Genomic DNA, 72,089 nt, shown 5'->3' with positions numbered 1-72,089 from the left:
GACACTTTTTGTATCACAAACAGTACTGTATTTGTTATTCTCCCTTGTTGACACAAATCTATTTTAAGTATCTATTTTAACCATTTTGTCATTATTAAAGAGTGTTGTTTTTATTTGTTTTAATATAATCCCACCATGAAAAGCACTATGTATTTATAAGTCTGATGTATTATTATTATTATTATTATTATTATTATTATTATTACCCACCCAACCACCTCCAATGTACAGTTCCCCTAACCCACACCCCACCCCACCTACCCACCCCCTCCTCCACCCCACCTACCTAACCTCCTCCAATGTACAGTTTCTTCGTCAAATGTATATACTCTCTTTTTTACTCTTTTTGTATCACAAACAGTACTGTATTTGTAAATCTGGTATGTCATAAATGTATATAGATGTAGCAGTACTGTCTATCTGTATGTCATGTATGTCATATATGTTATGATGAATTGAAAATGGGGGACCCTGATGTAAACAAGACGAAGATATTTCTCTGGTCTGCATCCCCTTAAAGGGGAACTATCTTATAAATGGCCTTTTTGAGTGTTTAGCATTGTTTCCTAGCTATGTGAACTTATATTAATATGATCTATGTCTCAAAATTCTCATATTGGTGCATTCTTCCAATTCTCCTCTCACAATATTCACCCTCACTGAACTGAGTCGTTTGAAAATGTGCCCTATATGTGATGTCATATAGTCGCTGCTGCATGTTAATGTTCAGGCGAACACGACGCTCAGCAGGCCCGGCGCAGTGGTTTAGGAGCCCAGGCTCAAAACAGCTCGAAATCTTGAGGTAGAAAAATGCTGTTTTTGAGGACTTGATTAGAAATACAAAACAATGAATAAAAAAAATATATATATTACAGAGGTGTTCCATAGACTCACAGGAATTGTGTAAAAGTGCCCAAATAGTGAAAGAAATAGTAAAATAGTTCCCCTTTAACAATTGTGTGTATTGAGCCGTACTGTACTGTACCCATTCTGCAATCTGTTAATAAAATGTTCAATCAATCAATCAAGAGGCAGAGGTAGGCAGAGGTTGTTGTTCCTCTGGATGCTGAGAAGGCCTTCTGACCGAGTTGAATGGGACGTTCTTTTTGCTGTTAAAGATAATCCTTTATTGATCCCCTTGGGGAAATTCGGGTGTCATAGCAGCATGCCAGGAGGAGCCGGAATCTAACCGAGAACCGACTGATTACCAGATGACCACTCCACCTCCTGAGCCACGGTCGCCTTCACCCGCACAGGTGAAGTTGTTGTATCGGTCCCCTCTCGCCTCAGTGATGACCAACTCCCTCAGATCTCCTTCAACGGGGGCGGTCGGGTGGCGTAGCAGAGATTGCGCTCGTCACCAATGCAAGAGGCTGCGGTCTCGACTCCCGGAGTCAGCATTGCCTGCGGCTTGGCCCGATCGTCATACTAACTCGTTTGGCTGAGTTAGCGGGAGGGAAGTCGTGGGTGGTAATCTGGCATTGTGGACAGCAACACCTACAGGTCAGGTCTGGGCGCCTGCTCAGCGAAAGGCAGGAAGTGGTGAAGGCAGCGTGACCTCCCACGTGTTACACTTCACCAATGAGAGTCCTCGCTGCCAGGTGAAAAGAGAGCCGCTGGCTGTCTCTGCATGTGTCGGAGTAAGCATGTGGTAGACTTCAGGGTTCCCTTGTACCGACCAGTAGGGGGAACATGCGCACAACGACCATTGTACATATGTCTAAACTGAACACTGTGACCTCATTTTTTTTACTTCTAATTTTACTATGTTATTTTATTTCATACTTATCTTGTCTTGCACAGTCTCTGGAGCGTAACAGTAAGAAGCATTTTGTATAAAAGTATTCTGTACTTCTGTATGACAACTATTAAAGAAACTTGAAACTTGAAACTAGGGGAGGGGGGGAATTGGCATAACGACTAAAATTGGGATGGGGAGAAAAAGCATAGAAAAATCAGGCGGAGGGGCGGAGCCAGGCGTTCATGGGGTAAGACGTGTTTCACGGGAGCTCCCTACTATCGTGCGGAAAACACTGTCACCCCACTAGTCTTTATTTTATTTTTATTTGTTATTGGTCTTTTTGTTGAGTGGTCGAGCATCTACTACTTTCATCAACCTTTTTTCAACTTTTCACGAAGGGAACCAGAGCCATGATCACTTCAGCCGACAAAATGGCACTGAGCCCGTCCTCGCTTTCGCCTGAAATAAGTGAAATTGAGGTACACTTCGCTGATGCACAAATGAAAGCGCAGGCGGAACTTTTTGATACCTTTCATCGGGCAATGTCGGAGGAAATTAGGCTGGCGGTAGGCCCGTTGAGAGAAAAGATGGAGTCGCTACACGCTGACGCCGCAGCTAACGCTAACGAACTAGCCTCGCTAACGGCTGAGGCCTCTCGACAAGGCGAGAAGGTGGCGGGTCTGGAGACCTCCCTGCTGGCTGGGCAGGCTGACGTCGCCAAACTACAGTCGGTAATTATGGAAATGCAGTCCAGGGAGAGACGATACAACATCAGGATTGTCGGTGTACCGGAGGGCAGTGAGGGAGGACGTCTCTCGGAGAAAATGCCGGAGCTGCTGCAGAGAATACTGGGGGAGGATGTCCTTCCCGATCCGCCCATATGTGAGTCGGCCTATAGAGCGGGCAAGACCAGTCCTGGTGTGAGCAAGGAGCCGAGGCCCATCATTGTCAAGCTAAACAGGCTACAGCAGAGAGAACTCATCATGCGGTCGGCCCGGGCCAGAAGAGGGGATCTGGGTCTCGGCAATCACAAAGTGGCCATTTTCGAGGACTTCACACCGGAGGTTCAGGCACAGAGGGGCACAGAGGAGCCATCGCTCCCGGCAGCTGACGCCGGTCCCCGGCTGGTGCTAACTAGCTAGCCATCGCTCCCGGGAGCCTGCGCCGGTCTGTCTGTCGGAGACCGAGGGAACCGCATCAGGCTTCAGCTGATTAGTGGTCTTCTGGACAAACCTTCCACCCCCAACAACATAATCCGAGGCAATGAAGTGTTCGCTGGAGATCTTCATTCCCTGTCCAACAGGCTGATCGCGCCGCCTGAGTGCAGCCAGCCTGAGTGCAGCCAGCCTGAGTGCAGCTAACAGTAGCTACTGTCTGTAACTGTGATGCATTTTCTGTTTGCAGTCCAATGTTCACCAAAACACACACCCACACACTTATAATTTGTTCCTCAACGTTATATAGACAGGTCATGTTTTGTAAACTAACGTTATGTTTAGAATGGAATGAATACATGGGTCGGGAAAGATAGTTAGCTCAAAGCTAATCCAGCCTGTTTAACCACTAGCTTCTGTTAGCTAATGAAGGCTAATGCTGGCTGAGCAAGGAAACTAACAGTAAACGTTTTTACATGAAATACAGCCCAAAAACCCTGCTGACAAACGTTTGCTTATTAAATACATTCTATACTATAATAATACAAACGTTTCATTGCCTCTCTGTGACGACAAAGTTGTTTAAATAAGGGGAGAAAAGTAGCTAAAACCAATGTATTTGGATGGGACAGGAAGTACCATTGGCAACCGGAAGTCAGCCGGAAGTGCCTACTTTCAGGTTGTGCAAGTGGAGAATTTGCGTAAATCCCGGTCAAAAAAGCTAGAAGGACTGGAAACATTATATGCGGACCTATACGCATCCTTGCAAACTAACTATAGTGAACGACTAAACACACAACGTAAGATAGTCAAGAAAGAAATAAACTCCATACTTAAACAACAGTCTGAGTTCTTGATACATAGGACAAGACAAAATTACTACTTTCACGGCTCCAGGCCTAGCCATCTATTGGCAATGAAAATACGCTCGAATTATCATTTCTCGGATATCCCCTCGATCAAGACGAGACAGGGTACAGTCACTACTGATTCGAAAAAGATCAACGACACTTTTAAAGAGTTTTACTCACAGTTATATAGCTCAGAGGTTAATCTCGACGACTCTAAATTTGAATCGTTCATGGGCGGGCTTGAGATACCCCACATTTCTGAGGAAGAGGCCAAGGAACTGGGGTTAACCGATCACTCTGATGGAACTAAGGGAGACGATTGCTGAAATGCAGAGGGGTAAGGCACCAGGCTGGGATGGTATTCCACCCGAGGTGTATTTAGCTTTCTGGGACCAACTGGGTCCATTGATGCTCGATATGATCAATTACGCTATCGAACAAGGGGAGTTCTCAAGAGATGTCAACATGGCATTGATTTCTTTACTTCTCAAGAAGGACAAAGATCCCAATGATTGTGGTAGCTATAGGCCCTTGAGTCTTCTCGGGGCCGATTTAAAAGTGTTTGCCAAGGTGCTGGCCCGCCGCCTGCAGAGATTTATGACGGTATTGGTTAGGGGTGGACGGTATGGTCTAAAATTTATATCACGGTATAATTTGAAGCATAGACGGTAACGGTATATATCACGGTATCATCGTTTTTGATAAAAAAAATTTTTTATTTTATATAATTTTTTTATTTTTTTTTATAAAATATATATATTATATAATTAGACTTGTACTTGTATTATCTGCGAGACATCGCCACCACGCAACAAGCTCCACTGTCTGTGTGTACTCTACGGCCAGGATTCTCCGGAGCTGCACCTGGACCTATACTCGAGTAGCCTCGAGCAGAGCTACGGCCAGGATTCTCCGGCGCTGCACCTGGACCCTATTGTATTGGTACTATAACGTTAGCAAGCCCTCAGCTCGAATACGCATCGAATCAGTGTTATAAGACATTGATATCAGGAGCTATCTGTAGCTACTGCTAGCCGGATATATAACGTTAATACAACGCCTCAGTGAATTATTTAGTTCAATGGGACATTTCGTTTTGAACGGTGAACTAACTTAACTTGCGTTAACGTGAGCTAACGGCTAACGGAGCTATCATACACGTCTACTCTCTACTAGACTTGATGGAGCGTTTGTTGATGTCAGGAGCTATCGGTAGCTGGCCGACTAGATACCGTTCGGTTAGACAATGCCTCATCATGTATTAAACTAAAAGTGAATAGTTGACTGGGTCATTTTGTAACGGTAGCTAAGCTAACGTTAGCTCAGGGAGACGTCCCGTCCCACTAGACTACTAGTAGACCCGTGTTTACATGCGTGCGGGAGGGGCTGGCACGCCCACTGCGCGAAGCCTCCTAAATAACTTTTTCCAGTTCGCACATATCTATTATCTATGACTAATTCTATCTATTTTTAGGGGCAAATGCGAGTGAAATAGTCGCGCTGTGGTTACATGACGTCATTGCTATTTTAGAGCTGCACTACCGGTTATACGGTATAGTCAAAATCCATACCGTAGAGCAAATTCATACCGTTTATACCGTATACCGTTTATACCGTCCACCCCTAGTATTGGTACACTGCGATCAAACTGGTTTTATCCCGGGGCGCCTGGCTGCAGATAATCTTAGGAGGCTGTTGCATGTAGTCGATAACAGTAAAGACAATACAGCTCCGTCCACAGTTCTGTCTTTGGATGCCATGAAGGCGTTTGACAGACTTGAGTGGTCATACCTGTGGAAGGTACTTGAGGTTATGGGTCTTGGAAAGAGTTTTATTCATATGATTAAAGTCCTGTATGCCTCGCCGTCTGCGATGATACTGACAGGCAAAAACTGTTCCACACTTTTTCCAGTCTCCAGATCTTCTAGACAGGGTTGTCCTCTGAGCCCAGGACTGTTCGCGCTTTCCCTCGAATCATTGGCCCAATTTATTAGGCAATCGGAGGACATCGTCCCCATAATGGTCAATAATACTCCACACAAAATTGCTCTCTATGCGGATGACCTACTGATTTTTATGGACGACCCCTCCCGGTCGGCCACGAAATTACTGGGAATAATCGACGACTTTGGTAAAATGTCAGGCTTTAAGATTAACTGGAACAAATAAGCCTGCCTACCTCTTAATGAGCTGGCCAAGGCGGTGCGACTACCAGCTGATATCCCCATAGTGGAACATTTTAAATACTTGGGCATAGAGATATTCCCCACGCTGAATCAAACTACTAAGTACAACTTCACGGGTACTTATGATAAAATACGCCAGGATCTAGACAGGTGGTCGTCCCTTCCTAACTCCTTACAGGCCCGGGCTTCCATAATCAAAATGAACGTCCTGCCTAGGATACATTTTGTTAGCTCAATGCTCCCCCTGCCCCCTCCAATAGACCACTGGCGCAAGGTACAATCGATGGTATCTAAGTTTATCTGGAATAACAAACGCCCGAGAATCAAAAGGGCTACTACTCAACGTAGAAAACAAGATGGGGGCCTCGCAATCCCTGATTTTAAGCTTTATTTCTGGTCCTTTTCACTGAGACCTCTGATGTGCTGGCTAGACCCTGTTGAGGCTGTATCTTGGCGCACCTTAGAAGCAGCGGCGGTTTCACCGCTAAGATTGCAGGATGTAGTGTACTCCACTGTCCCTATTTCGAAATGCCGACTGAGGTATGGACCGATCATAACTCACGTGATCCAAACGTGGCGTAATGTACAGAAGTCGTGTGGGGTTAAATGCCCATGGCACCTGGACTCTCCAATTTTTTATAATCAGCAACTACTTGTTGGGCATAAGCCGGTTAGTATTCCTCAATGGAAAAGGAGGGGAGTTCATACTCTGGAGGATATTTATGATAAGAACGGCCTTCGGGCGTTTCAGGACTTAAGAGAATTTTATGATCTTCCCGGCGAGTCTTTCTTTCTTTACCTTCAACTAAGGTCAGCGCTGAGGGCGCATGGCGTGCCGTGGGCTCAAGCTTTGCAACCACACCCCTTCCTCAGGCTCATAGTGGACAGGACGACCTCCAGAGGGTTTGTCTCAGATTTTTATACGCTCTTAATTCAATCCACGTATACAAATTTGTCATTAGATACAATCTGGCGTGTGGATATCCCGGAGTTGGACCCCGAGTTTGACTGGGATGATGTTTGGGCAAATGTGGCATTGTTTTCCCGCAACCCCAATCACCAGCAGATTAATTTTAATTATATTCATACAGTAGGACCTATCTTACACCTAGGAAGCTATTTGCTATGGGACTGGTATCTGACTCTCGGTGCACTTTGTGCTCTCAAAGGGCCGCTGGCACTTATATGCATATGTATTGGGATTGCCCACCAGTGGCCCGCTTCTGGAGGTCAATAACGGACAAACTTTCAGATCTGTGTGGCTTAACTATCCCATTCACAGCTGTTACGCTACTCCTGAACGATATAACGACACTACCTGCGTCCGTTCAACTAAAAAGGGTTGTCCTAGCGGGTGTCACAGCAGCGAAGAAGCTAATAGCAATGAGATGGAAGGAGCCTGAGAAGCTCACAGTGATTAACTGGTCCCTAACACTATTGGATGTGATTTATCTTGAGATATCCACGGCGCGGGTGATTGGGGTGGGACAGGCAGGTATTGACCTGTGGTTTGCAGCAGCCGAAAAGGTCAGGACCGCCGTGTGCGGCTGAGCGGGGTTGAGGTGCGTGTTCGGGTGAGTCCGGGGGTCTCGTGGGAGGGGGAGGAGGAAATGTCTTGTCTGTCTTGTCTTTTGTCTTGTCTTCTTGAGTTTAGCTGGGGATTTTATGGGGGGGCAGCTATTTAACTATTTCTTCACTGTTTGGTCACTTTTACACGGTCTCTGTGAGTCTATGGAACACCTCTACAGGTTTTTGTTTTTTCATGAAGGTTCATTGCTCTGTTTTCGGGTTGTGTTCTCAAAAAGTGGTCCTTGTGGTGAATTAGAGATGAACGTTTTATTAATATAGGGTCACACGGCCGGGAATCGGGGCTGAACACTGGGAAAGACCATTTATTAGATAGTACCCCTTGGATTTAAAATTTAGAAGGTTGAACTCTGTTTTCTTTTCTCTTTGTCTGTATAAATTGTTATTCTGTATTATTATTGTTTTTGTTATTTTCTTGTGAAGTTCTATGTATTGTGATTGTGTTAATGTGTTGTCTTGTTTCATGTGAATAATAATAAAAAAAATTGATATAAAAAAAAAATCAGGCGGAGAAAAAGAGGATTAAAAAAAAAGATCTCCTTCAACGGGGGGGGGGGGGACAAGATAGCAGTTGAATTTATCAAAACGTGAATTGTTCCTAATCAACAAGACTGCCCCCGAAAACGTGCATACTCACATTAGCAATGGAATAGCAATGGAAATAGCTGGGTGTGGTAACAAGGAGCATTGGCAATTTGTTTAAAGCTGATTTTAAATCATTTTATGAGCACATTATCTGTGACCCTTGATAGGTTGTCCCATCTCCCCGTCTCTTTGGCAGGCAAAATAAATGCAGTGAAAATGTATATTCTTCCAAAATTCCTATATATTATTACATAAATCCTTTGATAAAATAATTTCTAGTTTCATTTGGGAAGAGAAGAGACCTAGAATCAGGAAAAGCTTATTTCCCCAGTCGGGGGAATGGGAATAGCACATGGGTATATTATTGGGGCGTGTAACGTTCTGGGCTAGTTTTGATAAGGATACGCAAAATTCAAGTTGGGTACAAATTACATTTAATTTCATGTCTCTGAATGCTTCTTTGTTTTCTCTAACGTCCCTAGTTATATTATGTTAGGAATAATCACATTGATGGGAAAAAGGGCCTCTCTGCTTACCCGTGTTCATCCCAGCCATCTCTTCTCCCCCTGTTTTAGACAAATCTTTCAATATATGGAAAATAAATAGTTAATATGAAGGCCCATTATATAGATACGATACGATAAGATAAGATAAGATATTCCTTTACCAATCCCCTTGGGAAAATTTTGATAGATAAAGTATTGCCCACATTTGAGCAGCTGCTAAATAAATTAAATTGACCAGTCCCACTCCTTCAAATCCCTCCAAATTCACAGTTATATTAAATACTCCCTCCGTTCCCAGCTTACTGGATGAGTCGCTCATGGAATCTCTGTTTTCCTTTGAGCCCACAAGAAGGGGCGCGATATCTTATACCTTTGCTGCAGATTATATGAGGGGGAGGGGGGTTTAGGGGTGGCTTTGGTGGTGGGGGAATGGGGAGAGGCTCTAGAAGGGGTGCACATGGCCTCAATCTGTGCCCCGACGTGCCCTTATTCACGTTAAGGTTCTGCATCGCCTGCATTATTTTCAAAGATCGAACTCTCTAAAATGTTCCCAAATGTAGATCCCACATGTAACAGATGGCAGTCTTTCTCCAGCATATCTAGCACAGCATATCTAGCACATCTAATTTTGGCAGTGTCCTAATCTGTCCACCTTCTGGCGTTCGGTCTTCAAAACACTGTCAGATGTCTTCAAAATGGTCATTCAGCCAGACCTATGTTAGCTATTTTTGGCATAAGAGGGGAAAACAGAAAGAGAGGGGAGAGGGGAGCGTAACAGAAAGAAGCATTTTGTATAAAAGTATTCTGTACTTCTGTATGACAACTATTAAAGAAACTTGAAAACAATGAGAATCTCTCTGGAACTAAACTCCTAAAGAGGTGATGCAGCATCTTAAACTAGCTGGACTCAGAGGCTAAGAGAGGTGATGCAGCATCTTAAACTAGCTGGACTCAGTGGTTAAGAGGTGATGCAGCATCTTAAACTAGCTGGACTCAGTGTCTAAGAGAGGTGATGATGCAGCATCTTAAACTAGCTGGACTCAGAGAGAGGTGATGCAGCATCTTAAACTAGCTGGACTCAGTGGTTAAGAGGTGATGATGCAGCATCTTAAACTAGCTGGACTCAGTGTCTAAGAGAGGTGATGATGCAGCATCTTAAACTAGCTGGACTCAGTGTCTAAGAGAGGTGATGATGCAGCATCTTAAACTAGCTGGACTCAGTGTCTAAGAGAGGTGATGCAGCATCTTAAACTAGCTGGACTCAGTGTCTAAGAGAGGTGATGCAGCATCTTAAACTAGCTGGACTCAGTGGTTAAGAGGTGATGCAGCATCTTAAACTAGCTGGACTCAGTGTCTAAGAGGTGATGATGCAGCATCTTAAACTAGCTGGACTCAGTGTCTAAGAGGTGATGATGCAGCATCTTAAACTAGCTGGACTCAGTGTCTAAGAGAGGTGATGATGCAGCATCTTAAACTAGCTGGACTCAGTGTCTAAGAGGTGATGATGCAGCATCTTAAACTAGCTGGACTCAGTGTCTAAGAGGTGATGATGCAGCATCTTAAACTAGCTGGACTCAGAGGTTAAGAGGTGATGATGCAGCATCTTAAACTAGCTGGACTCAGTGGTTAAGAGGTGATGCAGCATCTTAAACTAGCTGGACTCAGTGTCTAAGAGAGGTGATGATGCAGCATCTTAAACTAGCTGGACTCAGTGTCTAAGAGGTGATGCAGCATCTTAAACTAGCTGGACTCAGTGTCTAAGAGGTGATGATGCAGCATCTTAAACTAGCTGGACTCAGTGTCTAAGAGGTGATGATGCAGCATCTTAAACTAGCTGGACTCAGTGTCTAAGAGGTGATGATGCAGCATCTTAAACTAGCTGGACTCAGTGTCTAAGAGGTGATGATGCAGCATCTTAAACTAGCTGGACTCAGTGGTTAAGAGGTGATGCAGCATCTTAAACTAGCTGGACTCAGTGTCTAAGAGGTGATGATGCAGCATCTTAAACTAGCTGGACTCAGTGTCTAAGAGGTGATGATGCAGCATCTTAAACTAGCTGGACTCAGTGTCTAAGAGGTGATGATGCAGCATCTTAAACTAGCTGGACTCAGTGTCTAAGAGGTGATGATGCAGCATCTTAAACTAGCTGGACTCAGTGTCTAAGAGGTGATGATGCAGCATCTTAAACTAGCTGGACTCAGTGTCTAAGAGAGGTGATGATGCAGCATCTTAAACTAGCTGGACTCAGTGTCTAAGAGGTGATGATGCAGCATCTTAAACTAGCTGGACTCAGAGGCTAAGAGGTGATGATGCAGCATCTTAAACTAGCTGGACTCAGAGGTTAAGAGGTGATGATGCAGCATCTTAAACTAGCTGGACTCAGAGGCTAAGAGAGGTGATGATGCAGCATCTTAAACTAGCTGGACTCAGAGGTTAAGAGGTGATGATGCAGCATCTTAAACTAGCTGGACTCAGTGGTTAAGAGGTGATGCAGCATCTTAAACTAGCTGGACTCAGAGGCTAAGAGAGGTGATGCAGCATCTTAAACTAGCTGGACTCAGTGTCTAAGAGAGGTGATGCAGCATGAATGAATGAATGAATGAATGAATGAATGAATGAATGAATGAATGAATGAATGAATGAATGAATGAATGAATGAATGAATGAATGAATGAATGAATGAATGAATGAAAACTTTATTTAACAGATTGCAGAATGGGTACAATACAGTACGGCTCAATACACACAATTGTTAAGGGGATGCAGACCAGAGAAAGACGTTTGTCTTGTTTACATCAGGGTCCCCCATTTTCAATTCATAATGAATCATCTTAAACTAGCTGGACTCAGAGGCTAAGAGAGGTGATGCAGCATCTTAAACTAGCTGGACTCAGAGGCTAAGAGAGGTGATCTTTAACTTGCAGAGACTGAGACTCACAGTGCAGGGATCCTCTGATAAGTATGAGGAAAATCTGGAATCCATTTGTGGAAAACTTAAAAGAGATGCTGGATGTCCCACAAACAGCTGTTTGTTTTTTTCTTTTGATGGTTCTCTTTGTTGTTATTTCTTTTCTTTCCATGTCTTTATTCTTGTTTATGTTATTGTTGTTAAAATGTTTGCCATTTAATTTTAGAAAGAAAATATCCTTGGACCAATTTATCTCAGAAGAAAGTTATGCTTTCATTGTATGCTGTGCATATGGTAACGTAAGCCTTCCCTAAATAAATAAAATCTAAGATACGTATGTAAAAATTATTCTAAGAAATCAGTGAGGCTATCAAATCCAGGATCCCTGGATAGGCATCACATCCGGTCGCAAAACACTGCAAGACAAGTTGCAATTTACGTAACTGCTGAAGTACAAATCTCCTGTCTGTCTGATTGCATTCGCTGCCAAGGATGTGGCTAACAACTTTGATTTGCCCAGGTTTTACTTTATGTTTAGTTGGTAACATAGTTGACTTTCTGGATTTGCCTTGAGATATTATGTCAAGTTAGACCGCGCTCTCAAGATTCGACACTGGGTGCTGAAATCCCATTAAGTATTATATAAAAAAAAATTTGATTTAGGGAAGAAGATGAGCACTCTCCCTGTGTTTACTCCTATGCTTCTAGTAAACTATGTTTACTTTCCATGTGATTGGTGTGGAATCAGCTGCTTGGTGGTCAAATGTTACTTTGTTATCACGTTACTAAATGTTACGTGATACAACGTTTGCTGCTTTTCTGTTTACTTTAGCTAACAGGTCCCAAAGAATGTGCAAAACTTCCATCCATGGTTAGCCATTCCCATCCTCAGGCTCACTCACTGCCTGCGATGCTGTGGACATAATTCACAAGCTGAATGGTTTGCAACTTGAGAAGAGGGAGAGAGGGGGGGTAGAGAAATATGAAGGAGAGAGGGAGGAAGAGAGAAAGAGAAGGAGAGAGAGAAATATGAAAGAGAGAGGGAGGAAGAGAGAAAGAGGAGAGAGATAGATAGAAAGAGGAGAGAGATAGATAGATCCTCGTCGCCATCTGTAATGGGAAATATTAAAGGACTAAACGATGAGCCGTTTACAAATCATTATTAATAATAATAATAAAGTTTATTTCACCGTGGCCACAAATGAAAGGACAGTTTATAGTCAGAGACAATATGTTAACACATTAGCGTCTGGCCATAGACTGACCGAGAGCGCTGTTCACACGTATGTTAAATACACAGTTGTCAGACATAACATAATATCAGATATGATGATGAAGGTAAACAAAAATGGTTCTCAGTCACTGGAAGCAACAACAAAGAAGTTATGGCTGGGGAGATGTCGGAGTCTTCTTAAAGAGACATACACACATTAACCAGTCAAGCTGGTCACACTGAAAGTCACGCTGTATAACATGATATCTCAACACAGATCTATAAGGACATGATAATATATTCCACGACAATAGATAGATAGATAGATATATAGATAGATAGATATATAGATAGATAGATAGATAGATAGATAGATAGATAGATAGATAGATAGATAGATAGATAGATAGATAGATAGATAGATAGATAGATAGATAGATAGATAGATAGATAGATAGATAGATAGATATAGAGAGAGAAATATGAAAGAGAGATGGAGGAATAGAAAGAAAAAAAGAGAGAGAGAGAGAGAGAGAGAGAGAGAGAGAGAGAGAGAGAGAGAGAGAGAGAGAGAGATGAAAGAGAGGTAAACAGTGTCATTATCACACAGTCCCAGCAGCACTCTGTCCACACAGCATGTGGTAGCACGGTCACCGCTGCACAAATACCATTCATACCTGCTGCCACTAGTGAAAGAGCAGCTGACGTCAGCGAGGGGGGGGGGGGCACTCTGAAAAGGGATGTAATTATGAAGACGCATGGGAGTGACCAGGAAAACACAGGAAAAACTATTTAACAAGCGTTTGCACGATGGCAGCATCACACACACATGTGTGCAAACATAAGCACACACACACACACACACACACATGCGCAGCCTGGCAGACAGTGCTGGTTTAGCAGAGAGAGTGGGGTGTGTGGGGACCATGAAAGCCCCCCCCTGTTAGAAAGAGTAGGTCACTGATTGAATGGGTGAGTTCAGTATACCTGCCCGCTCTGATCTGCAGTGTAAACCAACAGCTTAGCACAGAGTAGCCAGCCAGGCAGACAGGGCCTTTTGTACGTGTGTGTGTGTGTGTGTGTGTGTGTGTGTGTGTGTGTGTGTGTGTGTGTGTGTCTGTGTGTGTGTCTGTGTGTGTGTGTGTGTCTGTGTGTGTGTGTGTGTGTGTGTGTGTGTGTGTGTGTATGTGTGTGTGTGTAGCGCCACCATGAGGCCAGATAACTCAGAACATCACAGGCCTCCTCGCTATTGCAAGGCAAACATACATGTCAAGTTCGGCGGAGATCGGACGGTGCATTCACAAGTAATGACTCACTTCCTGTTTACTTTTCCGAAATGTGACTGGATCTGGCGGTCATGTGGTTTGGCCTATCAATTATCTACATGACACATTTATAGATGTTACTCCCCAGAGTATATAATAAGTCAACGCTGAGAGAGTCATTTGGAAATAATGAATCTTGGTCTGTCCCTTCAGTCCAAGCCTCCGAGCAATGACCTTTGGTTGTGCTTGTCTGTCCTTCTGTCTGCCTGACCCCTCTGTCCTTGCCAACAACAGAACCACAGACGCTACAGTGTGGACTTGCATGTCTGACCTGCACAGCTCTGGTGGGGAGTGGGGGGGGGGGGGGGGGGGGGGGGGGGGGGGGTCCTGTGAGGAGGGAAAAAAACACCAGAGATCTTTCTCTCTCCTTTCGTCTTCAGTTGCAATAAAGGAGGCCATTGTTCCAGAGCTGGAAACAGTGGTCTGCATGGAGGTGTTACAGGAGTGTGTCCTGGCTATGGTGGGGGGAGGGTTACAGGAGTGTGTCCTGGCTCTGGTGGTGGGGGGGGGGGGGGGGGTTTGATTGATTGATTGATTGAAAACTTTATTAACAGATTGCAGAATGGGTACAATACAGTACAGCTCAATACACACAATTGTTAAGGGGATGCAGACCAGAGAAAGACTTTCGTCTTGTTTACATCAGGGTCCCCCATTTTCAATTCATCAGGACATATATGACATACATGACATACAGATAGTCAGTACTGCTACATCTATACATTTATGACATACCAGATTTGCAAATACAGTACTGTTTGTGATACAGAAGGAGTCAAGAAAAGGGAGTATATACATTTGACGTAGAAACTGTACATTGGAGGAGGTTGGGTGGGGGGGGTTGGGTACACTGGGATACTGACAACCACACTGGGCAACCTACATTGGAGGTGGTTGGGGGGGGGGGGGGCACACTGTATAAACAAGCAAAACTGTACATTGAGGGGGGGGAGACTCTGTACAAACAAACAAAATTGTACATTGGACTATTGACAAAACCATACTAGGTAAATGACTGTACATTGGAGGGGGTTGGGTTAGGACATTTACAGGGGCCAGTGTTGAATTGCAGTCTCCCGTAGGTGTCTCTTGAGAGAGGTTTTGAAAGTGGGTAGTGATCCACATTCCTTTACAGCTTTGGGTAGGGCGTTCCACATTGATGTGGCATAATTGCGAAACGTGTTTAGTCCCTTATTTGAGCCGAATCTGGGTTTAACATGATTTGTGGAGCTCCCTCTGGTGTTGTGATCGTGGTATTCACTGACCTTTGGGAAGTATTTTGCCATGTACATGGGTACCTTGGTCGTGTAGTGTATCTTGTAGACCAGGCCCATTGCAAGTTGCTGTACTCTGTCATCTACTCTAAGCCATCCTAGGTTGTCAAAGTGGGCAGGGGTGAGGTGGGTTCTAGGAGTAAGGTCAAGCAGTAGTCTGACCAGTTTGTTTTGAGATGTTTGTAATTTTGTTTTTAGCGCCTTTGAGGTGCTTTGGTACCATGAGGTGCAAGCATAGTCGTAGTACCCCTGAATGAGTGCTCCTGCCAGAGTCTTCAGGGTATTCTTGTTTACCAGAGAGGAGATCCGGTACAAGAATCGAGTTCGTTGGTTGACTTTTTTTTATTACATTGGATGCCATTTTGTCACAGGAGAGATTAGCCTCTAGGATGGAACCCAGGTAGGTAATTTCATCTTTCCTTGTGACAATATTGTCACCCACTGTAACTGAGAAGCCGTCGGTCTTGCTGAGTTTGTTATTTGAACCGAAGAGAATGGACTCTGTTTTGCCCATGTGTAATGATAGTTTGTTATCAGCGAGCCATATGCAGATTCTGCCTAGTTCCGAGCTGAGGGTTTTTTCAACCTGTAACTTGTTCTTGTCAGAGACCAGCAGGGCTGAGTCGTCCGCAAACAGGAACAAGTTGCAGTCACAAGCTGACGACATGTCATTTGCATAAATTAGGAACAGTAGCGGTCCTAGTATGCTTCCTTGTGGAACACCACAGCTCACTGTGAGAGGGGGGAGTGTGTCCTGGCTCTGGTGGGGGGGGGGGGGGGGGTTACAGGAGTGTGTCCTGGCTCTGGTGGTGGGGGGGGGTTACAGGAGTGTGTCCTGGCTCTGGTGTGGGGGGGGGTTACAGGAGTGTGTCCTGGTGCTAGTGTGGGGAGGGGGGGGGGGGGGTGTAACAAACGAGCAAAACTCATTTAGGCCCCGTTTAGACGAGCGTTTTGTGAACAGAAACCGCAAAAGTCATCTTGCGGTTTCACTTTAAATTTTACGTTTAGACGAGCGTTTTGGAGTGGAATTCTCCGTGCAGACGACGCTGTAACGACGGAGCCCCGCTGTCACACGATTGGCGCATATGCCACATGACGTGCTGTGAAGACCCGCCCTACTCTGCCTCTGATTCGCAGACTGTGGATGGGGAATGTGATTGCACCAAAGCAGAGTCACTCACAGACAGTGGGTCCACTCACGGGTCTCACGCCGCGGGACAGATTCTTGTGTATTTAACCCTTTCACTGCCACACGACAGCCGGTTGTGTGATAGTAAAGGGGTAACCTTCTGTCGTGTGGCAGTGAAAGGGTTAAAAGTACTGCCAATGTAGCCTTCAGGTGATCTCCGTTGATATAAGTCAGACATACTTGCTTTGTTTACGTCTCGGCTACTGGCGCATACCTGCTACCTGTGACGTAAGCAGTACGCGTGACCAGAGCCGTGACAACCCTTTCGTCATCGTTTTAACAGATTTATACGTTTTGATAGTTTAGACGAGATCGCAAAGCTTTTGCGTTTCTAGGAATTCCACCCTGGAAGGTAGTCTCACTTTTTTGCGGTTTCACCCCGTAAAAACGCCGTTTCCGTATAAACGAAAGGCACATCAGCAAAAATATTTTTGCGGATTCACCTGCTAGCGTTTTCCGTCTAAACGGGGCCTTAGTCACTGATATTCTAAAATGGAAAATACATGCGATTTCAATTGTAAAAGAGTGCTCCCTCAACTGACAAAAAAAAGACGACATTTAACATTAGGAAAGGAGATGAGAGGGTAGTAGAAGAGAAGAGAAGAGAAGAGAAGAGAAGAGAAGAGAAGAGAAGAGAAGAGAAGAGAAGAGAAGAGAAGAGAAGAGAAGAGAAGAGAAGAGAAGAGAAGAGAGGAGAGAAAAGAAGAGAAGACCTTGGTTTATGAAGTTCTATTTTCCCTGGAGTCAAGCTCAGTTTCCCCCAAAGGCCTTATCTCTGATGTTTCCTCCTCCACAACAAACAACCCCCTCAACATACATAAACAGCCAGACAGACACTCACACACACACACACACATGCATGCACACATGCACACACACAGGCTCACAGGCACACAATGTCAAAAACGAAAAAGATCAAAATCGTTTTAGTCTGGACAAGGCCTCAGTGTGCACAAGCCTCAACTTTGAACCTAAAGATGTCATCTTTTTCGTTTCGTTTTCATTTAAAAAAAGGTTTCCGTAAAAACGAAAACGTCTCAAGATAATGCGTGTGTGACAGAGTGGGTCTGTCACTGACGCCGGGGCAGCACGCACGCACACATACACACAACATTCACTCATCATATACATTCATACATAATCAAACATGCATACATATCCATTAATCTAAGCATACATGCATTTATACATACATTCATATATCCATTCATACATATATTTATTTATTGTTGTTGTGTTGTGTTGTGTATATATATTTATTTGTTGTGTTGTGTATATATATGTATTTGTTGTGTTGTGTATATATATATTTATTGGGTTGTGTATATGTATTTATTTATTGGGTTATGAGGGTATTGGTATTGGAGGTTGTTTTTATATAATATGTGTAGGAAACGGCAATCCATTTGATGTGTAGCACCTGTGTAGTCTTGTTTTAATTAATTATGTGTGGCACCTGTGGAGGGGGAGGAGTGCAGGTGTCATGAGGGCTGCGTGCCCAAGGTTCTGGGTTCTTGCCCTGCACCAGTTGCAACGTAGGTGACTGAGGGAAGTGCCGTATGTGTCTGTTAGTCTGTTTGTCTCTGTGTCGGGGCTTCACCAGACAAAGGTTGCTAAAGATGAGTAACTAGGGAAGTGCCGCGCAGTAAGTGTCGTCTATCAATATGACGTTATTGTGGAGCGCATATGATAGACCAGGTAGTATTTTGTTAATTTGTTAGTTTGTTTAAGTCACTTGTTATTGAGATGTCACCTCTGCACCGTGGATGGCCGGCAAATAAAACAACACCAAGATCATTTTTCCGACTACGCCATCATTTGTGTGACTTTGGAGGGGAGAGGAGAAGGACCCCGTCACAGTATGTATGTATGTATGTATGTATGTATGTATGTATGTATGTATGTATGTATGTATGTATGTATGTATGTATGTATGTATGTATGTATGTATGTATGTATGTATGTATGTATGTATGTATGTATGTATGTATATGTGTATATATGAACCCCGTCACAGCGTGCCACAAATTTACTAAATAAATGTCTTTCCTGTTAGACGTCGCTCAACAACAAGTGTTATTGTGCCGTCCGGTTTGCTTGAAGCCTTTTTACAACGCATCCGCGTTTCCGGGTTCCCGTTTTGCGCTCTGATTGGCCAGCTCATGTGACATGAGCGCCAATCGTGGACGGCAAGTTTCTACACTGGTTAAGCTTAGGCACTCTTCGAAGTTGGTTAAGGTTAGAGTTTGTCTTAGAGTGTGACGGCAAGTTCTTTCGCCGGTTAAGCTTAGGCACTCTTTTCGAAGTTGGTTAAGGTTAGAGTTTGTCTTAGAGCATGACGATAGAACGCCAGGTAGTTTGCAGGCTGTTCGACGCGGAAATGGGCAAACACGCTATTGGGCGCACATGTCACATGACCTGGCCAATCAGAGCGCCGGAAACGCGGATGTGTTGTAAAAAGGCTACACAAGTCCGGTTTTGTGCTTTTGAGATGACCTACTTTTCCAGAGACACACGGCGCAACGTACTTCGGGAGTGGAGAGAGAGACTGCGGCTCAAACTACCTGTTGGAATACATTTATGATTGATGTTTAACTTGTCCCTGTGTGTGTCCAGTCATTTCGACTAGCAAACGTTGTCTGTATTTAGTTGGTTAGCTATTTAGCTAATGTGGATAGCATTTTGAATAGCATCAATGCTAGCTGGCTGGCTAGTGGCTACAGCTTTATTTACTAAATTATGGAGGCTTTTTAATCGTCAAGGTAAGAGAGGATTTGTCATGATCAACTGAATGAATGAATGAATGAATGAAAACTTTATTTAACAGATTGCAGAATGGGTACAATACAGTACGGCTCAATACATACAATTGTTAAGGGGATGCAGACCTGAGAAAGACGTTTGTCTTGTTTCCATCAGGGTCCCCCATTTTCAATTCATATAGACATATATGACATACATGACATACAGATAGTCAGTACTGCTACATCTATACATTTATGACATACCAGATTTGCAAATACAGTACTGTTTGTGATACAGAAGGAGTCAAGAAAAGGGAGTATATACATTTGACGTAGAAACTGTACATTGGAGGAGGTTGGGTGGGGGGGGTTGGGTACATTGGGATATTGACAACCATACTGGGTAATTTACATTGGAGGTGGTTGGGGGGGGGGGGGGGCGGGGGGCACACTGTATAAACAAGTAACACTGTACATTGAGGGGGGGGGGGAGGAGACACTGTACAAACAAACACAATTGTACATTGAACTATTGACAAAACCATACTAGGTAAATGACTGTACATTCATTGGAGGGGGTTGGGTTAGGATATTTACAGGGGCCAGTGTTGAATTGCAGTCTCCCGTAGGTGTCCCTTGAGAGAGGTTTTGAAAGTGGGTAGTGATCCACATTCCTTTACAGCTTTGGGTAGGGCGTTCCACATTGATGTGGCATAATTGCGAAACGTGTTTAGTCCCTTATTTGAGCCGAATCTGGGTTTAACATGATTTGTGGAGCTCCCTCTGGTGTTGTGATCGTGGTATTCACTGACCTTTGGGAAGTATTTTGACATGTACATGGGTACCTTGGTCGTGTAGTGTATCTTGTAGACCAGGCCCATTGCAAGTTGTTGTACTCTGTCGTCTACTCTAAGCCATCCTAGGTTGTCAAAGTGGGCAGGGGTGAGGTGGGTTCTAGGAGTAAGGTCAAGCAGTAGTCTGACCAGTTTGTTTTGAGATGTTTGTAATTTTGTTTTTAGCGCCTTTGAGGTGCTTTGGTACCATGAGGTGCAAGCATAGTCGTAGTACCCTTGAATGAGTGCTCCTGCCAGAGTCTTCAGGGTGTTCTTGTTTACCAGAGAGGAGATCCGGTACAAGAATCGAGTTCGTTGGTTGACTTTTTTTATTACATTGGATGCCATTTTGTCACAGGAGAGATTAGCCTCTAGGATGGAACCCAGGTAGGTAATTTCATCTTTCCCTGTGACAATATTGTCACCCACTGTAACTGAGAAGCCGTCGGTCTTGCTGAGTTTGTTATTTGAACCGAAGAGAATGGACTCTGTTTTGAAGGCGTATGCTATGGAACAATATGTGCTTGGGTTTTCAGAAAAAGGCCAGCTATGTGACGCTAATCTCTAGTTAGTATCGTGTATTGCATCAGTGTAATAAGTGTAAGCACAGCAGTTCCGTGTGGATGAAAGGTGCATACGATCAAATACTTTGACTGATACGACCGAAATCGGTTTCGTCTGGACATGGCCTGAAGCACACTGGGCCTGATCTCAGTTATCAACCACAGCAAAGGTCTGTCTGTCTGTCTGTGTATCTGTCTGTGTGTGTCTCTCTCTGTCTGTCTGTCTGTCTGACTGCCTGTCTCTATTGCTGCTGCTGTGTGTGTGTGTGTATCTCTCTCTCTCTATCTCTCTCTCTCTCACACCCCTCTCTCTTCCTGAGGCGTAAGAGTCAATATTTGAGGATCTGTAGCAGCTCTCCACCACTTCAAAGGGCTCAGAGGGAGCAGAGAGAACAGAACTTTTAGTCCTCCTTCAGCACCAGGAGAACAGAATCTTTAAGGCTCCTTCAGCACCAGGAGAACAGAATCTTTAAGGCGCCTTCAGCACCAGGAGAATAGAATCTTTAAGGCGCCTTCAGCACCAGGAGAACAGAATCTTTAAGGCGCCTTCAGCACCAGGAGAACAGAACCGTTAATGCTCCTTCAGAACCAGGAGAACAGAACATTTAATGCCTATGTCTATAGATCTGTGTTAAAATACATATTCTATCTCTGTTAGCCTTGACTAGTTAATATGATCAACTAGCTACAGCTCAGAAACACTAGGCGACAGTCTTAACAGTGTTCTTAGGCCTAACAAAATAATGGTTGGTTTCAGGTTGCCGACCGACCCTGCCGATTTAGGTGCGACCCAATATATTTTATGAGTTTTAAAAAAAAATTATATATTAAAAAAAAAAAATCCGTTTTTTTTTTTTTTTTTTTTTTTTTTTTTAGAATAAAGTTTCATAGAAATCTTAGTCAAACATTTAGTATTATGGATATTAAACATGCTGGCAGAGTACATGCATCCATGTTGTTGTGAACATTTTAACCCTTTCACTGCCACACGACAGCCGGTTAACCCTTTCACTGTGACAATACAGAAGGTTAGCCCTTTACTATCACACAACCGACGGCGATGCTCCATCATTAGCATCATTAGCTCCGCATCCGCGGAGCTAATGATGCTAATGATGGAGCATCGCCGTCGGTTGTGTGATAGTAAAGGGCTAACCTTCTGTCGTGTGGCAGTGAAAGGGTTAATTAAATAAAGAAATTCCCTATCCATAGTCGCCGTGGGAAAGAATAAAAAAAAAAAAAAAAAAAAAAAAAATCCCTACCTACCCATGGCCAAACTGACAACCAACCTGAAACCAACTATTATTTTTGTTAGGCCTAATGTGAAGACACAACAAAGTCCCCGGAGCCCATCTTTGTTTTCATTTTCTCACTAGGGCATATTTTTTGTTTACCTTTCTTGTCATATCTGGTATCTTATGTACGTCATGTCGATTATGTATTTATGGTAAGTTCTGACCAGAGCTCTTTTTCACTTTCTGGTCAGATGTTCGTGTGTCTGATTGTAAACTGAGCTATGTGAACTATGTTCTATATTTTCATATATACAAATTGATCCATCTGAATTCCTACAGCTTCACTGTTTGGCTCATTTGAAATATTCCACAACAGCCTTTAATGCTCCTTCAGAACCAGGAGAACAGAGCCTTTAGTGCTCCTTCAGAACCAGGAGAACAGAGCCTTTAGTGCTCCTTCAGAACCAGGAGAACAGAGCCTTTAGTGCTCCTTCAGAACCAGGAGAACAGAGCCTTTAGTGCTCCTTCAGAACCAGGAGAAGAGCCTTTAAGGCTCCTTCAGAACCAGTAGAACAGAACCTTTAGTGCTCCTTCAGAACCAGGAGAACAGAACCTTTAAGGCTCCTTCAGCACCAGGAGAACAGAGCCTTTAGTGCTCCTTCAGAACCAGGAGAACAGAACCTTTAAGGCTCCTTCAGAACCAGGAGAACAGAGCCTTTAGTGCTCCTTCAGAACCAGGAGAACAGAACCTTTAAGGCTCCTTCAGCACCAGTAGAACAGAACCTTTAGTGCTCTTTCAGCACCAGGAAAACAGAACCTTTAAGGCTCCTTCAGCACCAGGAGAACAGAGCCTTTAATGCTCCTTCAGAACCAGGAGAACAGAGCCTTTAGTGCTCCTTCAGAACCAGGAGAACAGAGCCTTTAGTGCTCCTTCAGAACCAGGAGAAGAGCCTTTAGTGCTCCTTCAGAACCAGGAGAACAGAGCCTTTAGTGCTCCTTCAGAACCAGGAGAAGAGCCTTTAGTGCTCCTTCAGAACCAGGAGAACAGAGCCTTTAGTGCTCCTTCAGCACCAGGAGAACAGAGCCTTTAGTGCTCCTTCAGAACCAGGAGAACAGAGCCTTTAGTGCTCCTTCAGAACCAGGAGAACAGAGCCTTTAGTGCTCCTTCAGAACCAGGAGAAGAGCCTTTAGTGCTCCTTCAGAACCAGGAGAACAGAGCCTTTAGTGCTCCTTCAGAACCAGGAGAAGAGCCTTTAGTGCTCCTTCAGAACCAGGAGAAGAGCCTTTAGTGCTCCTTCAGAACCAGGAGAAGAGCCTTTAGTGCTCCTTCAGAACCAGGAGAAGAGCCTTTAGTGCTCCTTCAGCACCAGGAGAACAGAGCCTTTAAGGCTCCTTCAGAACCAGGAGAACAGAGCCTTTAGTGCTCCTTCAGAACCAGGAGAAGAGCCTTTAGTGCTCCTTCAGCACCAGGAGAACAGAGCCTTTAGTGCTCCTTCAGAACCAGGAGAACAGAACCTTTAGTGCTCCTTCAGAACCAGGAGAAGAGCCTTTAGTGCTCCTTCAGAACCAGGAGAACAGAGCCTTTAGTGCTCCTTCAGAACCAGGAGAACAGAGCCTTTAGTGCTCCTTCAGAACCAGGAGAAGAGCCTTTAGTGCTCCTTCAGAACCAGGAGAAGAGCCTTTAGTGCTCCTTCAGAACCAGGAGAAGAACCTTTAGTGCTCCTTCAGCACCAGGAGAACAGAGCCTTTAGTGCTCCTTCAGAACCAGGAGAACAGAGCCTTTAGTGCTCCTTCAGAACCAGGAGAACAGAGCCTTCAGAACCAGGAGAACAGAGCCTTCAGAACCAGGAGAACAGAGCCTTCAGAACCAGGAGAACAGGGCCATAAAGTGGGGCACAAGAGCTCCTCGTAGGAAAGAGGAGTTTGTGTGCATTAGAGGTGTACCCATACCAGGATAATAATGTCCAGTGTCACCTATACCAGTGTCAATAATGTCACAGACACCAAGAAGCGAGTACTGGCACAATGCGATTCAATCATAATGGAAGGATTATCTATAGGTTTAATCTGAAAATAAAATCAAAGGTTGGCATTTGATTAGATTAGATTAGATTAAAACCAAATAAAATCTATAAAGGATGTTTCCCCCAAAAATTGTCCACAGAGGATTCCCACAGGATAGAGTAGCTGTCAAACATGTTCAATAATAAGATATGGTTATATTATGAGAGGGCAGGTGATCAAATGCACACAAATACTTATTTTAGCAAGAGCTTTGTTCCCACAGCCATACAAGCTTTAAACAAAGTAACATTTTAAAGGAAAACTCCAACATTTTGGGAGATTAGCTTATTTGCCATCTACCCTGTAGTTAGACAAGAAGATACATACCTTTTTCTTCTCTGTGCATGCAGTAGGAATAGGAAGACGTTGGGAACTAGGCTAATGGAGGAACCTACTTCCAGTGACTGACGCTAAGCTAGGCTAACGGTGCGTGTCTTCCTACTCCTACTGCATGCACAGAGAAGAAAAAGGTATGTATCTTCTTGTCTAACTCCAGGGTAGATGCCAAATAAGCTAATTTCCCAAAATGTTGGAGTTTTCCTTTAAGTTACATGAAATCGGGTGGCTGGGTGGCGCAGCGGACATTGCGCTCGTCACCAACGCAAGAGACACCGGTCTCGAATCCGTCTGTCAGCATTGCCTCCGGCTTGGGCCGGCCGTCATACTGACTCAATTGGCAGAGTCAGCGGGAGGGGAGTCGATGGGTGGTAGTCTGGTCGTTGTAAACAGCGACTCCTACAGGTCGGTCAGGGCGCCTGCACAGCAAAGAAATGGCGGGGGCAGTTTGAGCCTCCCACACGTTACACCTCGCCAATGAGTGTCCGCGCTGGCAGGTGAAAAGAAGTGACTGGCTGCCTCCACATGTATCGGAGGGGACATGTGATGGGCTTCTATCCTCCCTACGACCGGCCAGTGGGTGGCACATGCGAGCAACGATCAGGACAGGGGAGGGAGAATTGGCACGAGAGGAAATTGGGATGGGAGAAAAATCACAGAAAAAGTAGGTCAACATTTTTTTTTTTACATGAAATCCAGTCTGTGTTATATATAGAGTGTCAATCCATGCCTTTGTCTCTGATGTGTGACCCCTGTAAATAAGTGTATAACTGATAAGGCATATTGTTTACACTGCCTATTTTAACTTTTCTACTGTACAATAATTGTATTTATGTCTTCTACTATTACGATGCCCATGTATTTATGTCTTCTACTATTACCATGCCCATGTATTTATATCCTCTACTATTACCATGCCCATGTATTTATATCCTCTACTATTACCATGCCCATGTATTTATGTCTTCTACTATTACCATGCCCATGTATTTATATCCTCTACTATTACCATGCCCATGTATTTATGTCTTCTACTATTACCATGCCCATGTATTTATGTCTTCTACTATTACCATGCCCATGTATTTATGTCTTCTACTATTACCATGCCCATGTATTTATGTCCTCTACTATTACCATGCCCATGTATTTATGTCCTCTACTATTACCATGCCCATGTATTTATGTCTTCTACTATTACCATGCCCATGTATTTATGTCTTCTACTATTACCATGCCCATGTATTTATGTCCTCTACTATTACCATGCCCATGTATTTATGTCCTCTACTATTACCATGCCCATGTATTTATGTCTTCTACTATTACCATGCCCATGTATTTATGTCTTCTACTATTACCATGCCCATGTATTTATGTCCTCTACTATTACCATGCCCATGTATTTATGTCTTCTACTATTACCATGCCCATGTATTTATGTCCTCTACTATTACCATGCCCATGTATTTATGTCCTCTACTATTACCATGCCCATGTATTTATGTCTTCTACTATTACCATGCCCATGTATTTATGTCTTCTACTATTACCATGCCCATGTATTTATGTCCTCTACTATTACCATGCCCATGTATTTATGTCTTCTACTATTACCATGCCCATGTATTTATGTCTTCTACTTTTACCATGCCCATGTATTTATGTCCTCTACTATTACCATGCCCATGTATTTATGTCTTCTACTATTACCATGCCCATGTATTTATGTCTTCTACTATTACCATGCCCATGTATTTATGTCCTCTACTATTACCATGCCCATGTATTTATGTCTTCTACTTTTACCATGCCCATACCTTCTTTATGTATTTATTATGTATTGCCTGAATTTATGTATTGTACTATTATCATGACCATTCCTTCTTTATGGATGTATTATGTATTACCTGTATTTATGTATTCTACTATTACCATGCCCATACCTTCTTTATGTATTTATTATGTATGTACCCTCAGCCTCATTGTAAACAAGGGCTTGCCCTCAATAAACTCTTGGGTTTGAAATAAAGATTGAATATAAAAACACAACTCAGGTCCGGAACACGTTGTTTGACTTGTAGAGGATTTTGGAGAAACACAAACACACACACGCACGCACGCACGCGTGCGCACACACACACACACACACACACACACACACACACACGCGCGCACGCACGCACACACACACACACACACACGCACACACACGCACGCACGCACACACACGCACGCACGCACACACACACGCACACACGCACACACACACACACACACGCACGCACGCACACACACACACACACACACAGAACTGCCACAGTTTTAAAAGGTAGTGAAATAGAGTGAAATAATAATGGTCCATAATATACCTTTCATTGGATTTCAAAGGTGGCTCTGTGTGAGCCAGCTGAGGGTTTCCTATTGGACCCCTCTGGGAGCGTTTACATGCCAGCCGCTGGTGGAGGGAGTCAAGAGGACCCACTGACTGACTGCCAGGGGTTTGAAAAGAGAAGGGCCGATGAACGCAGCACGCCGGTGATTACTCTGCTGAATGGACCTGTCTCAAAACCCTGCCCCTTTTCTTGATCCTCCAATCACAACTGTCGCTTACCTCGGACAAACTTGGTTTGTCCGAGGTAAGCGACAGTTGTGATTGGAGGATCAAGAAAAGGGGCAGGGTTTTGAGACAGGTCTATTGGATAATTACATTAATTGAAAATTGATGATATAAGGCACACTGGGTCAAAAGGGGATGACAACAGCGGTCAGATGTGTAATCGTGTTCCTACAAGTTCACGTTTGTGCAAAAGAGCAGCTGCTTGTGTTATCGATGAACATGTTTAATCTCTAAGGCGAGGCAAGTTTATCTATAGAGCATGTGTCGTACGCCAAGGCCATTCAACTTTACATGAGGTAGATACAAATAATAAAGGTCAAGCTATTAAGAGTCAGAGTGCAATTATTAGCAGCAATAAACATTTTCAATTAAATTAATTAGTAGCCAGATTTGGGGGCCGATCTGGGACCAGTATGACTTACTAACATAGTGTCACCTGTATCACTCTACAACTCTGTACATACATCTTGTGATAGGAAAATATTATCATGTCATATAGATCTGTGTTAAACATATTCTATCTCCGATAGCCTTGACTAGTTAATATGATCAACTAGCTACAGCTCAAAGGCACTAGGCGACAGTCTTAACAGTGTTCTTAAACAACAGCCAAGAGGAGATACGAGAGGTCCAAGTTTATTTTCGACTCCAGTTCTAGTGTGAAGACACAACAAAAGTTGTTCACTACAAACTTATTTTGTTGTACTGCACTTGTGCTGTATAATGACAAAACATTTGAATCCAATCTAATCTATCTAAGACATGGCAGTGGAGTTAAGTTTGACTGAGGGGTTATTAAACGTGTATTTCTTCAGGACAAATCACAGGAGGATTAAAAGCTTTCGTTTGTCTCGATGTCAGCAGTGAACGAACCGTTGAGAAACAGACAGCCGCTGTAGCTGCCCAACAGCATCCTGCTGGCCCTCTGGCCGGATGCTAATGATATAGCAGTACAATTATGTCATTATATCTGCTGGGCAGCCCTTTCCAGAGGAGGAGGGGGGGGGGGGGGTGAGGGAGGGAAGGCCTGGACACATACACAGAGAGCTTGGTGTGGTGGTGGTGGTGTGTGTGTGTCGGGGTATGTAGGATTTTTCATCGCCTAGACGACCGCGCGGTAATCCCCGACGACTCCTTCCATACTTAGGAAATACTTCCTTCCTTCGGACTGACAGAAGAAGTGATTCCTATTCCTATTCTCCAAACAGCTACAGTGAAACAAGAGAGAAGCGCGTAGCGAGAGTACGGACCCTATGCCCGCCCGCTTCGATATCCACAACAACGGTAAACGCGCGGAGGGACTTTTTCACGAGAAACCGCTCGTCTGTGTCCCTCGCTTCCCGTTGGCGACGGTTGCAAAAAAAATGCAAATCAAACGTTCTGCCGCGCTCTCACATTGAGTTAATTTATAATAACCTTTATTTATGTATTCCATTTACAGCTGTGTGCTATTATGACCTGCAATCAGTCTGGGATTTATGGCCACTGTACCGCTGTTATCAATCAAGGCGAAGCACCAATCAAAGCGATTGTGATTTGTCCGGAGAGCAGCATGAGCTTTGGTTCATGGCTGAATATATATATATATATATATCACTCTCTATCATAACACTCTTGATAGCCGAATGGTGACCCCCCCCCCCCCCCCCCCCCCTCGCTCCTCCTCCTGCAGAGCAAACAGTATGGTGGGACGATTACACTGTTACTCTCCGTGCAGATAAACATTGTGTGAAGAGGAAAAACATATAAAATTGCCATCAAGGTACAGCTCCTATTTAACTGCGTGCCGTATAATCCAATCTAGAGGTCTGGCCTGCAGACAAAAGCCAGAGGCAATAAATCTCCATTTCAAACGGGCAACTCCAGAGACAAACAATGTGAAGTGCTGACAAGTGTGTGTATTTTTAGAGCTCATTGCTGCCTGCTGTGCTGTGTTGTGTGCTGTGTGTGTGTGTGCTGTGTGTGCTGTGTGTGCTGTGTGTGTGTGTGTGTGTGTGTGTGTGTGTGTGTGTGTGTGTGTGTGTGTGTGTGTGTGTGTGTGTGTGTGTGTGTGTGTGTGTGTGTGTGTGGGTGTGGGTGTGTGCATGTGCTTGCCTGTTCGGCCACAGCCTCAGAGCAGAGGAACGGTCCAGTGTTGACACTAGTGTGTAAACTGAAGCTCTGGAAGCATTTCTATGTAAACACACACACGGATACACACACACAGATACACACACACAGATACACACACACAGATACACACACACAGATACACACACACAGATACACACACACAGATACACACACACAGATACACACACACAGATACACACACACAGTTTCTCAGCTAGATAAGGAACTGTTACGACCCTGGCTCAAAGGCCCGCAACCTATGTGCAAACCAACACCAAAACCCCGTGCTCAAACTCAAAATGCTACTCTATCAAGGAATTACTTGGTGCAAACTAAAGTACAAGGACTGGAAGACGTGACAGCTCTTCCTCTAAACCACAGACCCTGCATGTGTGTGACCAGGGCTGGTTTTAAAGCTCCCAGCAGGTAACCAATCAGCACTAATTAACTAATTGGCAGCCCTCACCTGCATGCCCCGTGACACAGGAGTGATCAGGCCTGCATGCACAGTGACACAGGAGTGATCAGGCTCCTGGTACATAACACCTCCCCCACCAAACTGGTTGCCCCAGAGGCAACCACCACACAACAACCCATAAACAAAAACAAAAAAAACAACTGTGACCCATTAGTTGTCAGGGCCACTACCACAACAGCGATAGCGGGTCGGCCCCTGTCGAACACGACCACCAACCGTGTTGTATGCTCCCCTTCAACAGGCCCCTCCACCGATACCGACCTGTCAAAAATAGACTGCAAACCAAAATCAATCTGAGAACTAATCTCACTGCGCTCAACAGAACAGAACACAGCAAAACAAAAACCATAGATCACTGATACCACCACCGCACCCATATCCATCCCACCTGGCACTGGCAGTTCAGGATACTGCAAACCGTGAACATCCAGAGTAGGATGTACCGCCTCAGGTACAGCCCCACCGTCCCTGGAACATGGCAGTACGTCAGTCACAAAAACGTCTGGAACACCATCTAAAATGGCGTCACCCAAAAGAACATTGTCCTGATCAAAATCAAAATGGCTGCCACTCAACAGACCAGGTCGCGAAGGCGGCTCCTGCTCCACAGGACACAGGTAACTAGGTTGACCATCACACCTAGTGCATGGCAGAGAATCAGTGTGGACATGTGGATCAATGTCAGAATCATCAACTGACATACTGGGACCATCTCCTGCCACATGCTTCTCCGGCACGCATGTCAACTCTGGTTTCACCACCGGGCCTAACACAAAGGCACAATCAAGAGAATCATTATGCAGAGGTACATCCACAGTGTGCTTTCCAAAATTCTCAACAGGTACACATTTTAATCCAACAAAGAATGTGTCACTAAGTGTAATGTCCCAAGTCGAAGTATCAGCAACATCACTTTTGTCCTTTGACATTTCCCGTGCCACAGCACACACAGGGAACACTCCTGGATGTTTCTGTGCCAGCTCATTAGGGACCTCAGAAACCACAGGAATGGGAGTTACAACCGGAGTAGCCAACACTTTGTCACCAGCCAAATCATTCCCTAGAATGAAGGACACCCCCTTTATGGTAATGTGAGAACATACCCCCACAACAACATTGCCTGATACTAAGGGAGAATTGAGCGTGACCTCATGCAAAGGTGCATCCACAAATCCACCCCCAAAGCCCCGAACAACGACACCGGAATCCAAATTGTTATAGCCTGTTTGGACTCTAGTGCATTAGTCAGGGAAACAAATCCATCCATCATAAATCTTGAGGAACCCTCAAGCTCTTTGTCCACACGTTTGATACTTCCCCCATCACCATCTAACGTTGGCATAGGCGTTCTGCATATGGTTTCTACCAGAGCCACGGTTCTGACATTTTTCTGCTCAAGCACCGGGCACCCAGCAACGATATGACCAGGTTCTTTACAGTAGAAACAGATAATCCCTTCTGGGAATGCACCAGCAGAACCACCCCGCCTAGGAGGTGAAGTTAACTGACCAGCAGACACAGGTTTTGGGAAACGGCCCCCCTGAACAGGACGCCTATCCCCGGACTCAACGCGGTAGTCCTCCAAAAACACGGACTTGTGTGTCAACACGAACTCATCAGCGAAGACAGCAGCGTCGCCTATCTTCGATACCTTACGCTCATTTAGATGTGTGGAAACGGTATCAGGAACACATCTTTTAAATTCCTCTAGGAGAATCAACTGCCTAAGCTGCTCTCTTGACTCTGCCTTCTGAGAAGTGCACCACCTGTCAAACAGGTTCTCCTTCTCCCTTCCAAATTCAACATAAGACTGTCCCTCCGACCTGCGATAACCTCTAAAACGCTGACGATAGGCCTCGGGGACCAACTCATAAGCCCTCAATATGGAAGCTTTAACAAGCTCATAATCAGCGCTTTGTTCAAGGGACAGAGCAGTATAGGCTTCTTGTGCCCTACCAACTAAAACACATTGCAGCAGCAGTGTCCAGGCGGTATCAGGCCACTTCAATGTGGTTGCCACCCGTTCGAAAAGGGGAAAATATCTTTCCACGTCTTTCTCAAAAAATGGAGGCACCATCCTAATATTCCTGCCTACATCAAAACCGGAATGTGACTCTGAATGCAGAGCACCCGCCTGCAAGGCAGCATGCTTAAATTCAAGCTCCTTCTGCGCACGCTCGTGCTCCAGCAGCATTTGTTTCTCCTTAAGCTCCCGCTCCTGCTCACGCTCCTCTCTCCTCTCTTTAAGCTCACGCTCCTCTCTCCGCTCTCTCTCCTTAAGCTCACGCTCATGCTCACGCTCCTCTCTCCTCTCCTTAAGCTCACGCTCCTCTCTCCTCTCCTCACGCTCCTGTAGCAGCTGTCTTTCCTTAAACTCCAACTCTCTAATCCTGCACTCAGCCTCTGCACCAGGTAATAGCGGAGACGCGTCAGACAAAGGAAGCTCCTCCACCCTCTCCTCAAGCACCTGCCCTCTAATGAGCAACATCCTTAAAGCACTCAAGGCAGTCGGCTTCAAACGTTTTTCACTTGCAGTAAGCTCTACCCTGTAGTGTACAGCAAGTTCTAGAAGTTGTTCCTTGGAAAACTTCCCCAACATATCATGAGACGGGCGATCAACAAAGTCCTTGATGGAAGCCATCGTTACTGTACCAGTCACCACAAGCTACTCACTTTACTCTACAGTCACGAAGAACCACTAACGAACCGCGAAGAACCACTAAAGAACCACTGAAAAACCACTAAAGAACCACTGAAGAACCACGAAGAACCACTGAAGAACCATGAAGAACCACTGAAGAACCACTGAAGAACCACTGAAGAATGCTAATGCCAATAATAACAACCATAAAGGGACGCGGTGGAAATGTGTGCTCTACTGAGCGCACCTTTCTAATTTGCAAAAAAAAATAAAATAAAAAACAACCACCCTGAAATAAATAGATGTGTCATACACGCAGGGTGTTAGGTGCTAACAGGTATGCTAACCAAACACTCAAACCAAACAAAACAAATACAACAAACAATTTCAAACAGGTGGCCCTTCTAACCTGATATGACTACTTATGCTTCTACATCTAAACTGCAGTCACAACCGGCCCACCACATGTCTACCCTAAGAAACACTAAATCAGGCCCTACCACACTACCTGTGTTTTCTGGCTCCCTAATCTACCTACCCTTAAGCTAATGTCCTGTAGACCTAACCATCTTCAACCACACCTGCTACCAGCCAAAGATCATATTTGACCATCCACCCGTCCAGTACATGGTATGGTACCAGACAAGTAGATGGTGCTAATCCCTTCCCTGACTGCCCCAGGAGTATGTGGTACACAGGAAGCTAACCAACAACCAGAAAATAATGTCCCTATCTACATGTGGTGCCCACTAAACTATATATTTTAACAGCATAAGTAGTCACATCAAATTACAAACAAATAAGGCATACTCACCTGTTTGATGAAACGGCTCAAGCCCCCACGCTACATAATATGTAACGAACACCACCCCAAACCATAACACCATGACACCCCGTGTAACACAAAAAAAAAACACCAAACAAATTGCTAGGGGTAAATATCCCGGACGAGCGCCCAACTGTTACGACCCTGGCTCAAAGGCCCGCAACCTATGTGCAAACCAACACCAAAACCCCGTGCTCAAACTCAAAATGCTACTCTATCAAGGAATTACTTGGTGCAAACTAAAGTACAAGGACTGGAAGACGTGACAGCTCTTCCTCTAAACCACAGACCCTGCATGTGTGTGACCAGGGCTGGTTTTAAAGCTCCCAGCAGGTAACCAATCAGCACTAATTAACTAATTGGCAGTCCTCACCTGCATGCCCCGTGACACAGGAGTGATCAGGCTTGCATGCACAGTGACACAGGAGTGATCAGGCTCCTGGTACATAACAGGAACGTAAAGAACTCAAAAACAATAAACAACAGGAGCTCCAGAATGTCAACAGGAATTTTGAAGCAGACGCTGCCTCCCTGCCGCGTGATTTTTTTTCCGTAGCCGCAGTTTGCGGAGACGCTCTCTGATTGGCCACTGACGTTTCTGGTCATGTGACATGTGCGCCCAATCGCGTGACGCCTGTGTCTTTGCCCATTTCCGCCTCGAACAGCATGCAAACTACCTAACGCCTAGTTTATCACTGGTTAAGCTTAGGCGACTCTTTCGGAGTTGGTTAAGGTTAGAGTTTGGAATCAGGGCTGGTGTTCTATCGCCATGTTCTAAGACAAACTCTAACCTTAACCAACTTCGAAAGAGTGCCTAAGCTTAACCGGTGAAAGAAACAGGCGTCACACGATTGGCCGCACATGTCACACGACCAGAAACGTCAGTGGCCAATCAGAGAGCGTCTCCGCAAACTGCGGCTACGAAAAAAAATCTCGCCTCCCTGCCTCCTCCTGGCATGTTTCCTGTCCAGGTATGTGATGAGATCATCTTTTAAATGTGCCCAAGTTGTTCTTAACAGTTTATCGTCAAATGGTATAAAGTACTATAGTCACAAAAAGTTTTGTTGTTGTTGGTGTTGTTTTTTTGCCATACAATATCGTGCCACAGTTTAACACTTTCTGCGCCAACCCCGAGATTTCTCGGGTTATCTCGCCAGCGGTTGACCACCAAAAACCAAAAAATTTCTCGGGTTTTCATCGTTTTTTCTTTTATTCTATTTTTTTATTCTATGCAGTCTCACGGACCTCGTGTATCATTGGGACTCATTCTGAGATGCAGAGAGTGCAATACCGGCCAAATCCTGCTAGGTGGCAGTATCGCCTACCCTTTTAAACCTTATTTCACACGGTGTGTTGCATCGTATGTCCGGGCGGAGAATTTAGACCAAGCCAAGTAAATCGCTTCATCCGAGCACTTTGAAAATGCGTTCAGCACACTTTTTTTGCATATTTTGTGCCAGTTCATGTCAGGGACCCGAGGGACATCAATACTGGTAATCGCGATCAGACAATTGGAATATTCTTTTTGGGATACCTCCTAGTAAAGGTAAGGAATATATGACATCAATCCTACTTTGATCCAACAATGATTTCACATTGATATGTAGTATTAAAAATAATGCCGTTGCTGACGATCAGAGCATAAAAAAACGACCCCCCCCCCCCCCCTTTGATGCATTCATGATGAAACATAATACCTATTATATACCTTTGATTTGGAAATAGTAACGTGTTATCCCGTGGTGAATATTGTATAGTTTCAGAGTAATCCGGGCTAATTCCTGGTAGCTGAGTTATGGAGCGCTATGTGCATTTTGCGAAAGTCGTTTGCGTTGCTCGCCTGGACACGATATAATTTCCTAATCAAAGGTAGCAACGGCATATGTTTTGAATACAACATACGTTGATCGTTGCGATCGATGTGAAATCATTGTAGGATCAAAGTAGGATTGATGTCATATAGTCCTTACCTTTGATAGGAGGTATTGCAAAAAGAATATTCCAATTGTCTGATCGCGATTTCCAGTATTGATGTACATCGGGTCCCTGACATGAAATGGCACAAAATATGGATCAAGGTGCTCGGATGAAACGTTTCACTTGCCTGGGTGCAAATTCTCTGCCCGGACCATATAAAATGTAACACACGGTGTGAAATAAGGTTTCAAAGGGTAGGCGATACTGCCCCCTAGCAGTATACTCGTTATTGGCGGTTAACTGCTGGTGACCAATAACGAGTATACTCGTGAGTGGCGCAGAAAGTGTTAACACATCATATCATGACTATATCTAGGCTACAATAAATAACGAACGCCGGGGCGGATAGGTATATGGGGCGCTGTTTCCCCACAGATCAGCAATTGTGAAACTAGGGTGAAAACACAATATGAATATGTTTTAGAAAAAAGGTAAAAATTGTATGACAAATCAAGCCTCGAGATGTCACGAATGACAACAGGGGCAGTGCGTACGTGTAATTAACTTGAGAGGCGGATGGCAGGCTAACGCCGGCCGGCTTGCCTGATACAGAGGCTGCTGCCAGATGAGAGCGGAGCGTCTTGTTGTGGTCGGACTGACTGTGTTGTTTCACCAGACCCCAGCGTCTTGGTGTGGCTGGACTGACTGTGTTGTTTCACCAGACCCCAGCGTCTTGTTGTGGTTGGACTGACTGTGTTGTTTCACCAGACCCCAGCGGCTGGACTGACTGTGTTGTTTCACCAGACCCCAGCGGCTGGACTGACTGTGTTGTTTCACCAGACCCCAGCGTCTTGGTGTGGCTGGACTGACTGTGTTGTTTCACCAGACCCCAGCGTCTTGGTGTGGCTGGACTGACTGTGTTGTTTCACCAGACCCCAGCGTCTTGTTGTGGTTGGACTGACTGTGTTGTTTCACCAGACCCCAGCGTCTTGTTGTGGTGGGACTGACTGTGTTGTTTCACCAGACCCCAGCGGCTGGACTGACTGTGTTGTTTCACCAGACCCCAGCGGCTGGACTGACTGTGTTGTTTCACCAGACCCCAGCGGCTGGACTGACTGTGTTGTTTCACCAGACCCCAGCGTCTTGTTGTGGTGGGACTGACTGTGTTGTTTCACCAGACCCCAGCGTCTTGTTGTGGTGGGACTGACTGTGTTGTTTCACCAGACCCCAGCGTCTTGTTGTGGTGGGACTGACTGTGTTGTTTCACCAGACCCCAGCGTCTTGTTGTGGTGGGACTGACTGTGTTGTTTCACCAGACCCCAGCGTCTTGTTGTGGTGGGACTGACTGTGTTGTTTCACCAGACCCCAGCGTCTTGTTGTGGTGGGACTGACTGTGTTGTTTCACCAGACCCCAGCGTCTTGTTGTGGTGGGACTGACTGTGTTGTTTCACCAGACCCCAGCGTCTTGTTGTGGTGGGACTGACTGTGTTGTTTCACCAGACCCCAGCGTCTTGTTGTGGTGGGACTGACTGTGTTGTTTCACCAGACCCCAGCGGCTGGATTGTTGCAGGGTATTGACTCTGAATAATCCTGCCCCACTCTAAATCCTCATCCTCCGACTTCAAACGCTGTGTAAAGACTTTCAATAGATTCTGGCACACTCCCAACTCTCTCTCTCTCTCCCTCTCTCTCTCTCTCTCTCTCTCTCCATCATTCTCTCGTTCTTTTTACTCTGTCTCTTTCGCTCTGTCCTCCCCTGGATCAGCTGTCCGGTCCCTGAAGCACAAAGACGAGCCCCGATTCTGTGGGAATCTTGAGGAGGAGGGCCCCCTCTCTGGCTCACACGCACTCACACATGCACACACACATACACACACACACACACACACACACACACACACACACACACACACACACACACACACACACACACACATATGGGCGCGCGCATACAGATGCACACATGATAATGGTCTCTATGAACTGAAAATGGGGGACCCTGATGTAAACAAGACAAACATCTTTCTCTGGTCTGCATCCCCTTAACAATTGTGTGTATTGATCTGTACTGTATTGTACCCATTCTGCAATCTGTTAAATAAAGTGTTCATTCATTCATTCATTCATTCATTCATTCATTCATTCATTCATTCATTCATTCATTCATTCATTCACACGTAAACATACACACACACAAACTAACTCTTTCTATCTCTCTCACACACACAAGCACATATGCACGCACGTACACATACACATACACACACACACACACTCTCTCTCTCTCTCACATGCACACACGCACTCCTCTTGTAAGGGGTAACAACAAAGAAGACAGAGCGGTAGTCTGAACAAAGAGAGGCTGCTAAATGAAGGGTCCTGAGTTCACACACAGGACTGAATGGAGCTGAGAATCAACCAATCAACACTTCAAACCAACAAGCATCACTTCCTGTGTCATACATCATCTATGCAGTGATATATCTACAGTACTATTCATGTAGAGTTTGCTCTGAACTAGGAAAAACTGCTTTTTCCTTTGATGCTTCCATCACCTGGAATGCCCTCCGACTGACTCTGAAGCTGAAGGTTTTTCATTCCCTTGCTATTGTATTTAAAAGTATGATTTTTTATTGTTTATTTTTATTTGTGCCTATATGTATGACATTGCTGATAAACTGTCTTGTTATAAGCTTGTTGTCACTGTAAATTAAGGTAACCTCAGTGTCTTACAGTACGAGTTGAAATAAACGTTTGAAATTAAATTAAATGTGTTCATGTGTGTCTAGAATCAGTTGATACAGTGTTTTTTTCACAAGCCACAGCCACTCTGGCAGCCAGATGCCTTTAAAAAGGATAATGGTTATATGTGTCAATTTATCCATTTGGTTCATCCTTTAGATCTTCCGGTGCCAAATGTATTAAGACTAGGGATGTTCGATATTGGCTTTTTTACCGATACCCATATACCGATATTGTCCAACTCTTAATTTCCGATACCGATATCAACCGATACCGATATATGCAGGCTTATCCCCCCCAATTTTTTTTATAATTTCAGGTAATTAACATTACATATATCTTGTTGTGGAATTAACACAACATATGCATACTTTTGACAATAAATAAAATCAGAATTTGTTCTTACTTGCTTGTCTGGGTAAATACAGGTTAAATAAATGTTAAAAAAAATATAAAAAAAATATAAATAAATTACGATTTTAAACCGATACCGATCATTTCCGATATCACATTTGAATGCCAATATCGGCCGATAATATCGGACATCCCTAATTAAGACACTTCATTGGTTCATCTCACTGGCATGAAGCTTTTTAATTAGATTAGATAAGATTAAAATGTATTGTCATACAGCACAGCACAGTACAGTACAACGAAAATAAGTTTGGCATCCAACCAGAGTGCAAGTGTAACATACACTGTGATTAAACTGGGTATAAAATATATAAATTAGAACTAATTGGTAATAGTATGTATGTACATAATTGTAGTATTAATATGTACACCATGTCAAAATGTGGGGTCACACTAGGGGCTGCCATTTTTTCCACCCACATTTTTTTTCTGAATCCTCTTATGACGTGCTCTCGCCACTTCCTCTCAGCAGCCACATGCCTTTTCCTAATCGCAAGCAATCCCAAAACTATTATTAATGTCATCGATTTGGTTTGGATAGTTTGTTTGTGGCGAGAGAGAGAGAGAGAGAGAGAGAGAGAGAGGGATTGATTGATTGATTGATTGATGATTGATTGATTGATGATTGATTGATTGATTGATTGATTGATTGATTGATTGATTGATTGAAAACTTTAATTAACAGAGTACAGTACAACTCAATACACATAATTTTTAATGGGATGCAGACCAGAGAAAGACTTTCGTCTTGTTTACATCAGGGTCCCCCATTTTCAGTTCATAATGACATTTATGACATACACAACATAGCTACAGGTATTCAGATATAAAAATCGAATCATCTAATCTAATCTAATCATGACATTTATGACATGTACATGACATACAGATATACAGTACTGTTACATTTGTGACATACAAGATATGCAAATATACAGTACTGTTAAACAGAGATCCTAACAGTAAATATATACATACGAGGGGGAGGGAAATGTACATTCAGAGGGGGTGGGAGGGTGTTCGGACATTTACAGGGGCCAGTTTCGAATTGCAGCCTCCTGTAGGTGCTCTTTTAGAGCGGTTTTGAAGGTGGGTATGGATTCACATTTTGACATGTACATGGATACCTTAGTGGTGTAATGTATCTTGTAGACCAGGCCCATTGCAAGTTGCTGTACTCTGTCGTCTACTCTAAGCAATCCTAGGTTGTCAAAATGGGCTGGGGTGAGGTGTGTTTTAGGAGTAAGGTCAAGCAGTAGTCTGACCAGTTTGTTTTGTGATGTTTGTAATCTTGTTTTAGTGCATTTTGGGTGCTTTGGTACCATGAGGTGCAAGCATAGTCGTAGTACCCTTGAATGAGTGCTCCTGCCAGAGTCTTCAGGGTATTCTTGTTTACCAGGGAGGAGATCCGGTACAAGAATGATCGAATCTTGTTCGTTGGTTGACTTTTTTTATTACATTGTTTGCCATTTTGTCACAGGAAAGCTTTGCCTCTAGGATGGACCCCAGGTATGTAATTTCATCTTTCCTTGTGACAATATTGTCACCCACTGTAACAGAGAAGTCGTTTGTCTTGCTGAGTTTGTTATTTGATGAGAGAGAATGGGCTCTGTTTTACCCAGGTGTAATGATAGTTTGTTATCTGCGAGCCAGGTGCAGATTCTGCGGAGTTCCGAGCTGAGGGCTTTTTCAACCTGCAACTTGTTCTTGTGAGAGACCAGCAGGGCTGAGTCATCCACGAACAGGAACAAGTTGCAGTCACAAGCTGACGACATGTAATTTGCATAAATTAGAAACAGTAACGGTCCTAGTATGCTTCCTTGTGGAACACCACAGCTCACAGGGAGGGGGGGGGTGGGATGTTCTGAAGCCACATTGGAATTCGTGGACTATTTCTTCCATAACTTTCGAGATGGAGGTAAGAATAGAAACAGGGCGGTAGTGGCCTGGGTCTAATTTGCTGCCTTTTTGTGCAGGGGGGGTCACTCTCGCAATTTTGAAGTATTTGGGGACGTGTCCCTGTTTTATGGAGAGGTTTATTATGTGTGTGATGACTGGGGTGGGCTGCTGAGTCTCTGAGGAATTTGGATGGGATATTGTCATGGTCAGTGGCCTTGTTAGGTTGGAGTACCTCAGCTGTCATTACCATTTCAAGTTTGAAGTCGTCTTTGCGGACCCCTAGGTTTTTGTAGTAGGCTAGGATGTGTTCTACCCCCAAAAAAGTGAGAGAGAGAGAGAGAGAGAGAGAGAGAGAGACAGTGGGAACACTAAATAGTTGTGGGGAGCATATGAGGCGTGCCTTGTTACTAAACAAACACAAATGCCACCTTTGGGAACACAACATTACTTGTAGCGTGATTACATTGCAGGACACTGAAGAGCAGACTGTGAACTAAAAGCTCTGACTGAGCTCCCATTTTGACTGGGAACACATCATTACTGCTCCAACACATAACATTTCAGCGGGTTGGAAGCAGCAGCCCCACACAGAGCTCTACCGGGAACTCTGCTGAATGGAATCCCATTACGGGTCAGTGTGGTACTCGTGAATTATTTTTTTAGAATGTTAATCTAGACCATTTAAGGACCATATAATTAGTTTTTGTTTTTTTGTAGAAGCGTGTACAGAGGACCGTTCACTTGTAAAACAGGCATCTCGAGTTAAGATAACATAAGATATTCCTTTATTGATTCCCATGGGGAAATGTCGGTGTCATGGGGGATTGATTGATTGATTGAAAAGTTTATTAACAGATTGCAGAATGGGTACAGTACAGTACAGCTCAATTAATACAATTGTTAAGGGGATGCAGACCAGAGAAAGACTTTCGTCTTGTTTACATCAGGGTCCCCCATTTTCAATTCATCATAACATATATGACATACATGACATACAGATAGACAGTACTGCTACATCTATACATTTATGACATATCAGATTTGCAAATACAGTACTGTTTGTGGGGAGGGGGGAGGGGAGGTACAAGTATGTCCTATATAAAAAGATTAGAAAAATAAACAGTGTAAACAAAGGTGCAGATGAGGGTCTGTATCAGTTATAGTATACATTACAATAAATATAGGCAATAAAGAATTTGAATTAGAGAGAGTTGTTCTGAACTGTGCTCTCTCACTCACACTAGACTCTAGTTTTAAAAAAAATTTGGCAACATATTTTGGATCAAGTTCAACAACGTGTGCTTTTATTTTGATATTCCTTAATTCCACATTGAAATTACGCAATTAAGCACCGTTCAGCGCCAATCACGAGTAAAGTCGGGTTTTAATCGTTATTTCTTTTATTAGCTATATCCATTCATTTTCATCCATCCAGCCTGATGTTATCATTGGGAATGGGTCTGAGTTCGCAAAAGGGCAAATACAGCCGCCTACGTCTTCCAGCCGGTATTGCACTCTATTAGAAATGGTGTAGTTTCTTTTCAGGGCCGATCTGAGCTGTGCGGGTGGGGTTTAAATACTCAGACGAGGCAGGCCTTTACAACGATGGCATGGTACACTAACCCCGCCCGCCCGTTCATGTGTAACGCTTGGTAATGTCGGGGACATGATCGATGTGGATAACTGGAATGGCGATCAGATAATTAAATTCTTTTTTTTGCATTACATCAGAGACCAGGTAAGGACTCTATATATAAAATCTTGCGTTGATCTGATATTTCTTTCTACCGTGATCGAAGCTGTCTGTGTGTGTGTGTGTGTGTGTGTGGCTGTGTGCCGTTGGGTGCAGGAGGTGGGGGCAGGGCCGCCTCAGGGGGTGTGCGAGCAGTGCGGTCGCACAGGGCCTCGCGGGAAGGGGGGCCTCGCAAAATAAAAAATAAAAAAAAATAAAATAAAAATATTTTTTATTTATTATTTTTTTTTTTTTTTTTTTTTTTTTTTGCGAGGCCCCCCTTCCCGCGAGGCCCTTTTTCATCACATACCTAAAATCTAGTTTTGCTTAAATGCTTATATATTTCACATTAGACACGTTTGTAGAATGTGTCTGACTTGTTCCTGGGTCTGCACCTGGGTCACTATTGGAGCTCTGGTGCTCTGCAGCAGGCATTGGTTTCAACGAAGGGAGTGGTTACTTACATCATAGTACGCCGCCGGAAACTTAAACGAAGAAGAAGAAGAAGAAGAAGAGTCAGCTGCGTTTGAATATTTCGCGCGTGCAGCTTTTTACTATTATGCTTAGTTATGCCAGCCAAGGTCGGTCATTATCAGTCGGTCAGTTTGATTGATTGATTGATTGATTGAAAACTTTATTAACAGATTGCAGAATGGGTACAATACAGTACAGCTCAATACACACAATTGTTAAGGGGATGCAGACCAGAGAAAGACTTTCGTCTTGTTTACATCAGGGTCCCCCATTTTCAATTCATCAGGACATATATGACATACATGACACAGATAGTCAGTACTGCTACATCTATACATTTATGACATACCAGATTTGCAAATACAGTACTGTTTGTGATACAGAAGGAGTCAAGAAAAGGGAGTATATACATTTGACGTAGAAACTGTACATTGGAGGAGGTTGGGTGGGGGGGGTTGGGTACATTGGGATATTGACAACCATACTGGGTAATTTACATTGGAGGTGGTTGGGGGGGGGGGGGCACACTGTATAAACAAGTAAAACTGTACATTGAGGGGGGGGGGGGGGAGACACTGTACAAACAAACAAAATTGTACATTGGACTATTGACAACCATACTAGGTAAATGACTGTACATTGGAGGGGGTTGGGTTAGGATATTTACAGGGGCCAGTGTTGAATTGCAGTCTCCCGTAGGTGTCCCTTGAGAGAGGTTTTGAAAGTGGGTAGTGATCCACATTCCTTTACAGCTTTGGGTAGGGCGTTCCACATTGATGTGGCATAATTGCGAAACGTGTTTAGTCCCTTATTTGAGCAGAATCTGGGTTTAACATGATTTGTGGAGCTCCCTCTGGTGTTGTGATCGTGGTATTCACTGACCTTTGGGAAGTATTTTGACATGTACATGGGTACCTTGGTCGTGTAGTGTATCTTGTAGACCAGGCCCATTGCAAGTTGCTGTACTCTGTCGTCTACTCTAAGCCATCCTAGGTTGTCAAAGTGGGCAGGGGTGAGGTGGGTTCTAGGAGTAAGGTCAAGCAGTAGTCTGACCAGTTTGTTTTGAGATGTTTGTAATTTTGTTTTTAGCGCCTTTGAGGTGCTTTGGTACCATGAGGTGCAAGCATAGTCGTAGTACCCCTGAATGAGTGCTCCTGCCAGAGTCTTCAGGGTATTCTTGTTTACCAGAGAGGAGATCCGGTACAAGAATCGAGTTCGTTGGTTGACTTTTTTTATTACATTGGATGCCATTTTGTCACAGGAGAGATTAGCCTCTAGGATGGAACCCAGGTAGGTAATTTCATCTTTCCTTGTGACAATATTGTCACCCACTGTAACTGAGAAGCCGTCGGTCTTGCTGAGTTTGTTATTTGAACCGAAGAGAATGGACTATGTTTTGCCCGTCACCAAGGAACGTTGACGAAAGGCGGGACAAATGGCCGGAGCCTTGTCATGATGCAGTCGGGATATAGGCCATGGCCCATGATGATGTCGGCTAGTAGCTAGCTTAGCTAAAGGCTATCTAGCGTTAGCTAACCTGCAGCCAAGATGAAGACGTTTGGTGAGTTTTTAACCTATTCTATTAACTCTATTCTATTCCCGCCGTGGACATCGCTCTCTCTCTCTCTCTCTCTCACTCTCTGGAGCTAAACTGGCCGACTAGCTAATAGTACTACTAGTAGCTAACGGTGTGTGCCTGGTGTCAGCACCTGGCTGTATGTAGCCGCATAGCTTGCTTCTGCGTTAGCTAATGGTTAGCGATAGCCTGGTTGAGCTAACTGTTAGCCAGTTAGCTGTTTAGCTTCGACGTTAACTGCCGGCTGCGCTCGGCTGGGAACGTTCGTTTGATGCTATCAGTTAGCCTTGAGTTAGCTGTTAGCTTGTGCTGCGACCATTGACATTAGCCGTGAGAATAGCAGGGTGTTCTGGCACTCTGACTACGACATCATCTTTGACAGAAGATGTAGTCGGGCCTGCACCATGACAAGGCTCCGGCCATAGCTTCTTTTTGTGCCGCCAGCGAGAGGCCTTTCGTCAACGTGGAGACCTGTGTTACGGCCTTTCGCCCTGCGTTCCTTGGTGCAGGTAAGATTAATGAAAATGTCATGACATTACCCCACTCTTCCTTCCTTCCCCTCCCGAATGTTTTGTTAATAACAATGTTTTTTTCCAGGCAAAACATTATGCTACTTCACAACATTTGGAGATACGACATGTGCTGTGTGTGAATGTCTTGGTCGTTTGTGTAGCTTGGGTAGCGTTGGGCCGTTGGCCAAAGCTGTGTGTGGCCTGGTGTCACAGTACCTGGCTAGCCTATTTAGCTGATGTCGGCCATTGGCTCCTTGCTGCTTTGGTTTCTCTGGTATAGACCCTCTTCTCTTTGGATTTAAGTGTTGATCTTTGTCCTTTTGGATCTCTCATACATGCTCTCTCTCTAACACACACACACATGCTCTCTCTCTCTCTCATACATGCTCTCTCTCTAACACACATGCTCTCTCTCTCTCTCTCTCTCTTTCTAACACACACAGTCTGCCTATGGCGGCCTTTCTCGATGGCTAGGCTGTGCTCGCTGAGTCTGTATAGTCAAGGATCTTCAGTCACAGTGCTCAGGTATTCTGCCACTGTGTACTCTCTGTTTAGGGCCAAATAGCATTTCAATTTCTTTCCAATGTGTCTCTCTCTCTCTCTCTCTCTCTCTCTCTCTTGGATTTAAGTGTTGATCTTTGTCCTTTTGGATCTCTCATACATGCTCTCTCTCTAACACACACACACATGCTCTCTCTCTCTCTCTCTCTCTCTCTCATACATGCTCTCTCTCTAACACACATGCTCTCTCTCTCTCTTTCTAACACACACAGTCTGCCTATGGCGGCCTTTCTCGATGGCTAGGCTGTGCTCGCTGAGTCTGTATAGTCAAGGATCTTCAGTCACAGTGCTCAGGTATTCTGCCACTGTGTACTCTCTGTTTAGGGCCAAATAGCATTTCAATTTCTTTCCAATGTGTGTCTCTCTCTCTCTCTCTCTGTACACTGTATATTGACTGTAGAACGGGAGCTCTCTCTCGCTCTCTCTTTTGCTATATGTTGACTGTATCATGCCCCGCCTCGGGCAGCGCTATTATTTAAGAATATGTTGACTGTATGGAAAAAAAATAAAAATATATATATATATATATAATTTTTTTTTTTTTTTTTTTTAACCTTTTGGGGGGGGGGGGGCTCGCGTTAAATCTCGCACAGGGCCTCGCATTTCTCCCAGGCGGCCCTGGGTGGGGGGGGGGGGGGGGAGCGCCGTGCTACGATGGCCATTTCAAGTATGCAGGAGGAAGGATAATAATGATAATCTAGCGTTGATTTCAGGAAGATTCAATAATTAGGCGAAAAATTACAACGTGTTTAGTGTATTCCACTAAAGGGCTATTATCGCGTCTTTTCCTGGGATTACTAAGAATCACCAAAACTATACTCATATTCAAAACGGTATAAAACGGAAATGTACGGATGAAAAAACAATCTGTTTTGTGCATGTTGACTGGAAGCAACTCACTGACAATCGACGGGTGTATTAGACCCATAGCTATAATATAAGATATATTTTAAGCACTCGCAAATCTCACAGTCTCCCCATTGATTAAAGCGATGGCGTTCTAGCACCCTCTGGCGCATTACAGTAAGTTGAATGAGTTAAGTGTGGGGTCGCCAAAAAAATCCTAAATATAATGGGGTTGTGGTATAAAAAAGTTTGAGAACCCCTGCTCTAGAGCAGTTATTACACACCACTTCTGTCGCCGCCGTTGGTGTTTTCTCGTAACCTTCTTTACAAACTGAAGGAAACCTCAATACTGCAACCGAAAAAAGAACAATATAATGACAAAAACCAACAGTAAATGTAAGGGAGGCTTGGTGGACTGGGCTCATTCATTTTAAAGACAAAGGATCTTAAAATACTGCTGTATAAACAGCAGCACATTTCCTGGAGGCAAGTGGCCAACAATGTGACCGATATAGAAACTCTGTAGGATTGGAACTACTGTTACTGTGATGCTGGTGAAATCATGCAAGATTCAGTTTGCAAGGATGACAGAAGTCACAGTGAATACTTAAAAATTACTGTATTATTTATTCATTTATAATTATTTTGTGCTTGATATGATTTACTGTGTGTACGGTGTGAGGGAAGTATAGGTGTTCTGGGATTGGTGGATGGGGGTGGGTGGGAGATCTTGGGTGGGGAGGGAGGTTGAACTGGGGCAGTAAAGGGGATGGTAAGATGGGGGAGGGTGGGAGTGTACAGTATATGTTTAATTTTCTTTTTAAAATGTTTTATAAAGTATGTACATAAATGTCAATAGACACACAGATTTATAAAGAAAAGAAAAAAAAGTATTAAAAAAATTACACCCCTTAATTAATCTCATAGCCGATTGGATAAAATAACTTGCCAACATTTTGGGAAATTAGCTTACCGTCTTCTCGTAGAAAGCTATCTGGCTGCATGTTAGCCTAGCTTAGCACAATGAATGGAAGCAGACAGTGCCGGTTAGCCTAGGCATTGTCCAACTAACACCTCTCCCGAAGGCTAACTGTCCGCTTCCATTCATTGTGCTAAGCTAGGCTAACATTTTTTTCCACATCGGCCATTTTGGAAAGCAAGATGGCTGCCACTACCTTTCCTCTGCTCAGGGTTTCCTGAAATACTTTACAATCCTTTAGAAATCACCAAAATACAGTGCCATCCATACAGAATTAAATCACCACTGATGGCAAAGTAATGTTTATTTCCAGTTTTTGGGTAAATCTTTGCAAGTTGGTGTATTTTGAACAAGGACATTGTTAAAGGCCTGGGAGCAGCACATGGTGGTTTGAAACATAGTAGCATCTCATTAAGCCTTTTTCTTTGTCTACTTGTGACCGGCTGGAGCAAAGATGACTATGACGATCAAAAAACTGGCAGAGGAATTTGAAGAATTTAAAAAATCACTAAATTTTATGTCTGAGGAGATCAGCAAAGTGGTAAAACAACAAGGTGACATCATGAAACTAATGAAGGAGGTTCGTGAGTTGAAGGCCACAATCAACCAAAGGGACCAGAAGATCGAACTGATGGAACAAAGGATTGACGACTTGGAGCAGTACTCTCATGCTGATGACCTTATCATCACTGGGCTGGAAATCAAACATCGCAGCTATGCCAGAGCAACAGCCGGTGACCGACAAGGTGAGGATGCACCACCTGAGGAACTGTATACAGTAGAGCAGCAAGTGGTTCAATACATGAGAAGTAAGAACATTCCCTCAGAGAGCTAGCACATCTCGGCTTGTCACATTCTCCCAAGCAAGGACAAAGAAAACACCAAGACCACGATTGTTGTCAAGCTTGCAAATCGAAAGCATAAGGTTGAAGTGTTGAGACAATCCAAAAAACGTAGAGATACTGGAGTGTATATAAACGAGCACCTAACAAAGAAGAATTCTGAAATAGCTTGGTATGGCCGTGCCCTCAGAAAGCAAAAAAAGATCCAAGCAACCTGGTCAAGAAATGGAAAAGTATTTATAAAGTTAAACGGACCACCAGAGCAAGCCAGGGTGGTTGCGGTACGAAATCTGAATGATCTGGAGCAATACAAGTGACAATGCCAATATATGTTTTTTTTGGGACCGATGACTTGATGGCATGGATTTTATTCATGCTGTAACTGAGGGGTACAATTCCCTGACTGTATTGATAAGTATGGTATCATTAAACCACTACCGTCTTATGTACTTTAATTACTGGCCATACAGTACATGATATATATAATGATGAACACTTCCCACAATGAACCGGTTCCACACAAAGTTGTAATTAAGTATTTATTGCAGCAAAAGGTACATAATATACTTCTCTATTTTACTTTGAATGCGCTTATAAGGCAAAGGAATGTGCGTAGGCAAATCAATAATGAATGTCCATTCTCTGGTTACGCAGGAGGTAATCATACAACCTGAATCTTAGGGAATTATATCTATGGTACACTAGTAATATATAGCGGGAGATACTGGAAGGGTCCCCCCGGTTGTAAGCCAGCAAGGGTAGAGGGTCTGTCGGTAATAGAGTCTGGGTCAACGATGATAAGGAGACTCCGAGTACGGGAGACGGTGCAATAAGACCTTGATCCACAGACGAATACAGCTGTTCTCCGTAGCCTGTAGCTCCACAGGGAAGAAAGCTAGCCTGCCTCAGGCTCTCTGAGGCGCAGACTCGACGTGGCTCCTCACAGGGTAAATCCCACACACGTGTGGGCGTCGGCGATTCTCCGTGTAGCAGAGTGAAGTTGTTATGCTAGAATCATGGACAGAAACTGTTATACTTTATCTTAAATAAGTAGGTCAAAACGGAAACACTCTTACTTTGAAGGAACAAAGTGGAACAAAGTGGACCGAGCCCACTTTAGTGTTATGGAGGGGTGTCTTGATTATTACTTCATATTAATTTCCTCACATTGAGTTACCAATTCTCCAAACGAAATCCCTTTTGGGTCTTTTATAATGGGTTTAGAGAAGATAGGATATCTTTCCATTGAATATCTGTTGTATTGTAAATACGTTCAACTAATGTATAAAATGGTTTCGCCGGTTTGTTGACGAGACACACGCTGACGGAAGTGCTCGCTCTCTTTGTGTTTGTTGAGGACGAGAGCAAGAGGTATGCGCTTCCGTTTATCTAATATTGGATTTAACTGCTTTGTATAAATTGTAAAACTGATTTAGGTTTTGGTTTTGGTACTGAAATACCCTGTTGTGTAATGACATTAATTCGCCCTGTGTAAAACAGCCATAGTACGTTCGTGTACTAACTCAGTATTCTGTTTGGTAATATCAGGTGGAGTGCACTTTGATGACGGTCGCTAACGCCGCCATGTGTTGTGTACGTGCTGTTTTGATTAACAGGTATGAACCGATGTTTTTGTATTTTGGTTTAATTAATGTTTACACACTGTCTTTTATTTCATATTGTTTCATATGTTTTTGCTGAAGCTAACTTGCACTGAGCTAAATGTGTCTAATGGTCGTGACTGTAGACGGCGCACTGTTTTAAATGTGCGCGCGCGCTCTCTTTGTGTTTGTTGAGGACGAGAGCAAGAGGTGGAGTGCACTTTGATGACGGTCGCTAACGCCGCCATGTGTTGTGTACGTGCTGTTTTGATTAACAGGATTGCCAAATAAACAACCACCAAATGGGTACCATTGTCTGAGTGTCTACGTCCACCTCACACCAGACACAACGCAGAATTCATCACGCTACATCCGCTCCATTAATTACAGGACCAAAAGCAAATATAATCCAGCCGTAAAGGGCTATGCAGTCGTCGGGTAGATAATCCAGTGTACATGTCCACACGGTCCTCGTCTAGGTCTCCTCGGGTGAAAGCGCCATGAAAGCAGCCCAGCCTGGATAAGCACTCTAGCTGATACGAGGAAACGTTGGTGATGCTGGTCACTGTAGAACTTTAGCCGCACGATACACTATACACAAATAGACTATTACTGACTTAATAGAAATATGTCGCACTCGACGGTATAGCGCCAAACTCTGACACTTCAGTTATTAATTCGCACGCGGTCTCAATGCTCTATTTGGGGCCAAAACAGGCCATACTTCACCGCACGTCGTATCGTGGGTGAGGCTTCAACTTATTGGGTAACAACACTAAGTTTCTCTAAGTACTTCTGTATTCACCTGCGCCATATTTATATGCACGGCGAACAATCTAGTGCCAACCTCATTTCTGTCTCGTATTCTTGGGCAAAGCCGGGCATGTACAGACATGTCTTGACGGTGGCTTTGAACCTGACTCTGGAGGCATGGCCTTGGCGCCTGTGGACCGCTGTCCAATAGGAGAATGAAATATTATGGTCTGTACTAGGCTAAAGGGATATTCCGTGTATATGTACAAGGAATATACAAGGGATATCAAACGATATACAAATATTATGCAATATATATCAATCAATAAATATATATATTCGGTTTAATCTGATCCTTTGTAACAGCTGCCTCCTAATTAGTCCCACCTAATTAGCTAAGCAGAGACAGATTAACCGCACTGTCCACTACTCAATGTCTGTTGTGAGGGGTAGGGCAGTTCACAAAGTCATAATAATAATAATAATGATGACTTGGATTTATATAGCGCTCTTCATGAGACCCAGAGCGCTTCACAGAGTCCATTATTCGTTCATACACAGTCATACTGGTGGTGGTAAGCTACAATTGCAGCCAGAGCTGCCCTGAGGTAGACTCACGGAAGCGTGGCGAATAATCAACGCCTACGGCCCCTCCGACCACCACCAACATTCATTCACATGCATACACATTCATACGAGGCAAGTAGGTTAAGTGTCTTGCCCAAGGACACAACGGCAGTGGGATGGACATGGGCTTGAGCGGGATTCGAACCACCAACCCTTGGATCATGGTCGTCATCGATAGTATCGGGGAGTCTTGGCAACTCTATTAGCCTCGCCACGGGTCGGGTGTAGATCCGCCCTTGGACGAGCACTTCGGCTGCTCGGACCTTTCCGTCGGCACCGGTGATCACTTTGCTTACGCGGCCAGCCGGCCACATAGCTCGGGGTAGTGACTGGTCGATAATCATGACGACTGTTCCTTCTGTCAAATTGTCTCTCTCTTTCACCCATTTCTGGCGGGTCTGTAGAGACGGTAGATAGTGGAGTAGGAAGCTGTTCCAAAACTTGTCAGCCAATACTTGACTGTACCTCCACATTCTTCGACCGTTCGCTTCTTCAGGCCTGTACATTGTCTGTGGTAGCGCGGGGTCCAGCCGCCCCATCAAGAGTGTGTTGGGGGTGACTGGGTCGACATCTGCTACATCACTTGAGACGTAACCGAGGGGCTTTGAGTTCAATACTCCCTCGATCTCCGTGAGGACTGTCATTAAGACTTCTTCCGCCACGGTCTGGGCCCCAAGCACGGCGTACAGGGCTGTCTTTATTGAACGTACTTCTCGTTCCCAAGTTCCACCGAAGTGAGGTGCATTCGGGGGATTAAACTGGAAGTCAATCTGGGATGGAGCGAGGTGGGTCTTAAGTTCTGGGCCCATAGCTTGGAAGCTCTCTCTCAGCTCTCTTTCTCCGCCTTTGAAGTTTGTCCCGTGATCAGACAATAATATAGACGGTTTGCCTTTCCGCGATGTGAATCTTCGGAAGGCCATAAGGAATGAGTCTGTGCTCATGGTTGGAAGGAGTTCTATATGCATCGCTCGGGTGGTCATGCATTTGAATACAATACCCCACCGCTTCTCGGTTCCTCTTCCTTTCTTTATATACAGCGGGCCAAAACAGTCCATACCGGTGGAGTGAAAGGGCTTGTCGCCGAGTCGGAGGCGACAGGGAGGTAGGTCAGCCATCCGGGGTATACTGGGCTGCGCTCGCCATTTACGACAGTCTAGCCAGGCTCGCTGGAAGCGCTGCACTGCTTCTCTCCCTTGCAGTATCCAATAACGACGTCTGATCTCCGCGAAGACTCTCTCTGCCCCGGCGTGATGCACATCCTCGTCGTATTTCTTTATGATCAGCTCTGTGACCTTGTGTCGGCTGTTTAAGACTATCGGGTACTTGACGTCATCCGGTAAGTCTGGAGCTCTCCGCAGACGACCACCCACTCTGATGAGACCATGGGCGTCGCTCTCGGGGGCTAGGTGGAGCAATCTGCTGTCTGATGGGACGGGCTTTGCTCCCTGTAGACAGTCTAGCTCATCTGGAAACGAGTCTCTCTGGGCTCGTTGTAGTAGAAGAAGTTCTGCTTCTTCGTAGTCAGCTGCAGTAATGTCAGTAGTGAGCTGAACCTCTGGGTGGTGCCACAGGAATGTCTTTAGCTGCGCACTCTCTAGGGTGAGGCAATCGTCTATGTCGGGGTCTGTGGAGACGAGTGTGTTCAATCCACAGAACATAGATTTCTTGTTTTCGGCCTCCTCTTTACTCGCTTCCCGTGGGGTGGGTGTAGGCCACTCTTCTTCCGGGAGCTTGAGGAACTCTGGCCCGTCACTGTATAGGTTGTGACGGGTGAAGTCATCCAGGGACATTCCCCGGGTGATGACGTCAGCTGGGTTGTGTTTTGTGTCCACATACCTCCAGCTTGCTACTTCTGTTAAATCTTGAATCTCTGTGACTCTGACTCCCACGAAGACCTTGTATCTGCACGAATCAGACCGGATCCATGTGAGTACTGTCGTGGAGTCTGACCACAAGATTGTTCTTTGCACCGGAATGGTGAGTTCACGTTGGATTAACGTGGCGAGTTGCGCTCCTGTTAGGGCTGCGCAGAGCTCTAGACGCGGGATAGATTGTTGCTTGCGTGGGGCTATTCTTGAGCGAGCCAGGATGAAAGCAGTATGTATTTCTCCTCCCTCCTCTCGGGCACGCAAGTAGGCCACCGAACCGTAGGCTACTTCGGAGGCGTCGCTGAAGACGTGCAGGTCCATCTGGCACGTCTCCGGCCTCACTGTGGGTGGGAAGTAGCTGCGGCGTATGTTGACACCTGGGAGTGAGCTGAGTTCCGTCTCCCACTCTCTCCATGTGGATGCAAGGTGTTCGGGTATGGGGTCGTCCCAGCCCTGGTCCTTGTCCCATAACGCTCTTACAATCATCTTTGCCCTGGTGGTGTAAGGTAGAATACATCCCAACGGGTCATATTGTCTGGCGAGTGTTCTGTATACACTCCGTCTGGTGGTCGGTAGTGCAGTCGACCTTCCCTGCTCCTTGGTCAGGGGTGTGTGTTTATAATGGAGCGAGTCTGTTTTGAAGCGCCAGACTAGTCCTAATGTCATTTCTTGGGCTTCTCCTGGGATGGTCGCCATCCAGGTCTCGCTGCTTGCTGCCTTGTCCTCGGGGGAGAGGCTGCGCAATACTTGCGGGTCGCTGCTGGCCCACTGCCTGAGATCAAAGCCGCCTTTGATCAGGGAGGCGCGGAGCTTGAGTAGAAGGGCCTCGGCTTCTTCTGGCGTCGAGACGCTTTGCAGACAGTTGTCCGCGTAGAAACTATTTCCTACACTTTGTCGGACCTCTTCATCGGCTGCTGGGTCCTCTGCGACGTGTTTTTGCAGTGCAAACGTAGCACAGCATGGGCTGCATGTGGTTCCGAAAGGGAGGACTTCCCATTGATAGATGGCTGGTTGCTCATCCCCGATCCTCTCTCTCCATAGGAACCGCAGCAGGGGCTTGTCCTCCTCCACTAGTCTCACCTGCAGGAACATCCCTTTGATGTCGCCGCTGATGGCCACCTTGTCTTGGCGGAAACGTAGTAACACGCCTAGTAGAGAGGGGCCGAGTGTTGGGCCGGGCAAGAGCTCTTTATTCAGATTTTGTGATCCGATCTGGTAGCTGCAGTTGAACACAATACGATCCTTGCCGTTGTGGTGGACTTTGTGGTGCGGCACGTACCATGATTCGGTCGTCTGATCGGCCTCTTTAATGTCAATTTTCTTTATGTGTCCCGCTGTGATTAGCTTGTTAATCTCAGCGCGGTACACAGTCTCTTGAGCGGGGTCTCTGGCTAGGCGCCGCTCTGTGTTCAATAGATACCGCTCCGTCGCTTCTTTTGGGGCGTGGAAGGTAGGCATACCCTCTCGCCTCAGGAGTGGAGTTGCGTATCTCATCACTCCGTTGACTTTGACTCTCTTTGTCCCCTGCTCGAGGAGGGCTATAGCGTAAATGTCTTCCTTGGAACGAATGTCTTTCTTTCCGTTCTTAAAGGGCATTGTCTCTAGTGTCCATAGCCTCTCGACATGCTGTAGGAGGGTGGTGTCTTCTTCTGTCACTCTGGAGTGGAGGCAGCTAGTGGCTGCTGTTCGGTTAAGAGACTTAGCGAGGGGGCCTTGTAGTGTCCATCCTAGGCGGGTCTCGACTGCTGCAGGACAGCCTCTGGGCCCTGTGTGGACCCGGTCAATCGGGACGATGAGGTCTGCATGGTCGGAGCCTATCAGCAGGGTCGGGGTGGCACCGTCTATGAGCGGTATAGGTAGTTGACGCAGGTGCACATATTTATCCATCAGCTTGGCGATGGGGTAGGTGTACTGCGACAGGCCTATTTCTTGGCTGGTGAAAGCGTTAGTAATCCTATACCGTCTCTCTGGCTGCCCGCTTGCTGCGATAGTGAATGAGACATTCTCGCCCTTTATCGTCTTTAGATCTCTTCTTATTGTCCGAATCGTCATCTGGTTTTCGCTCCCCCGCAGCCCCAGCTGGGCCGCAGCGGACGCGAGGAGAAGGGTCTTCTCTGACCCGTCGTCAAGGACGGCGTAAGTGTCCATGACCTTGTCTTGGTAACTCAATGTTACGCGGACCACCTTTAAGAGCACCCGGGCGCCCCCGCTGCTGGCGGGGTCAATGTACATAACACTTGCCTTTGTGCTGCTTGAGGGTGCAGGCTTTCTTCTGTTACTGTCGTGTAGGACATCTAGGTGGGCTCCGTCACACCGACTACACCTCTTCTTTAAGCGGCAATCGGCTGCCATGTGACTGCGCGCACATCGGTAACAGCGTCGGTTGGACTTTATCCATTGACTCACCTCGTCGGCGGTCATCTTCTTGAACGTGTCACATTGTGACAACCAGTGTTCCTTTTCGCAGTACGGGCACACCATCTTCCACTTCTCTTTCATCGAGGGGGTACTGTGGTTCTTGCTGCTCGGTACTGATTCTGATTGGTGCATGACGGTCACCAATCTGCGGCCATCGTTTGCTCTCCTAGGTCCCTCTCTGGAGCTTGGTGTGCTCCGCATGAACGTATCCAACCGTAGGCTGTTGACTTCTCTCGCCAGGAAGTCGGCTAGGTCTAGGAGGGATGGCTCGGGACCGTTAGGATCACAGTGGTCTCTTTGCCGCCTGAAGCGCTCTTGTCGGGCGGGCGAAAGCTTCCCTAAAATCCTCTCGACATTAGAGTTTGCGTACAGTTCGTGCATACCCTTTTCTCTTTGCGCCCCCAGCATCCCTACCAGGGATTGTACCTTGATAGACAGGTCATCTAGTGAGCGATTGTCTGTGGCTGGGGGTAGGCGGTCAATATGCCTTATCTCTTGTATTACGTAGTCCCCCTTCTCTCTGAGTACCCGTCTCCTGGCGCTGACCAAGGTGATGGATGCCTCGGGGTCTTGGCCAAGCTTGTAGTGACTGCTCTACATGCACCTCCGAGGCATTGGATCAGTTATTCACCGCCGTCTGTCCGTGGTCCTGTCAACTGATTAACAGACTGTTAACAGATTAACAGTCAACGCGGTTTCATTGCTGGGTTAAGTACTTCTATTCTATTCACATAATACGCTTACTTCATATATCTACTCCATTCACATATATGCCTACCACTTGTATCTATTGCTATGTCCGCCTACTACAATCTCATGAGCTGTCTAACGCCTGTCCCGTCTCCCTGTCTTCCTATGACTTGCTGTCCTGGAGTGTTGACCGGAGTGTTGGACGTCCCGTGACGAAGGCCGGGAGATTGCGACCCCCTCTGCGTGCCCCCCTGTCTTCGGAGGTCTCGTAGTGGTGACCGGAGTGCCGGATGTCCCGCGATGATGTCGGGGAGTTCGCGACCCTCTCTGCGCCACCCCCCTTCCCCCTGTCTCCGGCTGTCCCTGAGCAACGACCGGAGTGTTGAATGTCCCGTGACTAAGACGGGGAGGACGTGACCCTCTTGCGCCGCCCCTGTGCCTCAAATAGATCCGCTATCAACTCTATCTTTAATCTTTCAAAATGTTCAGTTGCTATCGCTATTAGCTCTATCTTTAATTTTTCAAAATGTACAGTTGCTATTGCATGCACTCATCTGTGTTCCACTACACACATGAGTGCATGCTTACCAACTGTCCGTCTGCAACACTACTATCACCGACATCTAAGAAGGGAGATCCCCCCTTGAACGGCCCTTCTAAGGTTTCTCTCCTCCACATTGCCTGTGGAGCTTTTTTTCCCTATTGTTAGGTTTTAGTGAGTTTTTCCTTACCTTCGCGTGGGGTATGTCTGGGAGTGCTTGCATTCTTTCATTTATTTGCATTCATCTAAAAAATGTTTGGACCCTATGGTGTTCTTGTTCTGTTCTTGACTTATTGTTATGTTGTCTTCTTGACTTGTTTAAAGAAGACCTGTACGGCCCATGGGGACATTAACGTGTGTTGTCGGGCCCTATAAATAAATTTGATTTGATTTGATTTAGTCCCATATGCGTCCATATCTTTGGTCGAGTGCTGCTAGAGCCGCGGTGTATGGGGTAGTAGAGGTGGCATAGGCCAGCGCTATATTGTGCGCTCGGGGCACCTTGAGGTGCTTCAGTAGGATAGCATATTTGTACGGTTCATCAGCTACATCGGACATCATTGTCTCTAAGCACATTCGTAGCTCCGTGTACTGTGCTCTGTTCTCGTGTGTGAAGTCCGGAAACGTCGGTGTGCCAATGTATGATGCCATGGATGGCTGGCACATCGGTGAGCGTTGGAAGAGAGGCCTCCTAGGCGAGTCTCCTCTTACGCCTCTTGGTGGGCTGGTACCTGCTGGGTACCATGGCCCGCGTATCCAGGTGCTGTTCCTCGGGGCTGGTCGTGCGTCAAGCTCACCCGTGAATTGAGTCGGGGGTCTGTAGCGCAGAGCCGCGGGGGTAGAGCCTGGGCTGTACTGGACCTCCTGGTCCTGTGGAGTACTGTGCTGCTGTCGGGCTTGACTCTCCTCCTCTCCCTCTTCTTCTTCCTCTGGCAGGTCCTCTAGATCCTGTAGTCGTCTATTTAGCCTCTCCGCGGTGTAGACCGTTTCTTCCTTGTAGCTGGGTCTCACTTGGACCGGTCGGGGAAGGGGTTCGGAGAGGGGTATAGGCTCTCTCTGGTGGTCGGGCTCAGGGTCGCTTGATCGGGTAGGGGAGGGTGCCCTTGACCCTTGTCTTGACGAGGCCCTGGAACCCCGTGCGGAGGGAGGGGGTGTTGCCCTGGTGATCAGCTGCTCCATTATCTGCGCTTGTAATCGGTCGCGCTCGGCTTCGCGCTTGGTGAGAGCGAGGTCGCGCTCTGCTTCTCTTTGGGCACCGGCAGCGGCGCGCTGGGCTTCGGCGGCGGCGCGCTGGGCTTCGGCGGCGGCGCGCTGGGCTTCGGCCCGGTCCCTTCCCATATTCTCTTCCGTCTGAAGGCGTCTAATCTCTAGACGTATACGATCTTCGTCGCTCCGTTGCTGCGCTTGAAGGCGTTCTCTTTCCATGGAAGAATGTTCGCGCTCACTAAGCGTCTGTGCTTGGAGTCGATCGCGCTCTGTTGAGGCTGCCAGGCTGGCGAGGAATGCCTGTGCCAGCATCTTGTCCGCCTCGCTGGGGGAAGACGCTGGTTGGGGTGATCCGCCCCTGGTATTACTCGTTGGAGATCCGTTCTCCTGTGGCGAGTCGAGGAGATCCATCTCCGGGGTGCTCGCCTCTTCTTGTAGTGGGTCGAGTTCCATCCCTGGAGGGCTGTCTTTATCCTGGAGCTCTCCGGGGACTACTTCTTCGGTCTTGGCGGGGGGTAAAGTCATGTCAGGTCCCTCCTGGTCTCCACCGTGAGCTTGGTCAGTTACGTTAGAACCCACTAGGGCCTCTATTGGCGGGGTAGCCTGGTCGATAGGGTCGGACATAATTTTACTATCTACTTTTTCCGCGTTTACCGTCTGTAGAAAGCTAGGTAGTATACTGGCAACGTAATCCTCTAAGTACTGAGGTGTCTGCCGTCTACGCTGCGGGCGATCTACTTTAGGAGAACCGTTTTGTGGAGTGTTCATCATTGGCCATGTCAATATTAATACCACTATATTAATATTACACTAGTTACCCTCCGGCTCGAAGGACCAATTGTAACTGAGGGGTACAATTCCCTGACTGTATTGATAAGTATGGTATCATTAAACCACTACCGTCTTATGTACTTTAATTACTGGCCATACAGTACATGATATATATATAATGATGAACACTTCCCACAATGAACCGGTTCCACACAAAGTTGTAATTAAGTATTTATTGCAGCAAAAGGTACATAATATACTTCTCTATTTTACTTTGAATGCGCTTATAAGGCAAAGGAATGTGCGTAGGCAAATCAATAATGAATGTCCATTCTCTGGTTACGCAGGAGGTAATCATACAACCTGAATCTTAGGGAATTATATCTATGGTACACTAGTAATATATAGCGGGAGATACTGGAAGGGTCCCCCCGGTTGTAAGCCAGCAAGTGTAACCAGGTCAATTGGACATTGATTATTATTATTTTGTAGGTTTGAAATGTCACCAAATCCTATGTTTACAAATGTTAGGAATACTGTCTATTGCACTTTTGTTTATATTTCTTTATACCAAAGGCACTTTTATTTGAACGTAACTTAAGAAAGTTCACGGTCAAGAGCTTTACTTCCGGTTCACTAGACCAGTTCATTGTCTAGCGAGTACTTTTCCGGTTCTAGTCACTTCGCGCCAGAGCACTCAACCTGAGAGGTACGTTGTCCGTTTGGCGTGCAGCACCTTGTGTCTTATTATGTCGTATATATTCAGAACAAGAACTGAATGGTTATTATTATTATTAATGATAGCTTGATATTGTTGTTGCAAATTGTATGGTTAGTTAGAGGCACAATTAGATATTTTAGTTGGTCACAGATAGTAAATTCAATGTTCTTTGCAGGCAGACTTGGGCTATTGTCGACAGGGATTGTACAGTGACGCTATTCTTTTGTGGTGCTTCTATCAACCATTTGATACAGGTATGTGTGTTTCTGAGATGTAAATGTATTGTTTTATATTTGGTTGTACAGTAATTCATGTTATTCACGTTAGCATGTTAAGATGTGGCTAGCTAAAAACCATGCGGTCGACGTAGTGACGTCGCCGGTTTTGCGTGCACTTCGCGCCAGAGCACTCAACCTGAGAGGCAGACTTGGGCTATTGTCGACAGGGATTGTACAGTGACGCTATTCTTTTGTGGTGCTTCTATCAACCATTTGATACAGGTGGCTTCCATTGCAAGACCATCCAATAAAAGATTGAACAGTGTTCACGTGTGCCGACTCATCCCTCTCACACAAAGAACACAACGCAAGAAAAGAGTACACACAGAGAACATCCGTTACATTGGTGCCGTGACCCGGATGAAGATAAAAGAAAGGAGAACGTTATCAAATCGTTCGCCAGGGAAGCTGCAATTCCAAAGTCAACCAGCCCTCATCATTGGTGAGACGCTGCCATCTAGTGGCCGGTGATAAACTCTTCACACAGGTATTTCCATGGATTGCACCCAGGTATGTCAGTGGACTGATGTTGAACATTTCAGTGGACAGTTCACCGGTTTTGTTTTCCATGGACAAGGACATTGGATTTATAGAAAAAGAAAGAAGAAAAAGCCATGTAAATGTTACCAGTGAATGTGCAGTAAGACATTGATTTATTGACTGTATATAATGTGAATGTGTTATTGATCTGTTGGTCAACCCATTATTGGAATATAATTATTTCATACTTATTTGTTTTTTAAGCTACTACAGTACAGTATTGAGTATTCCAGTTTTTTTTCTACTTTAGTCTGTGAGGGTTAGGAACATGGCAGAGGTTAGGACATACTTGGGTGACGGTGAGAATGCAGATTCATTGTGCAGGATTTTTTTTTTAGGGTAGTGGGTGTTGGTGGGGGATTTCTAATTATTCTCGATACACTCCGATGCTAAAGATCTCCTATATACAGGGGTGATAGCTCAGGAACGAGTGTGAGCGATAAGCTAGTTACCGGAGCACCAGGGCCTAGAGACCCAGTCAAATAATTTTTTTAAGCCAGTGGGTGTTGGTGGGTGATTTCTAATTCTTCTCGATACACTCAGATGCTAGAGATCTCCTATATACAGGGGTGATGGCTCAGAGACGAGTGTGAGGGATGGAGCTAGGGACCAGGGCCTAGAGACCCAGTCAAATTTGTTTTAAGCCAGTCGGTGTTGGTGGGGATTCTCTTTCTTCTCGTACATTCAGATGCTAGAGATCTCCTATATACAGGGGTGATGGCTCAGGAACGAGTGTGAGGGATTGAGTTAGTGGGTGTCTATCATTTATTTAATAAGAGCCAAGAATTGTGTGGCGTATAAGGCGTCATGCTGGTCTAAGGGAATTCTGAGACTTGATCAATCTCATATTTTCTGAACCTCTTATGGGGGGTGGCTTTTGAGTCGACTGGGGGACTAGGTCCTTCTTTTATCTTGTGCCAGTTTAGGTCAGTGATAGACTACCTATATTTTTTTTTTCTTTTTGTGTGTCCCCCTTGCTCTGCTGACACGGGATGTTGGTGAAATTTCAGGAGGGGTGAATGTAACCAGGTCAATTGGACATTGATTATTATTATTTTGTAGGTTTGAAATGTCACCAAATCCTATGTTTACAAATGTTAGGAATACTGTCTATTGCACTTTTGTTTATATTTCTTTATACCAAAGGCACTTTTATTTGAATGTAACTTAAGAAAGTTCACGGTCAAGAGCTTTACTTCCGGTTCACTAGACCAGTTCATTGTCTAGCGAGTACTTTTCCGGTTCTAGTCACTTCGCGCCAGAGCACTCAACCTGAGAGGTACGTTGTCCGTTTGGCGTGCAGCACCTTGTGTCTTATTATGTCGTATATATTCAGAACAAGAACTGAATGGTTATTATTATTATTAATGATAGCTTGATATTGTTGTTGCAAATTGTATGGTTAGTTAGAGGCACAATTAGATATTTTAGTTGGTCACAGATAGTAAATTCAATGTTCTTTGCAGGCAGACTTGGGCTATTGTCGACAGGGATTGTACAGTGACGCTATTCTTTTGTGGTGCTTCTATCAACCATTTGATACAGGTATGTGTGTTTCTGAGATGTAAATGTATTGTTTTATATTTGGTTGTACAGTAATTCATGTTATTCACGTTAGCATGTTAAGATGTGGCTAGCTAAAAACCATGCGGTCGACGTAGTGACGTCGCCGGTTTTGCGTGCACTTCGCGCCAGAGCACTCAACCTGAGAGGCAGACTTGGGCTATTGTCGACAGGGATTGTACAGTGACGCTATTCTTTTGTGGTGCTTCTATCAACCATTTGATACAGGTGGCTTCCATTGCAAGACCATCCAATAAAAGATTGAACAGTGTTCACGTGTGCCGACTCATCCCTCTCACACAAAGAACACAACGCAAGAAAAGAGTACACACAGAGAACATCCGTTACACAAGGGTAGAGGGTCTGTCGGTAATAGAGTCTGGGTCAACGATGATAAGGAGACTCCGAGTACGGGAGACGGTGCAATAAGATCTTGATCCACAGACGAATACAGCTGTTCTCCGTAGCCTGTAGCTCCACAGGGAAGAAAGCTAGCCTGCCTCAGGCTCTCTGAGGCGCAGACTCGACGTGGCTCCTCACAGGGTAAATCCCACACACGTGTGGGCGTCGGCGATTCTCCGCTCCATTAATTACAGGACCAAAAGCAAATATAATCCAGCCGTAAAGGGCTATGCAGTCGTCGGGTAGATAATCCAGTGTACATGTCCACACGGTCCTCGTCTAGGTCTCCTCGGGTGAAAGCGCCATGAAAGCAGCCCAGCCTGGATAAGCACTCTAGCTGATACGAGGAAACGTTGGTGATGCTGGTCACTGTAGAACTTTAGCCGCACGATACACTATACACAAATAGACTATTACTGACTTAATAGAAATATGTCGCACTCGACGGTATAGCGCCAAACTCTGACACTTCAGTTATTAATTCGCACGCGGTCTCAATGCTCTATTTGGGGCCAAAACAGGCCATACTTCACCGCACGTCGTATCGTGGGTGAGGCTTCAACTTATTGGGTAACAACACTAAGTTTCTCTAAGTACTTCTGTATTCACCTGCGCCATATTTATATGCACGGCGAACAATCTAGTGCCAACCTCATTTCTGTCTCGTATTCTTGGGCAAAGCCGGGCATGTACAGACATGTCTTGACGGTGGCTTTGAACCTGACTCTGGAGGCATGGCCTTGGCGCCTGTGGACCGCTGTCCAATAGGAGAATGAAATATTATGGTCTGTACTAGGCTAAAGGGATATTCCGTGTATATGTACAAGGAATATACAAGGGATATCAAACGATATACAAATATTATGCAATATATATCAATCAATAAATATATATATTCGGTTTAATCTGATCCTTTGTAACACATGCTGTTTACCTTATTGACTGAGTTTTTTCTGGTAGGCCTGTATGGCCAAGATGTTTTCTGTCTGGACATGTGGAAGATATTTTTTTTTTTTTATGTTTTTTTTGTTCTTTGTTTTTTTGGCTTTTTCATAGACCACATCAACTTTATGGCATTCTTTGGTTGGCATAGAACCTATGGTCTGAAAGAGATATCATGGATTATTTTTTATCGATACTGTCTATTGGGATTCCATTTTCTTTTTTTGGACTGGGATTCTGTTTTCTACCGCATGTTGAATGCATGGATACTGCAGACTGAAAGAGAAAACTTGAATTACTTTTTGCTCGACTATGGACATGGACTATTGTTTTCAATTTTGGATCTGGGTGTGTATATGTTTTCCACGGACAGTTATGGCATGGACTACTTTTGTGGAGAGGCGTTGTGGACAACTACAGCATGGACTATGGAGATGTGTCTTGGGCAGCCAAGGGCTCATGTTGGCCAGCTGTATGGTATGGTCAACTTGGGTGGAATTGTATTTGGAGATACATACATACAATGGGTGACTTTAAAGAAGTAGGCTCACTGGAGCCCGGAAATCAAGTACATAACCACAATGTCGGATACGGAAGAAATATATGATTTTGAATATGATGTTGATCCTGAGACCCATGTGTTTAATGCAATTAATAATACCTGTAAATATTATACAGATGAACAGCTTAATGACATTGTTAAACCAGAAAATAGGTTTTCGTTGATACACCTAAATTGTAGAAGCCTTTATGCGAATTTCACCAAGATTAATGAATACTTAAAAACATTTAATAATAGATTTTCAGTTATAGCATTATCTGAAATGTGGTTAAAGCAGGAGAATTGTGCTGATTTTCACTTGGAGGGTTATGAGCTGTATCACCTGGATAGAAACAACAAAAGGGGAGGGGGTGTGGCCCTGTATGTGGACAGTGACTTGAAATGTAAACAAGTGCAAAGTATAGTAATCGATTACTTAATGGAAGGTATAACTGTGGAAATTGAAATGGATAAGGTGAAGAATATTGTTGTTACTTGTGTATACAGAACACCAGGGTCAAGCATAGAATCATTTAAAGACAGTTTGGAAGAGTTATTGAATGGGTTAAATGAGAGCAAAACATGTCTGATTTGTGGAGACTTTAACATTGATCTCTTAAAGCAATCTAATCACTGCACGTCAGATTTTGTGGATGCTCTATATGGCAGAGGGTTTTACCCACTGACCACAAAACCCAGTAGAGTAACCTCAACTTGTGCTACATTAATTGACAATATTTTTATAAACACTTTGGAGAACAATATTAAAAGCGGACTTGTGATAAATGATATTAGTGACCACTTACCTATATTTGTAATATATGACTGTCAAATTAAGACAAAGAAGGAAGAAAACTCCCTTAGATACACAAGGGTAAGAACTGATGACACAATAGCCAAGTTCAGGAATGATCTGGTTAATGAGGAGTGGAAAGGGGTTTATGTGGAAGAAGTAAATGCTGCTTATGAGGCATTTTTGGACATTTACTTGTCGCTGTATGAAGAACACTGTCCAATGGTAGTACGGAAGCAAAAATGTAATTATAAAATAAAACCCTGGATGACAAAGGGCTTACAAAATGCAAGTAAAAAGAAAAACAAACTATAGAGATTTTATCAAATTAAGAACAAAAAAGGCTGAAAATCAATATAAAGCTTACAAAAATAAATTAACTACTATAATTAGAAATGCAAAGAAAGAACACTATAATAATGTCTTAAAGGAAAATATAAATAATTTCAAAGAAACTTCGAAATGTCATTGGAAGCAAAGCTGTATCTGCAGATTTACCCAATTACTTCATTAATGACAACAATACGGTTATTAACACTTTAAGTGCCGAAAACGTGTTTAGGCGTCTTTCCTAGCCATGCTAAAGTTGCCGCGGACGCCCTAACTCGTCTTTAATATCAATATTTCAAAAATCTGTGATCGAAATCATATTTTTCCTCCGCAGCCGTGAGACACAGTGCTGGCCTCCTATCAACCCTCTAGCGGTTCAAGAGCGCCATCTGGTGGCCGATCGGCAGAAGCGCCAAACAGGAAGTCATGTGGATGAAGTGGTGATCGTCCATATTACTTCCGGGCACTCGCTATAGGTCCCGGGACTCCATCTTGACACAATACATAGCGATCCGTTGCCAATAACTCGATAAACAACATGATTTGGACGTATATACTATTATACAACCTGGAAATATATCGCGTATTTCTACATCCCATAATAGGAATATTTCAGTTCCACACTCATCGTCCAACGGCGCGAGGAAGATACGGTAAGATTCAGCGTTATTATTTAACGTGTTCGATATAAACTGCTCTGATGATCATATCACCCACACTAGATGAATGATATAACGCTGCCCACGGAATTATAAACGATCCCCCGCCCATCCGGTCATCATCAGATGATACGTAGAAACTTCTAGAAGTACGTCCAATTGAAATTTTTGATCTCGCACAGATTCCTACCAAACTGTATTTCATCATCAATATTATAATGCATTTGGGGCTATAAATCACGTTCTGGAGAAAGCTGCAGAAAGAGATGAAAACATACTTATACTTTAGACCATATTTTAGTATGAATATGTGAATGAAAAAGTTTAATGTTGCTACACCATGAACAATACATATAGGACCTTGAATGGGCCCTAATAATGGCAATCTAGCAATAGAATTTAAAAAGTTATAGCCCTGCAAAGAAGGGGAACTTCTCCATGTTAAATAGAGCTGGCAACGGATGGTATATCATGAATTTAACCTTAGGCAATCAAAGTGTTAAAAACGTGAATGAAGTGGTAAATGAATTTAATTCATTTTTTGTAAATGTAGGCCCAAACCTTGCTAAGAATATCCAAAGTCATAATGAAGGGAAAGCAAATAAAGACTGGACAGAGGAAAGTAAAGTGTTGCAGTCTATGTTTCTAGGACATGTGAGTGAAAGACAATTAGATAGTTTTATTGAAAAGAATAACCTGCTGAGTGAGAGTCAGTATGGATTCAGGGCAAATCGATCAACAGCCTTAGCCTTAATGAATATATATGAAGAAATAACCACAGCAGTAGATGAGAGGAATTACACAATAGGGGTGTTTATTGACTTAAAAAAAGCGTTTGATACGATAGATCATCACATTTTAATTTCTAAATTACAAACATACAGTGTGAGAGGGGTGGCGATGAACTGGTTAAGTAGCTATCTTGAAAATAAACAACAATATGTACAACTATCTGGTTACACATCTGAATGTATGAATATTGAATGTGGTGTCCCTCAAGGTTCGGTCCTGGGGCCCAAACTTTTTATTTTATATATTAATGATATATGTGAAGTGTCAAACATATTGCAATTTGTTTTATTTGCTGACGATACAAATTTCTTCAGTTCAGGAAAATACCTTAAAAAATTAGCAGATGACATTGTAAATGAAATGTGTAAACTTAAGATATGGTTTGATAACAATAAGCTATCCCTAAATTTGGAAAAAACGAAATTTATGATATTTACTAATCGAAAGAAGGACAATGTGGCATTATGTATTGACAGAGTTAATATTGAAAGAGTATCTGAGTTAAAAATGTTGGGTGTTATGTAGGATGAGAAATTGACATGGAAGCCACATATAATGTACATAAAAAATTAGGTAGCCAATAGTGTTTTTGTTTTGAACAAGGCAAAGAATGTGCTTGATTATAATTCTATGCGAATATTATATTGTTCACTCATCCTACCATATTTGAGTTACTGTGTGGAAGTGTGGGGTAACACGTATGAAAGCAACATGAAGCCATTATTTATATTACAGAAGAGAGCAGTAAGAATAGTTCACAATGTAGATTCAAGAGAACATACAAACGAATTATTTATTAAGTCCAGACTATTGAAACTTAAAGAGTTAGCTGAAATACAGACTTTATTAGTTTTGTTTAGAGCAAAATGCAGAGTATTACCAGCAAATATACAGAGGTTGTTCGTTCCCTGTCCAGATGACAGCAGAAGGAAATTAAATTTTAAACACCAATTTGCACGAACAACCTTAAAACAAAGGTGCACCTCAGTTATAGGCAGTGTTGGGACTAACGCGTTACAAAGTAACGCGTTACAGAAACGAAGTTACTTTTTGCCGCAACTAGTACTCTAACGCATTACTTTTGAAATTCAGTAACGCTACTTACGTTACTGAATGGTTTGTTAGTTCGTTACTGCGTTCTTTTTATGTAGATTCATAGCGAGCGTCCTTATTTCGCCTGCGTTTGTTTTGTTTACTGTAGACTGAAAGGCGCTATATAAAACGAAGTATTATTATTATTATTATTTCTTTCCGTAGCCTCATTCTGGTTTCGCACTTCTGATTGGCCACTGACGTTCTGAAAGAAATAGGCGCTCTCTACAGTAAACAACAAGAGGACGCTCGCTATGAATCTACATAATAAGAACGCAGTAATAATAACGAACTAACAAACCATTTAGCAACTACTTGGAGAGATAATTAATATACAACATGGAAACGAGATAAAGAACATGTTTGAAGGGCTGCTGGAGTCAACTGGACTAACGTTACATCTCGACCACCGCAGACTGGTGACGGTGAGTGCAATGTGTTCACTGAAACTCAAGATCAACGGATTTTGACTGTACTTAATCTGCCAGGGAATCTCATAATACTAATCAAACAATATAAATATAGTCCTTTCATGCACAATTGATATCCTAACTATTCTAACGTTGCAATGCTTTGATAACAACGCTGCAAGATGGTTATGAATGAATTAATGAATGGATGAATGAATGAATGAATGAAAACTTTATTTAACAGATTGCAGAATGGGTACAATACAGTACGGCTCAATACATACAATTGTTAAGGGGATGCAGACCTGAGAAAGACGTTTGTCTTGTTTCCATCAGGGTCCCCCATTTTCAATTCATATAGACATTTATGACATACACAACATACATGACATTTATGGCATAGGGACATATAGGTATTTAGTACTGATACATTTGTGACATAAGCGGTATTCAAATATACAGTACTGTTACCCCTAGATCCTGACAGAGTATATACATATGATGGGGAGGGGACTGTACATTAGGAGGGGGTGGGTGGGTGGGAGAGAAATATACATACAGCGGGGAGGGAATATATAATGAAACGCTCTAGACCACATTGCTTAGCAGAGTTCGGTGATGTGAATGGAAACTGTCAAGTTGATCAACCGATTTTGAGTATATGGGGCATGGGACTTGAGCAATTTATTTTTTTTATTTTTTTTTAAATAACTAAATAGTTACTTTTCACAGTAACTCATTACTTTTGGGTGTAAGTAACTAGTACAGTAACGAAGTTACTTTGAAATGAAGTAACTAGTAAAGTAACTGAGTTACTATTTTTCAGTAACTAGCACAACACTGGTTATAGGTATCAAACTATGGAACTCTTTGCAGAACGATGAAAAGAGTTCCAATAATATATTTCACTTCAAAAGGTTGTGCAAAGAAAAGATACATAGACAGTATAGCACAGTTTAGTATAATATTGCAGTTTAGCGTGTCAGGATGACGTAGCATAGAGTTGTAATGTAGGCCAGTATGAGTAATATAGTATATAGCAGCGTAACATAGAATAATAATATATTAAAATATTGTATAATACTGTACCAATATGGTGTAGAATAAATAGTATGATTTAGTTATATTATAATAAAATAGAAATTAGATAGTATATAGAAGTATAATACATTATATAAGTGTGTGTGTGTGTGTGTGTGTGTGTGTGTGTGTGTAAATGAATTAACCTAAATATGTAGTTTGACTGATAGATAGACAAAATGGGTTTATTTATGTTGATTTAATTTGGTTGTGTTGATGTTAATATTTTTTTGCAAAATGGGTATATTCTGTTTGGTTTTACACAATATGTCTATCGGTGTGTTGTGTGTGTGTAGGGGCAGGTATATATAAGATTTTTTCTTCTTCCTGTTCCTTTCGGCCATGGTATTTTTGGTGAATTATATGAATATGTACTGTTGGACTGTGGTAATTCCATGTACGAATAAATAAATGATGATGATGATGATGATATAGAAACTCTGTTGGAATGGAACCACTGTTACTGTGATGCTTGTGAAATAATGCGAGATTCATCCGGCTACAGAAGTCACAGTGAATAACGTTAAAAATCTGTCTGTCATGTACGTGGGTTGTTCATTATCATTATTGCCATATTTTTAACACCATGTAAACATCAGGTTAGTATATGTAGTATGTGTTATTTTGTTTGTGTGTGATGTGTGTCATCTCCTAAACCCTTTCTTCTTTCTCCCCTTCCCAGATGCCACTCGTCTCACTGATTGGGCTGATTGCACCTGCTCGAGTGCACCTGCGGGCAGTCAGTTGGGATGAGTGGGATATAACCTGGAGGATGACACACATCCAGCGCGCCTCATTCTGTCAATTGCCAGTGACCAGAGTGGAGTGGGGTTGCCATTGTTTGCCACTGTTGTGGAACGATACTGTGCTTATTTACCACTCGCGATCGTTAGCCGGACTCCATCTCGACACACTGGATAATCAATCGCTCGCCCTAACTCAATAAACAACGTTATTTGGACGTATATAGTATTATACAACCTGGAAATGGTTCATCTAGATCAGACCTGGGCATTGTACGGCCCGCGGGCCGGATACGGCCCGCGGGATGATTCTGACCGGCCCGCGAAAGATTACATGATAATAAAAAAATAAATAAAAAATAATTTTTTTTTTTTTTTTAAATCTTATTTTTTTTTACAATATACGCTTAGGAGACATGCTCAGAAGATGTTGGTTCTCTTTGGATCCACCTACATATGTGGCCGAACTGAAGAACACTAAATGTGGAAAAATAACAAGTGAAATGGGACACTTGAGATTTTTTTTCTTTTTTTTGCACAGTTCTGAAAACATTAAATGTTTAATATAGGCATGTAAAGTAAAAAAGGCTACAAAACTGGGACACTTTTCGTTACACAGTTTAGTGACTTGTTTTGTTTATTTTTGCTATAAGATGATGTGATGTCTTTAGAAAGCTAAGAAAATCCTTGTTTCAATAGTATATGAAACTCAAAATGCCCTTTGTTATTAATGTTTCACATTTTGTTTATCATTTTGGAAATAAATTCTATTTGAATAAATTATATTTTTGAAAGCTAACCTCACCTTTTAATTGCCAAATAATAACATACACTCTTACCAGGGGTCAAAACAATGCCATTTACTGCTTTTTATATAGAAATAAAATGTATATTATGCATAATTGAGTTTGGAATTTTGGCCCGGCCCCCCAACATATTTTCAGTTGCTCATTCGGCCTCCCGGGAAAAATAATTGCCCACCCCTGATCTAGATCAACGTCCCATAATCGAAAACTGTCTACTCCAAGCTGATCGTCCAACGGCGCGAGGAAGATACGGTAAGATCCAGCGTTATTTTCTAACGTGTTCCATATAAACTGCTCTGATGATCATATGACCCACACTAGATGAATGATATAACGTTGCCCACGGAATTATAAACGACCCCCCGCCCATCCGGTCAACATCAGATGATACGTAGTAACTTCTAGAAGTACCTCCAGTTGAAATCTTTTATCTGGCACCGATCGCTACTAAACTGTATTTGATCATCAATATAATGCATTTGGGGCTATAAATCAAGTTCTGGAGAAAGCTGCAGAAAACGATAAAAACATACTTATACTTTAGACCATATTTTAGTATGAATATGTGAATGAAAAAGTATAACGTTGCTACACCCTGAACAATATATATAGGACATTGAATGGGCCATAATAATGTCAATTTAGCAATAGAATTTAAAAAGTTATAGCCCTGCAAAGAAGGGGAACTTCTCCATAGACAAATAGAGCTGGCTAGGGATGGTAAATTATGAATTTAACCATGGCGATCAAAGTGTTAATATATATATATTGTTGGCCTATGTGCCACTTCTCTACTTGAGTGAGTATTCTCTTGTTGGCCTTTGTGCCTATTTCCACTGAGTGTGGAGTGATACTCTACTGCCATTTTGCCATTGTTCCATTTAAGTGGAACTGTATGTATATATGTATTTGTAAACTGTATGCCATTGCCACTTTGTGTGGACTTGTACCTTTGGTACGTTTTGCTGGGTGGTTCCCAGTACCAACCTCTGGCTGGTTGGTTAGTGTCAGTGGACGCTGATGTAGTTTGTTTATACTTACCTTGTTTGTTCTCCCCTTACCCTTTTTCCCTTTGTGTGTGTTATGGGTTTAAATCCCCACTAAAATAAACATAATTTTCCCCTTGGGAAAAGCAGTGGGTTTCAAGTCCCGCTACAATAAATATCATTTGCCATTTGAAAACGCCTTTGTTTATTACTTGCCTACCGGGACCCGTGCTAAGCAGGGTGTCCGCGGATCCTTAAAAAGTCTTAAAAAGTCTTAAATTCGTTTATCAATAAATAAGGCCTTAGTTTGTCTTAAAATGTCTTAAATCCATCTTTCAGGTCTTAAAAATGCCATAGAAAGGAAAGATAAAATGCCATGTCATCTTATGTTTTATTAATTTATTATGAAATCTGGGGAAAAACGGTTAACGGGAGATAAAAGTCGGGACTTTTTATTGACCGTGTTGTGGCGTCTGCTCTCGAGTCCAGCCCCTCCTGCACGCATGTAAACACGGGTCTAGTCTAGTGAGACACGGGAGGACGGCGTGTCGTGTCGGCGTCTCCCTGAGCTAACGTTAGCTTAGCTACCGTTACAAAATGACCCAGTCAACTATTCACTTTTAGTTTAATACATGATGAGGCATTGTCTAACCGAACGGTATCTAGCCGGCCAGCTACCGATAGCTCCTGACATCAACAAACGCCGGCTCTAGCAAGTATAGTAGGTAGGTATGATACCTGTTAGCTGTTAGCTGTTAGCTCACGTTAGCGCAAGTTAGTTCACTGTTAAAAACGAAATGTCCCATTGAACTAAATAATTCACTGAGGCGTTGTATTAACGTTATATATCCGGCTAGCAGTAGCTACAGATACCTCCTGATATCAATGTCTTATAACACTGATTCGATGCGTATTCGAGCTGAGGGCTTGCTGAGCACAGTTAAGTAACATTATACCAATAGGGTCCAGGTGCAGCACCGGAGAATCTTGGCCGTAGCTCGAGGCTACTCGAGTATAGGTCCAGCTGCAGCACCGGAGAATCCTGGCTGTAGCTGGAGGCTACTAGAGTACACACAGACAGTGGAGCTTGTTGCGTGGTGGCGATGTCTCGCAGATAATACAAGTACAAGTCTAATTATATAATATATATATTTTATAAAAAAAGAAAAGAAAAAAAGAAAATTATATAAAATACATTTTAATTTATTTTAATAAAAAATTATCGGATCGGTATCGGCCGATATGGCTCACGACGATCGGTGATCTGTATCGGTGGCAAAAAACGTGATCGGGGCATCCCTAGTTTTAATAAACATCTTTGGACCAATGTGTCCCTAAACTTAAACGAATTGGTGTCGTTGCATGGTTTTTGCTATTTTGTTATTGTGAAATTGGTATTAAATTAAATTCTGAGTGGCATTAAAAAGTCTTAAAAAGCCTTAAATCTGACTGGGCTAAACCTGCAGATACC

The sequence above is a fragment of the Notolepis coatsorum genome (genome assembly GCF_963971535.1).
Source record: "Notolepis coatsorum genome assembly, chromosome: 1".
NCBI lineage: Eukaryota > Metazoa > Chordata > Actinopteri > Aulopiformes > Paralepididae > Notolepis > Notolepis coatsorum.
The sequence above is the reverse complement of the archived record's forward strand: the minus strand, read 5'-3'. Positions refer to the sequence as shown.